We start from the raw sequence: 72,089 nt of genomic DNA on the forward strand, positions 1-72,089 counted from the left end.
CACGGCCGGACAGCCCGTACCCCAGCACCGAGCTCATCTGTCGTGGACTGCCCCAGTGGGCGTCAGGAGTAGGTGTGTCCCAGCAGCAGCCGCCCCCCCACCCTCGGGAACAGCCCCTCCACTTGCAAGCCTTTTGTGTGGGGAGTCCTGGACAGCACATGCGCGAGCCAGCGAGCTGGGGAGCCAGAGGGAGATGCTGCCTGGGGCTCCTGCTTCCCTCAGAGAATGTGCGGCCTGGGGGTGCCCGCAGGTGTGCTCCCGAGGCCTGCCGCTGCCTCTAGCTAGCACCTGGGGCCAGTTGGCAGTGCCGGCTGGCCAGCCTCCTAGAGCCAGGGCTGAGGCAGGCTCCGCGGGTGGGCAGAGGGCAGATGGAAGCCGAAGGGGGCCCGCCCGCCCGCCCGATCCTAAGCGCGCCCTGGAGGCCAGGAACCCAGGGGGCAGAAGTGGGTTTGGCTTTGCATTGCCTGACCAGACCAGCGGGAGGGAGCCAGCCAGGGGCAGCTGGTTGCATCCTCCCAGGAACTGCCAGCAGAGGCTTTTGGGGAGTGCGCTGCTAACTCTTGGCTTGGCCAGGGGAGAGACCTGCCGTCTCTGTGCCTCCAGCCGTCCAGGCAGGCTGCAGGGTCGGGCGCAGCGGCCGCGGGGGCGATGGAGCTTGCTGCCCTGCCCGTGGGCGGGGCCTCCACACGCCAGCCAGGTGGCACAGGGTTCCTGGGGCCGCGCCTCATCCCGGCCCAAGGGAGGTGGGGGGCACCTCGGAGGCGCCCAGGAACGCAGGGGGGCCCAGACTCCGGCCCTGCTGGCACTTGGATAGGGCCCACGCGTGTCCGCTCGGGCTCAGGAGGCCACGGTGGGACAGCCTGTACCCCAGCACCGAGCTCATCTGGCATGGACCGCCCGAGTGGGCCTCAGGAGTAGGTGCGTCCCAGCAGCAGCAGCAGAACCCCTGGGAAAAGCCCCGCCCTACCAGCTCTGAGCTCAGGGAGTCCTGGTCTGACCATGCATGAGCCTGGGAGCCAGAGAGCCAGAGGAGGATGCTGAAAGGGGCTCTAGCTGCCCTCAGAGAACGCTTGTGCGACCCGGGGTCCCAGGAATAGTGGGGGAAACATCGGCAGGTCCCAGAAACACAGGAGGGCCCAGACTCCGGCCCTGCCGGCACTCGGAGAGGGCCCACGTGTGTCCGCTCGGGCTCAGGAGGCCACGGTGGGACAGCCTGTACTCCAGCACTGAGCTCATCTGGCGAAGACCACCCCAGTGGGCGTCATGAGTAGGTGTGCCCCAGCAGCAGTGCCCCCCTCCTGGGAGTGGCTCCTCCCCAGACAAGCCTTTAGTGTGGGAAGTCTTGGACGGCACATGCGCCAACCTGAGATCCGCGAGCTGGTGATCCAGTGGGGGATGATGCCTGGGGCTCCTGCTGCCCTCAGAGAATGTTTATGCAGCCTGGGGGCGCCCGCAGGTGTGCTCCTGAGGCCTCTAGGCAGCACCTGGGTCCAGCTGGCCGCACCGGCTGACCAGCCTCCTAGAGCCAGGTGGCCGGCAGGCCCCGCGAGCGAAGGGCAGACAGAAGCCGAAGGGGGCCTGCCTGCTCCTAAGTGCACCCTGGAGGCCAGGAACCCAGGGGGCAGAAGTGGGTTTGGCCTTGCATTGCCCAACCAGACCAGCGGGAGGGAGCCAGCCAGGGGCAGCAGTTGCATCCTCTGGGAACTGCCAGCAGAGGCTTTGGGGAGCGTGCTGCCAACTCTTGGCTTGGCCGGGGGAGACCTGCCATCTCTGTGCCTCCAGCCTTCCAGGCAGTCTGCAGTTTCCGGCAGTGGGCTTATGGATCTTGCTGCCCTGCCCATGATCGGGGCCTCCTCGCACCAGCCAGGTGGCAGAGGTTTCCTGGGGCTTCACCTACTCCCAGCCTAAGGGATGTGGGGGGGGAATCTCGGAGTCGCCCAGGAACTCAAGATTCCCTAGACTTCGTTTCTGCAGGAACCTGAGAGGGCCCATGTATGTGTGCTTAGGCTCTGGAGGCCACAGTGGGTCCGCCCATACCCTCGCACCGAGCTCATCTCACGTGGATTGCCCCATTGGCATCCAGAGTGGGTGTGTCCCAGCAGCAGCCCCCAGTATTGGCCATGCCCTACCAACTCTTAGTGCAGGGATTCCTGGATGGTGCATGTGGGAGCCTGTTTGCCAGCGAGCCAGTGGATGCGCCTGGCTCCTCTCTTTGTATCAGCACATCTACAGCAATTTTGGCCACTTAGAGGGTTAAAGAGTGGATTGAGTTACAGACTCCCTGTAACTCTTTTAAAAAAGATTTATTTTATGTATTTGAAAGACAGAGTTAAAGAGAGGTAGAGACAGAAAGAGAGGTCTTCCATCCACTGGTTCACCTCCCCGATGGCCGGAACACCCAGAGCTTCACCCATCTGAAGCCAGGATCTAGGGCTTTCTTCTAGATCTCCCACGTGGATGCAGGGACCCAAGGTCTTGAGCCATCTTCTACTGCTATCCCAGGCCATAGCAGAGAGCTGGATTGGAAGAGGAACAGCCAGGACTAGAATTAGTGCCCATGTGGGATATGGATGCTTCAGGCCAGGGCTTTAACCTGCTGTACCACAGCGCCAGCCCCTCAATTCTTCTGTAAGTTTCAACTAGAACCATGTAAAACATCTTGTAGCTATGACCATAAAAAAAAATGAAACCAATGTGCATTCAGCTCAGATGGCTTTAAATCTTGTAGCCATGCTCCCTTTTTCCTGATTCTGAATTATATTTCTTTATGCTTTTCCAATCTTACCAAATCTTATAAACATCTTAAAATACAATGTAGGCCAGCATCACAGCTCACTAGGGTAATCCTCTGCCTGCTGCACTGGTAGCTCAGGTTCTAGTCCCAGTTGGGATGCCAGATTCTGTCCTGCTTGCTCCTCTTCCAGTCCAGCTCTCTGCTGTGGCCTGGGAAGGCAGTGGAGGATAGCTGAGGTCCTTGGGCCCTGCACACGTATGGCAGACCAGGAGGAAGTATCTGGCTTCTGGTTTCGGATCAGCACAGCATGCCAGCCGTAGCAGCCATTTGGGGGGTGAACCAATGGAAGGAAAACCTTTCTCTCTCTCTCTCTAACTCTGCCTGTCAAAAATAAAATAAAATAAATACAATGTGAAAGAAGCTGAGGAATAAACAACTTACTGGCAATATATTCATTTTTGTCGGTCTTGGGTACATGAAGTTGTCTCCAGGATCTTATCTGCAAGAGAAATTATTCAGAGAGAGTGGTGAGACAAATAATCTAGATTCTTCCTAGATTCTACTGTGCTAGCAAGATCATGAAGGAAATGCATATAGACAAATGGGCATATTAGCTGGGCAACAAAAATAAAGTACCCTCCCCTATGGGGGAATATAGGCTTCACACATGGGAAGAGCAGAAAAGACCCTGAAAGAGCACACACAACTCTACCAATCACTCAGGTTAAACAGAAACTATTGTTAGGCTAATTAAAATATTAATTTGTTACCAATTCTGTAAAGAAAATCAATGTCAGAGCCATCACTGTGGAGCAGTGGGTGAAGCTTCCTGCTGCAGTATGGGCATCTCATATGGACAACAAGTTGAGTCCTACCTGCTCCACTTCAGATCTAGCTCTCTGCTATGGACCGGGAAAGCAGTGGGTGAAAACCCAAGTCCTGGGACCAGCACTGTGGCACACTGTGTTAATCCTCCGCCTGCAGGACTGGCATCCCATGTGGGCACTGGTTCTAGTCCCGGTTGCTTCTCTTCAAGTACAGCTCTCTGCTGTGGCCCGGGAGGGCAGTGAAAGATGGCCCAGGTGCTTGGGCCCCTACACCCATGTGGGAGACCAGAAAGGGTCACCTGGCTCCTGTCTTCAGATTGGCACAGCTCCAGCTATGGTGGCCATTTGCAGGGTGAACCAATAGAAGGAAGACCTTTCTCTTAGTCTCTCTCTCTCACGGTCTATAACTCTACATGTCAAGTGAAAAGAGGGGAGAGGAGAGAAGACCCAAGTCCTTGGGTCCCTTGCACCAACATGGGAGACTTGGAAAAATCTCCAGGCTCCTGGCTTCAGATTGGCCCAGCCTCAGCCAATGAGGCCATTTAGGGAGTGATCAGAGATGGAAGACCATCTCTCTTTCTGCCTCTGCCTCTCTGTAACAGCCTTTTAAATAAATAAATAAATCATAAAAAAGTCACTGCCTAAATAATTTATAATATTCATCAGGATTATCCAATTAATTAGCAGTACACCAGAAAGAAACCTGCTTTCATTAGTATCTATATTACACAGAAAATTACTCAGGCAATATTAACTGTTTTCCTTACATCTCTTGCTTTTATGTATCTAAAATTCCATTAAAGTATACAGCTTAAAAATTAGTTTTTGGCCACAATTATATGTATAGGAAAATTTGACATGATATATCTATTACAGCTTTCTTCAACTGTTCCATGACAAGCCTCTCTGTATACAAACCTTGATATAATTCTTCTCCACAGGGACCCCTGACATTTTCCAGTTCACTTTTGTTCTAGCCCATGAAACAACAGTAAATATGATACCAACATAATTTGAAAAGTATTTTGCCTTTGGGAGTTTCCCTTCTTGTACAGTAATCATGTGGAAAATCATGAGACTTTCCTGTTGGACACATGGGGCCTAGGTCACAGGCTGCACAAACCAGACATTGGAAGCATAGGCATCATGATACACTAGGTTAAGCTACTTCTCTGGACATACCACATATATATCAGAGTGCTTGGTGTGTGTCCTGGCTATTTCAGACCTCCAAAACAACTTACTGCAAGTATTTTTTTTCTTAAGTTATTTTTTAAAGCTTTAGTTATTTATTTGAAATGCATAGTTACAGAGACACAGAGACAGAGAGAGAGGTCTTCCATCTGCTGGTTCACTCCCCAGGTGGCTGCAATGGCTAGAGCTACACTGATCCAAAACCAGGAGCCAGGAGCTTCTTCCAGGTCTCCCACACCGGCACAAGGGCCCAAGGACTTGGGCCATCTTCTTCTACTTTCTCAGGCCATAACAGAGAGCTGGATTGGAATCGGGCATCCAGAACTCAAACTGATGCCCATATGGATTGCTGGCAATGCAGGTGGTGACTTTACTCATGACACCACAGCAGCAGCCCCACAAGTGTTCTTTCGAGTCAACAGATCATGGCTCAAAAACTTGGTTTTCTGCCATCTGCATGGCAACCCATATGGAGTCCCTACCTCCTGACTTTCATAGATAGAACCCTGGCTGTTGTGGGCTTTTGCAGAGTGATCAGGTAGCCTTGGTTTGCAATGTTCAGATTTTTAAATATTTCACTTTTCTAGATTTTTGAGTCAGTATTCTGAGCCCTATTGCTTCTTTATTACCAAGAATTCCAAGATCTAACTCAGTATGGGTGCTACGTATAGCATAATATGAGTTAGGATGAGGTGAGAGAACTCCCAACATTGTATCTAGTTAGCATACCTTAGAAATAGTGGCATTCTGTAGAAGTTGCAAATTTACCTGCCAGAGTGGTGGGACATTTAGGGGATTTTAATAATTTCCAAAATTTATTAAAAGGAAAAATGGTAACATGGTAAGGGTTGGCTTCCCATGATTCCTAACCATCTTCATCTTCCTGCACTACACACCCTCACCCATCACCCTTATCCATCCATGATCCATGCCCACCCTGCAATGGCTTGCCTGGGCCACACCTGGGTGCCCAGCCATGGCTGTGGGAGGGAGCTCCAATAGGAGAATAGCAGCTGTCCTAGGCACCTGATCACAGCTGGAGGAGGGACATGGATAGCAGAGCACCACCACTCCAGTGGGTCCTGTGGTTGCTTGCCTGGGCCAAGGGTGGAGACTAAGCCCCCACCTCCCTGTCCCCAGTTTGGGCTCACCAGAGTACACCTGTGAAATGCATGTCAGTAGAGAAGAATTATGGTTACCAGTGAGTGAGGGGCAGAAATTGTGAATTAAGGGCAAAGGAGATACATTGGTCATGGGGCACAAAGTTTCCAGTAGACAGGAGAAATGAGTCTACAGCTGTACTGCAAAGCATGGAAATTACAATGCTGTATTTCATATTTCAGCTTGTTAAGAGAGGCTTTTGAAAATACTCAACATACAGTATAGGAGGTGATGAATGAATTATTCTAATTAGACAATTCCAGAATTAACACTCATCAAATGATCACATTGTATCCCACAGGTATCTATAGCTATTTCTCAGTTGAATAGTTTAAAATGGCAAAGATTACCAGGCTACACTAAAAAAGCTAGGAACAATAAAATGTGTATTAATATAAAGAGAAATGTTTAATGATTTCACAGTAGGATAAAAATGATTCTTAAAGATTTGTTAAATTGAAAGGCAGAGTTAGAGAGAAGAGATATAGATCTTCCAACCACTGGTTCACTCTCCAAATGGCCACAACAGAGCTGTACCAATCCAAAGCCAGGAGGCAGAGGCTTATTCTGGGTCTCATATGTGGGTGCAGGTGTCCAAGTACTTGGGTCATCTTCTGTTGCTTTTCCAGGCACATTAGCCAGGAGCTGGATTGGAAATGGTGCAGCTGGGACTTGAACCTGGGCCTGTATGGGATGCCAGTGCTGTAAACTGCAGTTTATCTTCATTTAACACAGCAGTGCCCCCCCAAAAAAATGTCAGGGATACAAAGAGTTCAAAAGCTGAATGATGAAAAGAATACATATAGAAGGGGCTGGGGCCATGGCTTAGAGGATAAAGCCACCCATCTGCAGTGTTGGAATTCCACAAGGGCACCACTTCAAGTCCCACCTCCAGTGCTGGCATACCATATGGGCACCGGTTTGAATCCCGAATGCTCCACTTCCAATCTAGTTCTGTTATGCCCTGGAAAAACAGTAGAAGATGGCCCAAGTCTTTGGGCCCCTGCACCTCTGTGGGGGACCTGGAAGAAGCTCTAGCTGTTGCAGCCAACTAGGGAGTGAGCCATCAGATAGAAGACCTCCCTCTCTCTCTCTGCCTCTCTTTCTCTCTGTGTGTAACTGACTTTTTAAATAGAAAAATAAATCCTTAAAAAACAAATGTGTAACTGTTCATGTAGATAGGCTCAAAGGGATCACATAAATAAGATCAAGTGTCTACTAGTAACAGTAGATAGAATTAAAAAGGAGAGAATGATCCAACATGGGAAGCAGGCCACACAGCAGACTCATAGAAAGACAAATTCCCTAAGCAGCACAATGACATCAGAATCAGCCTTAAGGCCTTCGGATCTAGCTAAAAATCCCATGAGAGCATTTTAGGCATGGAAAGCCAAGACACTGTAGCAAAAAAAAAAAAAAATGATCTACATAAATGATCTCTATGAGTGAGACCCCAGTGGAAAGAAGAGGACATCAAAGGAGGTACCTTTTTCAGAAGGCTAGAGAGAACTTTCAACTTTTCTTATGGCCCTGTCTACATACTAACAGAGTTTGTGGACTCAAAAGGCTTCCATAGCCTTGGCAGCTCATGACAAGAGCCTCAGGTGATCACTGACATCATAAATAAAAGTGTCAATTGTTAAATCAACAATAGGAGTCACTGTGTACTTACTCCCTATGTAGGACCTCTGTCCTTAATGAGTTGTGCTATGAGAACTAACAGCAAAACTCATCTTCAAAAGTACTTTAGTCATTGTGTGTCTCTGCAAACTGTTGAAATCTTTACTGAGTGCTCAGTTTTGTTTTGTTTTTTTTTTTTTACAGGCAGAGTGGACAGTGAGAGAGACAGAAACGCCTTCCTTTTGCCATTGGTTCACCCTCCAATGGCCGCTGTGGCCGGTGCATTGCAGCCGGCACACCACACTGATCCAAAGGCAGGAGCCAGGTGCTTATCCTGGTCTCCCATGGGGTGCAGGGCCCAAGCACTTGGGCCATCCTCCACTGCACTCCCGGACCATAGCAGAGAGCTGGCCTGGAAGAGGGGCAACCGGGACAGGATGCGGTGCCCCGACCGGGACTAGAACCTGGTGTGCCGGTGCCGCTAGGTGGAGGATTAGCCTAGTGAGCTGCGGCACTGGCCTACTGAGTTCTAAGTGCTAGGCCTTAGGCTAGTGGAGCCCAGGTATTGTGGTAGCTGGAGAAAGCCAGTTGATAGGAGATCCCTGTACTTCTCTCTCCCTTTTGCTCTCTCTTAAGTTTCTCAAATAAAAAAAAAATTAAATTTACACCCCTAGAAACCAAAACCAGAAGGATATTAGAGAATTCTTCAAACTTGTAGTAAATAAGAATCATATTCCCAAATGGACAATGAGTTATTGAAGAAACCGCATGGGAAATTCAGAAATAAGATGATTAGAATCAAAGTACAACACAAATTAATGGAATAAATGCAAAGCAAGGCTTAGGAGGAAATAGCTGTAAAGATCTATATTTCATAATAAAATATAAAAGCAATTATCTACAATTCTACCTTAAGAAACCAAAAAACAAAATCAGAGAAAACTGGAGCCAAAAAAGGCAGAAGAAACAGAGTGGAGTGGAGTAGGTTGGAGAAAGGAATGTGTGTGCTCCCCACTTTGTGTAGGAAAGACACAGTGCTGTGATTCTGGCACATAGCAAGGGATGCTTCTCATACCAAGAGCCAACAGCCTCTGCACTGTGATATCAAGCTACCCTACCCAAATCTTATTTTTCAAATAAAGAAATCTTGAAAAACACAGATGTAAATAATCAAGCCCTCTTAGTATCCTAGGCTTCTAAGGTAAACTTTTTAACATTTATTTATTAACATTTTTAACATTTATTTATTAACATTTTTAACATTTATTTATTTATTTTAAAGGCAGAGTTACAGAGAGAGAAAACAAGAGACCTTCCATCTGTTGGTTCACTTCCCCAATGGCCACCACTACAGGGATGGGCCAGGTGATGCCACAGACAGAAGCTTCATCCTTGTCTCCTATAGGGCTAGAGACCCAAGGACTTGGGCCATCCTCTCCTGCTTTCCCAGGTGCATTAGCTAGGAGATGGATCAGAATTGGGCCACCAGGAATCAGACCAGTGCCCATATGGGTTGCTACTGTCATTGGCAGCAGCTTAACCTGCTATGCCACAATGTCATAAAGATAAGCATTTCTAACTCAGGCCACAATAAAGGAGGAGAAAATAGCTTACAGAAGATGACTAGAAATTTGAAAGGAGTCAATCAAATGGAAATTTTAAAAAGCTGCAGTTCAGAAGATGATTGAAAATGTTATTAGAGGTTGCCCTCATTGTGGCATAAAATGTTAAATAAACCTCCCCCTTCAGTGCTGGCATCACATATGGCCACTGACTCAAATCAAGTCCTGGATGCTCCACTTCTGATCCAATTCTCTGGGGTGGTCTGGAAAAGCAGTAGAAGATGGCTGAAGCCCTTGGACCTCTGCACCCATATGGGAGACCCTGAAGAAACTGCTGGCTACTGGCTTTGGATTGGCCCAGCTCAGGCCATTATGGCCATTTGGAGAGTGAACCAGTGGATGGAAAACCTCTACCCATGCCTCTCTGTAACACTGCTTTTCAAATAAATAAATAAATAATTTTAAAAAACAGAACAATGTTTTAACTAAGACATAAAAAAACCACCAATTTCACCAGTTTATATAGTCCTATAATTACTTTTTTTCTCTTTTGGTCTCCATCAGCAGTTTCACAATTCTGTTTTTTTTTTTTTTTTTGAGTTCTAGAAATTCATGGTTACTCCATTGATCTTCCATGAGAAACCCATATTTATAATTATTTTTAATGGTCTTATAAATATAAATCCTCCTGAAGAAGAACTAGAACTGTGGATGACAAAGACAAAATCATCACAATTGAAATTTTTAAAGTAATTTAGCAAAGGAGATGCCCACAGGATTTGAAAAAGCACAGCAGTATTTTACAAACCAGTTCATCATTTCAGGCAATAACACTGGAGCAATTTCAAAATTCTTCTAAAGTACCCAAGGAACCTCCCTCCCATTTTTTAAGAACAGCAACTTGTAATATTTCACCATTGAACTTCTCAATGTTACATAACCCCTGGAAAACTTACATCAATAACATTTCTATATCAATGTAACAATTTAAAATGTATGATATTGCAACTAGATAATACTTTTCATTTAAAGTGAGCCTAATTAGCTATCATCTCTGCAAGTTGAAAACTACATCCTTTGTTGATTTCCAGGGATCCACAAAGAAATCAATGTCAAAGCAGTTAATTTGGAACTTTGATTTAAAAAAAATGTCAAGGATATCAAAAATTAAAAAAAATACTTGGTTAACATAGGATCTCTGGTTATTATGAGATAATAATCATTCACTTATATAAAGAGTCAAATTATGTTTAAATATATTTATTACATATTAAGTATATTTAATATTTGATTAGTAGAAATATACACTTAAAAGATAGTAAAAATCAACTCTTAACATTCAGTTTTCTAAACCCAAAGATGGAAAATACATGAGATTATCTTGACAAAACACAAAATTTCTTTCCCTCATGTAATTAGTTACCAAAAGATAAAGAAAATCCTTTTGTACTGTACTTCTTCTAATGGGAAGTTCCCCCAGATAACTTAGAAGTTAAACCTAATGGAAAGGTACCCAAACTTAGACATTGAAATAGTATGTGTGGAATCTGTAAGCATTCAACCTTATAAAAGAATGAGAACACTTAGAAACAAGTACACCTGAGGCAGGTGCTGTGGAACTGCAGGTAAACCACTGCCTGCAGTGCTGCCATCCCATATGGGGATCAGTTTAAGTCCTGACTGCTCTACTTCTGATCCAGCTCTCTGCTATGGCCTGGAAAAGCAGTAGATGGCCCAAGTACTTGGCCTCTCTGCACTAGTGTTGGAGACCCAAAAGATGATGTTCCTGGCTCCTGGCTTCAGATTGGCATAACTCCAGCCATTGCAACTTTTTGGGCAGTGAACCAGCAGATGGAAGACCTCTCTCTAACTCTCTCTCTGCCTCTCTGTAACTCAGCCTTTCAAGTAAATACATAAATCTTTAACAAAAAAGACAATAATACATCTTAGAAACAAACTCAAAAAAAAAATTCATACAACAGTTTAAATACATCTAGAAAAGTCAAATATAGGGGCCAGTGTTGTGGCATGTTGTGTAAAGCCAGCCCCTGTGACACAGGCGTCCCACATGGGCACTTGTCCAGTCCTGATTATTCCATTTCAGATCCAGATCCCTGCTAATGTGCCAAGGAAAATAATGAAAAATTGCCAAGTCCTTGGGACCCTGTGTGAGACCCAGAAGAAGCTCCTGGCTCCTGGCCATTGTGGCTCAGGTCTAGCCATTGTGGCCTTCTGGGGAATGAACCAGTAGACCAAAGATCTCTGTCTCTTCCTCTCTCTCTGTGAACTCTGGCTTACAAATGAAGAAATCTTTACAAAAAAATAGGTACTCTTAATATCCTAGTCTTCTAAGATAAACATTTCTCTTTAAAAATAATTAATTTCAAAGGTAGAGAGAGAGAGAGAACAGAGAACAGATCTTCCATCTGCTAGTTCATTAGCCAAATGGCCACTACAACCAGAACTGGGCCAGGAAGAAGCCACTGCCAGGAGATTCATCCAGGTCTTCCACATGGGTGCAGGGTCCCAAGGACTTTGGCCACCCTCTCCTGTTTTGCCAGGTGCATTAGCTAGGAGATGAATCAGAAGTGGGCCACAAAGAATCAAACCAGTGCCCATATGGGTTGCTGCCATCACAGGCAGCATCTTAACCTGCTGTGCCACAATGTCAGCTGTAAGGACAAGTGTCGCTCCCTTTCCCGCAAAGGAACAACACTGCTTCCAGCTGATGGGTGTGGGGAGCAGCTCAGACTAGACTAAGTTACTGGAATTAAGACTTATTCTATGCATCTGCTCTCCCACAACATGGCGCTGGGAGAGAAGAAAACAGCTTCTACACAGCTGCCTCCAGTTCAGCCAATAAACATCAGGACCTGCTCCTGATTGGAGGAGAGCAGTGTACTCGGCGTGTGGGCAGCCGAGTTGGGATTGGCAGAGGAGGACTATAAAGGAGGAGAGAGATGGCATGCACCAGGAACATCTAAGGGGAACATCTAAGGGGAACACCTGTGCAGCCCCCGAGAGAGCCGGCTGGCGGTGTGCCACTCCCCTGCGGAAGTGGGGAAAGTGGCCAGGGGGAACCGCCCTTCCACGGAGGTGGAAGGGACAGTAGCCAACCCGGGAAGAACCAGCAGCAAACCCGGGGAGGGCCGAGCAGACAGAAGAACAGCGCAGGGTCCTGTGTTGCTCCTCCACGAAGAGGGGGAGCGACATAATGGTGCCGTGACTCGGATATGAAGCCTAGGCAGGGTCTAGTGTCGTTCCTCCATGAAGAGGGGGAGCGACAATGGGTCTTCAGTAGACTTTATTTAAACAGGATAGAAAGAGAAACCCTTGAGCAAGGGGAGCTCCGAAAGAAAGGGGAAGCTCCCGTTACTATTTCATGAATGGCTTATATAGTATATCATTGCAGAAGCATGTAATGCAAGCTTACTCCATGCTATAGTCCATGCAGCGGCACTCCAATCGGGTGCCTGATCACGCACAGTCCATGCACTCCTTGTCCAACCATAAAGGTGATCATGTGCCTTCATCCAATCAAGCTCCTGGTCACATAGCAGGCGACCCAGGTGTTAACAACAAGCTTCCACCTGGTGTTTTCTCAGCCTTGGTCAGTGGGAAAAGAAGTACGGGAAGCCCCAAGGCCATAGTTGTTTTGACTCTAGCCTGGGGTTATGAAATGGTCCTGATATCACAGCTCAACAAAAACCATAAACATCCACACAGCAGTAACTAATGCCAATGATCAGCAAGCCAAGCCTTAGCATGTGGGCCCATGGCCGGCTCATGGGTCCCCACAGACAAGCATTTTTTTTTTTCTTTGACAGGCAGAGTGGACAGTGAGAGAGAGAGACAGAGAGAAAGGTCTTCCTTTTGCCATTGGTTCACCCTCCAACAGCTGCCGTGGCCAGCGTGCTGCAGCCGGTGCATCACACTGATCGGAAGCCAGGAGCCAGGTGCTTCTGCTGGTCTCCCATGCAGGTGCAGGGCCCAAGCACTTGGGCCATCCTCCTCTGCACTCCTGGGCCATAGCAGAGAGCTGGCCTGAAAGAGGAGCAACCTGGACAGAATTTGATGCCCCGACCAGGACTAGAACCCGGTGTGCCAGCACCGCAAGATGGAGGATTAGCCTATCGAGCCATGGCACCGGCCTGAGGACAAGCATTTTTAATGACAGGCCATAACTAAACAATAAAGGAGGAGAAAATAGCTTTTAAGAGATGGCTAGTTGTTGGAAATGAGTCAATCAAATGGAAATTTTAAAAAACTGCAGTTGAGGAGAGGGTTGAAATGTTATTAGAGGGACCAGGCACTGTAGTGTAGTAGGCTAATCCTAGAAAAGCAGTTGGTGGCTCACTTGGTTAACCCTCCACCTGCAGTGCTGGCAACCCATATGGGTGCTGGGTTATAGTTCCAGTTGCTCTTCTTCCAGTCCAGCTCTCTGCTGTGGCTCAGGAAGGCAGTGGAGGATGGCCCAAGTGTGTGGACCCCTGCACCCACATGAGAGACCTGGGAGACAGGGAGGAAGCACCTTGCTCCTGGCTTCGGATCCACACTGCAATGGCCATAGCAGCCATTTGGGGGTGAAGCAATGGAAGGAAGACCTTTCTGTCTCTCTCACTGTCTAACTCTATCTGTCAAATAAATAAAAATAAAAAACAAGAAGTTGCAGTTGATTAGATGGTTGAAAATGTTATTTAGAGGGCATTGTAGGCTAATCCTAGGAAAGCAGTGCAAGGTGTGCTTGAGCATGGGGGATATGCAAGAAGCTCCTGGCTCCTGTTTTGGATTGGTTCAGCTCCAGCCATTGTGGGTATTTGAAGAGTGAACTAGTATATGGAAGACATTTCACTTTATCTCTCCCTCTCTTTATCTCTCAAAATTTTTAAAAGTTATTAGACTGGGGCAGGTACTGTGGCATAGAAGGTTAAGCCTCCACCTCAGTGCCAGCATCTTATATGGGTACCAGCTCAGTTGAATCCCAGCTGCTCAACTTCCAATCCAGCTCTTTACTAATGCACCTGGGACAAAGCAGAGAAATGTGGTACTTGAGCCCCTGAACCTGTATGGGAGACCCAGAAGAAGCTCCTGGCTCCTGCCTACTGGCTCCTGCCTGACCCAACCCCCAGTCATTTGGGTAGAGTCATTGGATAGAAAATCTTTCTTTCCCTCTTTCTCTCTTTGTATCTCTGCCTTTCAAATAAATGTGTTGTAGAAAGTTATTAGACTTAAAAATCAAATATGAAAACCTCTTGCAAAAAATTATCATTAATATTTATATTTTTGTAAAAAAAATTACTAACTTAATGTAGGGTATAAATCCTAGTTTTATTTATTTGAAAGAATTCCAAAAAAATAAAAACAATGAGAAAGGGATCATCTGGATCACTTCCCAACTGACTACAACAGCCAGAGCTGGGACAGGCTGAAGAAGCCAGAAGCCAAGGAAGTCCATGTGGTTCTCCCACATGTGTGGCAGGGGTCACAGCACTTAGGCCATCTTCTGCTATCCCAGGCACATTTGCAGGGTGCTGGATTAGAAGTGCAGCAGTCTGGACTCTTATGCACTCTTATGGGATGCAGGTATGATAGACTGCTGTCGCTCCCCCTCTTCACGGAGGAACGACACAGGACCCTGCATTGTTCTTTTCATCTGCTCGGCCCTCCCCGGGTTTGCTGCTGGTTCTTCCCGGGTTGGCTACCATCCCTTCCACCTCCGTGGAAGGGCAGTTCCCCCTGCCACTTTCCCCACTTCCGCGGGGGAGCGGCACACTGCCAGCCGGCTCTCTCGGGGGCTGCACAGGTATTCCCCTTAGATGTTCCTGGTGCATGTTGTCTCTCTCCTCCTTTATAGTCCTCTTCCGCCAATCCCATCTCTGCTACCCACACGCCGAGTATGCTGCTCTCCTCCAATCAGGAGCAGGTCCTGCTGTTTATTGGTTGAACTGGAGGCAGCTGTGTAGAAGCTGTTTCCTCCTCTCCCAGCGCCATATTGTGGGAGAGCAGATGCATAGAATAAGTCTTAATTCCAGTAACAGTCTAGTCCGAGTTGCTCCCCACAGCCTGCACTTAACCTATGATGCTGGTTGTACCTTGAACATTTTTAATGTCAGGGCTGGAATTGTGATGTTGTGGGTAAGGCCACCACCTGTGATGCTGGCATCCATATGGTCACATGTCACAGCTGCTCTACTTCAGATCAAGCTCCCTGCTAATGGCCTGGGAAGAGCAGAGGAAAATGGCACAAGTGTTTAGATCCTTGCCACAGATGTAGGAGACCTGAATGGAGCTCCAGGCTCCTGCCTTCAGTCTGGCCCAGTGCTTGCTTGCTGCAGACATCTGGGATTGAACCAGTAGGTTGAAGATTTCTGTTCCACTCTCTAACTCAGCCTTTCAAATACATAAATAAAACTTTAAAGAATTCTAAATTTTGGTATGTTGATTTAGAATTATTTTTATTGGGGCCAGCACTGTGGCATAGTAGGTTAAACCTCCACCTGCAGTGTTGGCATTTCATAAGAGCACTGGTTCAAAATGCCCTAGAAAAGCAGTGGAGGATGGCACAAATCCTTTGGCCTCTGCACCCATGTGGGAGACTTGGATGAGGGCCCCAGCTCTTGGCTTCAGATCAGCAAGATCCAGCCATTGTAGCCCTCTGGGGAGTGAACCTGTGGATGGAGGACCTCTCTCTCTCTCTCTCTCTCTCTCTCTGTGTTATTCTGCTTTGCAAATACTTAAATAAATCTTAAAAAATATTTCTTATCCTTGATAACTTGATTTTTTTTTACTTTGAACTTTTATTTGGCAAAGCAACACTGCATAAACTGTGAAGTAACAAATGACAGTTTACACAGAATGTTAAATTTATATACATTATTAGCAGCAAATTAGAAATAAACAAAAAACCACTAAGCTACAAATCCCCTATCACTTTTAGAGAGAAAGAATGAACTCTGTCAGTTATGTGCAATCTGAACAGCAGTGTCTACAGGACATCACCTGCCAGCTTAAGTTTCAGTACTTACAGATGCCTACTTGGAAGGTAACAAAGCAGTTGACTGTATCTACAACATGCTACTCTGTGACACCACCTCAAAAGCTTTAAAAAGAAAGCTTATCTATATTTTCTTAGTAGCATCTAACAGATATCCAAATACCAAGAATCTTAACTTGTGAATGGTGGTGTTATCTGATACACAGAAGAAATTTGGTATATTAGCATCAGAACAAAATTAAGTGTCCATGAAAAGGAAAGCCACGCCTCAAAATCAGTCATAAACTAAAATTTTCCATTTTGCAGAAGCCCTATTTTCCTATTTTAAAGTAAACTGTGGGCATGTGAAAGAAGTAACACACACATTCCTATTCTGCAGCCTTCCTCTGCCAGTCAGGCTCTCTGCCTCTTTGAGGAATAAGAAACCCCTACCAAACCACACATTTTCATGCTGAAAGTAACAGTGTGAAGTCCAAGTGAGCTGTGATGCTGTTGGTTTCCAAAAAGCTTTAAGGCCTGAGATGAACAATCCACTGAAATATCATGGGCTGGTCAAGCTGATGTTCTTAGAGTTCATCCCCTGCACATGTGGAAGAAAAGAGCAGAAAATAAAATCACTCCCACCTAGACCATTGTTTTTATCTGTTAAAGGCACATATACCACCCCTACCAAAGGCTTCATTTTGACTCTACCATCTTGTAGGTAACTTATTGTTTAGTGATAACTTAGCAAGTAATTTTGAATAGCTGTGTATTAACAACTTATGAAAACATTTAACAAAAGGCCCAATCCCTTCTGTATATTTTAAGCCAAGGGTACATGTATTTAGAAAAATCTCTTTTACATTTAGCAATTCATTTTTTATTTTTTATGAGCATTTATCATTTATTGGAGCAAAAAAAAAAAAGTCATCCTACTGCAGAGTAGCCCTTGGTCTCTCTAGCTGCTACACTGCTTTATCTCTCTTCAGCCACTGTAAGTCAGAGATGCTCTTATCCCTGGGCAGGAAAACCTGAGGTCTATTACCTCATGTCAAATTGGATAGGGGTCCCAAATCAGTAATCCATCCCATGATCACCTTGAGGAGAGGATCTAGGTTGCGCATGGCACAAGCATCATGAGCCATCAGGGGTGGGATTCCCTTTGTACCCAGTCATCCTCCTCACCTTGCACAGCTTGTAGTTCAGTTTGTATACCACCTCCAGCTCATGTCTGCCACCACATGCCTTCTGCTGTGATGTAGTGAACAGCAAAATGGCCCCTTGGTGTCAAGGATGAGGCAGAAATGCTTACCTGTCTTCTTGATGCCAATGTTTGCTCCATCTCACATGCATCTATGAATGCAGCAAGGTATGCAACATCAGTTTGAACCTGGTTGCTGATTCTGATCAAGCACTGCATACATTTCTTTACCTCCTCTCCAGTCACTGCATACTTGAGTCCATTTCTCAGGCAGATGATGAGAGGGAGACACCCTTAGGTTGCAAGGACATGATGATGCACAAGGTGCCACAGCAAAGTGCAGAGAAAGCAAAGACCACCAATTCATTTTGAGCATTTATACTTAGATTGCCTGAAAAACTAAAATATTAGATAAGTATGGTTATTCTTAGGTTATGATCTTGCCAAAGAACAACTTTAAAATTGAACTTCATAGAAAGCAATGAACATTGCATCACTTTCATATATTGTTTCTGCTTAGCTGAAAAATTATATTTTGATTTTAACACAAATAAGCACAACAAACTTTTAAACATACTACATGTACATGTATATAAGACATAGCATATGTTATGAGACAGAAAAATATAGAAATCTCTGCAACAGTTTTTAAATCTTTTAACTCCATTACCTGACAAATAATCAGGCCCTTAGGGCTCACCACGTGGGTTGCCAATTCAACAAAGATGAATGTGCCACCGAGGTGCGCATCAACCCTGTGGAGTTCAACCCCACCTTCATGGCGCGGATGATCCCCAAAGTGGAGTGGGCGGCGCTCCTGGAGGCTGCCAACACCCTGCACCTGGTGGAGGTGCCCAAGGAGCCAGTCGAGGGCTACGAGTGCGACAAGGTGTTTCTGCGCAAGATGCTCCACGTGCTGCTGGAGGTGGAGGTGTTGGAGGGCACGCTGCAGTGCCCGGAGTCTGGATGGCTGTTCCCCATCAGCCGCGGGATCCCCAACATGCTGCTGAGCGATGAGGAGACCGAGAGCTGACCGCCACCCCCGCCCTGACCGCGCGTGGCTTCGCCGCTGTCCTGCGGGTAGATCCGGCCCCCTCCCCCAGTGACACACTGCACATGCGGAGGTTTGCGCTCCATAGTATATATATATATATTTTTCTCATTAAAGGTTCAAAACAAACAAACAAAAAAGATTTTATTCATTTGGGGCCAAGCGCCAGCATCCCATATGGGCACCGGGTTCTAGTCCCAGTTGCTCCACTTCCAGTTCAACTCTCTTCTGTGGCCTGGGAGTGCAGTGGAGGATGGCCTAAGTGCTTGGGCCCTGCACCCACATGGGAGACCAGGAGGAGGCACCTGGCTCCTGGTTTCAGATCAGCACAGCACCAGCTGCATCAGCCATTTGAGGAGTGAACCAATGGAAGGAAAATCTTTCTCTCTGTCTCTCTGTCTATAACTCTACCTGTCAAATAAATAACTAAGTAATATTTTATTCATTCATTTGAGAAACAGAGCCATGGAGAGAGGGAGAGCCAGAGAAAGGTCTTCTACCTGCTGGCCCACCCCCAAAATAGCCAAAATGGCCAGAGCTGGGCTGATTCAAAGCCAGGAGCCAGGAACCTCCCCAGCTGGGTGTTGGGCCCAAGCACCTGGACCATCCTGCACTGTAGAAAGCCGAATCAGGAGAGAAGCCAATATGCACATGAAACGGTGCCCACAAGGGAAGCCAGCACTACAGGTGAAGGCCCCACTCTCTATGCCACAGCATGGCTCCAAGAGAGAGCTCTTGATGTAAAATGTTCTCTTTCTCCCAAAGAGTTTTTAAAGGACAAGGGTAGCTTCAGAGGGAAGTTAGAAATAAAATGATGAGTCACCTTAACTGATGATATGTAGATGTCCAAGCTTTTTTCTGATGGAGACCTCTTAACCAGGGGAGTCAGCATCAGTTGGTTGGAGGATCCTTTGTCAGTGGGGTCAAAAGTCCACCAATATGAGGCCAGCACCATGGCACTGTAGGTTAATCCTCTGCCTGTGGTGCTGGCATACCATATGGGCGCTGGTTCTAGGCCTGGCTGCTCCTCTGCCAATCCAACCCTCTGCTGTGGCCTGGGAGAGCAGTAGAGGATGGCTCAAGTCCTTAGGCCCCTGTACCTGCATGGGAGACCTGACTCCAGATTGGCACAGCTCTGGTAGTTGAATTACTCTGGTAGCTCCAGAGTAATTCAGGTAATTCAGAATATCAGTAAATGGTTTTTGCTATACAAAATGTGAAACGGAAAAGGGAAGGAAGATGGTTTTATTATGGTTACAACTCCTTTTTAAAACTCCCAAAGAAAAATAAATAAAAGTTCTAATCAATTAAATATAATTACTTCTTGCTTTTAGTAACCTCAGTTAACCCTATTGTTCCACAGCTGAAGCCTGAAAAACTTACTTGAGCATTTAATTTGGAAAGCAACTCTAGTCCCAGTGATGGTACTGGACACTAACATACATAAAGATAATTATATCTTCATTTCAGGTTCAGTTGGCACTCTGCTTGAAAAACACCTTTTATTGCATTAATTCTTGTTCCTCACAGTCAATTTCATCAGAGGCATCTGTGGAAATTTACAACAGGTTTTTAAGAGATCAGAGAGCCAGGAAAGTGAGGGTTTAGTTCAGGTAGGAGAGAGGGGAAAGTCTGGAAACTAGGGTAGTGTCCATACCACTCAGAGAGCAGGCCAAAGCCACATGCAGCAAGCACCTCGAGCTGCTATCCACCACTTATTATTGGCAGCAACGCAGAGGCAGAGAGCATTATTTAAGAGAGAGAGGTAAATATGGGTTCATACCAAGCACCAGGAACCAGCCACATGGAGGAGCATCTAGGCCTGGAAGCCTAGGGTGTGGAGCTACAGCAAGCCCCCTCCTGGCAAGAGGTCAGGGGAGAGAAGGGCTGGACACATCATGTCCTAGGAGTTTAACCAACTTCCAAAGGGGAGTGGTTAATTAACCTGATTGGCTGGTTGGCACCCAGGTGTGGCCAGGTAGGGGCATCACATCACACAGGGGCGTGGTGAAGGTGTGGCCTTCCAGCTCACAAACCTAATCAATTTTAACCTGTATGCCTGCCTACTCTGACTTTCAAATGAAATAAATATTTTAAAAATCCACTTAACAGCCAACTTCTCTTAAATTTAACACACATACAGGACATGCAGTATTACAATAGAACACCACTTTCTTCTTAGTAATAGGATTGTAACTGTAGCTGCTCAATCAGCCACAACGCAACTCAAGGTGCTTTTGGATGGAAATTAAATTGAACCACTCGTATTTCACCAAATGAGTACTCTTCCAGACCATATCCAAATCTTCCTCACAGAGGGGCTGAGGCAAAAATCTTAGAATCTTGTCTACTACATGAAGCAGGCAGGCATACAGGTTAAAATAGATTAGGTTTGTGAGCTGGAAGACCACACCTTTGCCACGCCCCTTTGTGGTCTCATGCCCCTACCTGATGCCTTTGCCATGCCCCTGTGTGGCCTCATTCCCCTACCTGCCCACACCTGGGTGCCCACCAGCCAATCAGGTTAATTAACCACTCCCCTTTGGAAGTGGGTTAAAAGCCTGGCCACGGTGTAGCTGCCCGCTCTTCTTTCCTGGCCTCTTGCCAGGACAGGGCTTGCTGTAACCCTGCACCTCCAGGGTGTATGGCCTTCAGGACATGTGCTCTAGGCTTCCTGGCCTAGATGCTCATCCATGTGGCTGGTTCCTGGTGCTTGATATGAACCCCTATTCACCTCTCTCCCTTAAATAAAGCTCTCACTCTCCTATGCATCTTTCTCACTAAATAAAAGCTTAAAATGTACCATGCTGCCTCATTTATCTGTGCCGGTATTTAGAATTTTTCTCTAAATATTAGGCAAGAACCCTCTTGGGCTTATTAATATTGAGGATTTAGTAATAAGCCCATGGTGAAATCATATGGCACCCCAAATTGTGGTAGTACATGTGGCACCCCAGATAGCATTTCTAGGGAACTTTAAGGGGCCACAATTTAGTGTGGATTTTATGGGGTATTCTCCGATTTCACACAAACCAGTACCACAAAAAATTACCTAAGCCAGGTCCAAATTCCATGAACCTGAAGAGCAGAGACAGAAATTTCAGTCTCAGAGCTGTTGACTCCGTACACAAATGGAAGCCATTGTGCTAATAGGTAGCTAATGTGCAGCAGGAAGAGAAAGGACAGCTGCTGGATGTCCCCAGAGTCCCAGCCACCAGGTTAGCTCACAAGCTGCACTGGGGATGGAGTACAAGTGGCCATTGCCCTCCTTACCAGTGTGAGAGGGTCAGGCCACTTGAAGAATACACCCGACTTCTGGTTCACTCACCAATGTGGTTATTGAGCGAATAATCCAGCTTTTGATGCTCGCTGCTTCAATTCACCAAAGATGAGGCCTGGCCAGAGGAAAAGGTTTATTGCAAGAAGGCAGCAGCAGCCTTGGGGAAAGAAAAAGAAGTTTCTCTCAATCCAAACTGGTGCTTTTCTACCAAACCACGCAGTACAGAGGATTTTTAAAGAGACAGGGTAATTGGAGGGTGAGGATTCAAATAAAACAATGGATCTATTCAATTGACAATTATGCAGATTTTCAGGTTTTGTTCTGAGGCACATCCCACCACCCAGTCAGAGGAGTCCAGGGTGTCACCCCAAGGGCTTTCTGCCTCAGTTGGGGGGGAGGGTTCTTTGTCAGTTGTGGCAAAAGCCTGACATTCCTAATCATCTCCTTTTTTCAGTGGGCTTCTGAAATTCTTATGCAAATATTATTCACAAGATTACAGCAACAGAGGGTGCCTTCATTAAGGTAAACATTTGAAAAGGAAAAATGCATTTATTGTGGTTACAGGAATGCCATTCTGTTGGAGGAGGGTATTTGAGGGCTTATAAAGAGGTTTTAAGGAAGCGTGTGCTGGTGTAAGGACTAGATGACCTAAAGGGGAGTACTTTAAAAATGGGCAAGACACTTGCTTCTCTCCAGAACCTGTCTATTAGCAAGACAGAAGTGGAGAGCCCACTCCTCTGAGTTTCATTTTCTCATGAGAATAGAAGGGAAGTTAACAATCCCACCCTTCTAACCTAGTTTTACCATGAGAATTTGCCTATCGGATCGTTTCCAAGGTTTTTTGTTTTAACAAGAGCAGGCTAGACAAGATTATGATTCTGTCCCTCTGATAGATTGTTAGCTGTTATTATTCTGCTCATCCAAATTGTGGTTAAAAAACTCCACTCCATTTTTCAGGTCTCCCCCTCTTGGCGACCCCCTAGTGGCTGCTGTGGCAAGAGGTTTCTCATGTAAATAAATCTTGCTTTGCTCACTGCCTGTCCACATGGAAATTCCTGTGAGACATGCATCCCTGTCACCCTCCTTCATTACCATTTTCCCCCCATTACTTTGGTGTGGTGAAGTCATGGAAGAGTTGACAGTCTCTGGTTTCAGATGTCATGGCTTGTCGCTAGATCGATGACAAGGCTTAAGTTCTCTGATTCCTCCTGGTGGTCCTCAAACCTTCCAGCACCTGTGTCCTTCAGCTCTGCCTCAGCCTAATGGTAGAACAGAGACCTGGGGCTCCCCTGCTCTCTTAAAAACCTACTGTAAATTTCCACAGATGCCCCTATGAAGTTGACTGTGAGGAGAAGACTTAATAATCACTGGGATTTCTAAGGGTTGGGTGTCTGGGTGTCTACTTCTCACTGTTTCTACACACACACACACACACACACTCCACTCATGGACAAAATATTTCCCAGGTATAAATTAGGTAATGTTATCAGACTCAGTAACCTCCTTTGCACCAAGCAAACAGGTTTCTCCTGGTGTGCCTTTATTGGAGGGGCAGGGTTTTGTAGTGTAAAGTACTGGGCTGCTTTCCTAGGCCTGCTTCTAAGGCTGCTGCATTCCTTCTGCAGAGCACATGTTTTGTTTCCCATGGCTGCTTTCACACACATAGGCTAATTTCTATCTTCCTGTCTAAAAATATTATTAAGAGCATGAAAATCTTTTTTTCAAAATTTATTTGACAGATAGAGTTAGTGAGAAAGACAGAGAAAAAGGTCTTCCTTCTGTTGGTTCACCCCCCCCAAATGGCCGCTATGGCTGGAACTATGCCAATCCAAAGCCAGGAGCCAGGTGCTTCCTCCTGGTCTCCCATGTGGGTGCAGGGGCCCAAGCACCTGGGCCATCCTCCACTGCACTCCCTGGCCACAGCAGAGGGCTGGCCTGGAAGAGGGGCAACCGGGACAGAATCCGGCGCCCCGACCGGGACTAGAACCCGGTGTGCCGGCGCCGCTAGGCGGAGGATTAGCCTAGTGAGCCACGGCGCCGGCCTAAGATAAACAGTTTTAATGTTAGGTCACAAGAGTCAGAACCAAGGAGGAAGAAATAACTTACAGGAGATGCCTAGAAATTTGACAAAGAAAATCACCAATTAAGTAGAAACTACTAAAAGGAGAAACTGCATTAAAAATAGATTTCAAAATGAAACAGCAAGATTATTACAAATATGTATGTTACTGAAGAGAAGGCCATGGAAGCTGTGGGGTTCTTGTCTTCACACAAGAAAGAATTCATGTGTGAGACAGAGGGCAGAGTGCTAAGGCTTTGTTGGGGATAGGGCATCCGTCAGGACGGAAGGGACAGGAAGAGCACCCAGTCGCTCAGACTGGGGAGAGTGAGGTTACATGGTTGAGTGGAAAGAATACACCTGGGCAGGCCAGGTGGGTGGCTCAGCAGAGAGGCAGAGGGCAGAGCAAGCAGACTGCTTAGACTCCCTAGGTTTTTAGACTCCCCCTCTCCTCCAGGATGGAGAATCCAGGTGGAAGGGTTTGCTGGGTAAAAATTAGCAAATTCCTCCCAAGATTTGCTGGCAGAGTAGGGGGGCTTCCCTTAGGGCATCTGAGGAGGTTTTATTGCCCCATGTAATCAAGTAACCCATTCGGTCCTGAGCAGAGAGAATTCCCCTGGGAGCTTTCCTTGGAAGGGGAGGAAGGGCTGGGACCCCCTGGGAGGGGGGTCTGAGCAGGACTTTGAAGTGCAAGTTGCTGGACTTCTGGAGCTTTCACAGTAGGTGCTGGTCTTCAGGCCTGCCTCACAAACACATAGGCTAAATTTCTGACTTCCTACCTAACATACATATGCTTTGAATAACCTTATTGCTTTCGCATAGTGAAAAATCCATAGTTCTATTTCTTTGAACTTTCATAAATGCTACCAAAGGCAATCTAGATGAGCCCTTGCAAGAGACTTCCTCCCTAGTGACCCCGTTTCAAATCCTAAACAAGGCTCTTCTACAAGCACCCGCCTTGAGCCTTCCTAACCCACTTAACCTGTTCTTCACTCTACCCTTCTCCAGCCCACTGTTACTTTTCATCCCTGCTCTTCTCTCAACCCAGCTACTCTCCTCCCCACTCCTCTCATCCCCTCAAACCCCATTCCTGTCCTGACTTCCTTGATTTTTCCTGACTACATTTCATCACCTCAGACACTCCTATTCCCAAAGCCCTGGATTGGATCATTAGTAGAGCTTCTAAAGCTCCCCCTTTTCCCACTGGGTATGCAATAATTGAGGGGCATCGTGATGTCACCTCCTCCTCTTCCCTGTATAGGGCCATAGAGGCCAGGCCCCTACCTCAAGGCACTACTTCCCAACAGGCCGAGTTATTAGCCTTGGTTCAAGCCTTCACCTTAGCCAAAGGAAAGACAGTCAATATATATACAGATTCCCGATATGCCTATCATATCATGCACTCCAATGCCCATAAATGGCAAGCCTGAGGGACCCCTATAATAAATGACAAGCTGATTAAAGCTCTTCTTGAATCTGCCCAGCTGCCAACAAAACACACACATAACTCCTGCCAAAAGAGAAACTCTGCGTAACATATCTGAGACATGTTGCATCTGTCAAACTGCTAACCCCAATTCTAATATCAGGCCACCCACATTCCCCACTCACCAGGCCCATGGATCACTCCTGGGAGAGGACTGGCAGATTGACTTCACTCATACGCCACCAGTTAGGCAAACACGGTACCTTCTGGTGATGGTGGACACCTTCCTGGGGTGGGTGGAAGCTTCCCCCACTACTAACAAAAGAGCTTCCACCATTTCCACTATATTATTATATGATATTAACCCAAGATTTGGATTGCCTGCTTCCATCAGTCAGACAATGGACCAGAGTTTACCTCTAAAATAACTCAAATAGTATCTGCCTCTCTTCATAGCTCATGGCATTTTCACATTCCCTATCATCCCCCCTCCTCAGGAAAAAGTAGAATGGATGAATGGAATTTTAGAACAGGCTCTAACTAAACTCTCCACCCAGGTTTAGTTGGACTGGGTAAAACTCCTCCCTTTAGATCTCTTCCCCAGAAGCCCTTAATGCTTAGCCCATTTGATATTCCCTATGGAAGGCCTCTCCTTCCACCTAGCTTCCCTCCTCTACAGAAATCTGAAGCTATTCTTCCTCCTCTTTCTCTCTTCTTATTGAAATGTGCTCTGACTTATGGATGTATGCAGACACACAACTACCCACACTCTCTGCCTCCTGACTATATCCCTACCTTTCCACCTGGTGATTGGGTTTATTTAAAACAAAATGAGGCTGCTCTAAAACCAAAGTGGAGTGGACCCTTGGGGGCCAGCGCTGTGGCTCACTTGGCTAATCCTCCACCTGCGGCACCGGGATCCCATATGGGTGCTGGGTTCTAGTCCCAGCTGCTCCTCTTCCAGTCCAGCTCTCTGCTGTGGCCTGGGAAGGCAGTGGAGGATGGCCCAAGTGCTTGGGCTCCTGCACCCATGTGGGAGACCAGGAGGAAGCACCTGGCTCCTGACTTCAGATCAGCATAGCTCTGGCCTGGCCGTAGCAGCCATTTGGGGGGGTGAACCAATGGAAGGAAGACCTTTCTCTCTGTCTCTCCCTCTCACTGTCTGTAACTCTACTGTCAAATAAATAAATCTTAAAAAAAAAAAAAGTGGAGCTGGCCCTACAAGGTGATATTGACTACCCCCACCACAGCCAAACTCAAAGGGCACCCTCCCTGGGTGCATTTTACTTCACTAAAACTAATTACATCTCCCTCATAAAAGTCCACCCCCACAGGACCCACCTCTCAGGTCGACACGCTAACAACGATGCATTTACAAGGTAACTCTGTCTCATTTTGGCCATTGTTTCCACCATGGGCCATGGCTCTAGTGTCTCCTTTTGCCCTCATAATCATAGTGCTCCTATTTCTGCCATGCATAATTAATCCATTCCAAAGGTTCTTGCAGGAACAAATAACTGCTATATCTCAAGCCAACTCACAGGAGCAATGCAAGGTTGCTCTTCCTCTTCAATCAATCTGATCCCAAATATAGGTCACTGCTCAAGTCCTGGCTCCATGTCTAAGCCCCCTATCAGCAGGAAGTAGCCAGAGAGAAATCGGCACCCCTCTCCTTATCTATCCTCAGAGTCAGGATTGATGGAACAATGACATAAGCCTCAGCCATTCTCCCTCATTGCCCAAAATAGGTAAACACTGGAATGTATTCCTTGCCCTTGAAACTCAACTGGATTTCACACCCTATTGCCTTCATACCCCACCCCTTACAGCCACCTGAAAGACCAGTTGCTCTGAACACCTGAAAGACCAGTTCCAGGAATTCCCCTCTGCCTACTGGCCCCTACCCAAAATATAAAAAGGCCCAGCCCCTGGGGTTGGGGCCTTCTGCCCTGTGCTCCACTAGTGTGCATGTGGGCAGTTGATCACCCACCTCTACAGACTTATTTTCTCTGAATAAGTTCAGTCTGGCTGTAAATTTGTACACTGCTCCCTCTCTATTCTGCACCTCTTTCCCTAACATTTTGGTGCCCTGTGTGGGGAAGCAAAAATCTGCAACTCTTTTCCTAACAATTAACAATGCTCAATTTTGAGAAACTCATAGAAATAATTTACTTCTAATCTCAGCCAAAGTAATCTCACACAAAATTATCTGCTACAAATCTTCTGTAACATTCTTATATTACCTAAGTTATTTATTCTGTTTTGTTCCTCTCTCTCCTTGCCAAACACCAGTTTTATTTCAGGTTAGACAAAGATCACTTGCTTTCTTTGTTATTCAAAACACATCTTGAGTACCAAGACACATTCTCATTCTCGTGTTTATAGCTTCCTTAACATTTTTCTCTCCCCTATCTATTGGTTCCTTAATTTGCAATTTAAAATGATCTTAAAAAGTCTCTAAAATAAGAACAAAGCATTTTAACAAATATTAGACTAGTATGGTTATAATATTGAGTCATGTTTTGCCAAAGAACAACTCAAGGAGTTAAATTTACTTCAAACAAGAATTAATGAACATTGCATTATACCACTAGCCTGCATCATTTTTTCTTGTCAAAATTGAATTTTTATGACTTTGAGTATCAAAAAAGTAAGTATAACTTTTGCTTGACCAGTAAACCCAGGTACAAAACATGTCAATAACCCTGAAAATATTTTAATTTGTATCTATCAACAAAGTTAAAACAACTTATCAGATACTTAGGTCACATGAATCAAAAGATATTTGAGACCAGTGCCACGGCTCACTAGGCTAATCCTCCACCTGCGTCACTGGCACACCAGGTTCTAGTCCCAGTTGCTCCTCTTCCAGTCCAGCTCTCTGCTGTGGCCCAGGAGGGCAATGGAGGATGGCCCAAGTGCTTGGGCCCTGCACCCGCATGGGAGACCAGGAGGAAGCACCTGGCTCCTGGCTTTGGATCTGCACAGTGCCAGCTGCAGTGGCCATTGGGGGGTGAACCAACGGAAAAAGGAAGACCTTTCTCTGTCTCTCTCTCTAACTCTTCCTCTCAAAAAAAAAAAGATATTTGGGTTAATTAGTTTTTTTTTTGATTCAACTGAAGTTCCATGCTTTATTAGTTTGTTCTTAGTAAGTCATACATCCCCTTAAATGCCATTCAAATTCTTGGAGATTGATGTGAAGATTTCTATATGGAGTGGGTAGTCTTTTTTTTATTTTTTATTTTTTTGACAGGCAGAGTGGACAGTGAGAGAGAAAGAGACAGAGAGAAAGGTCTTCCATTTTGCTGTTGGTTCACCCTCCAATGGCCACCACGGCCGGCGCGCTGTGGCCGGCGCACCACACTGATCCAATGGCAGGAGCCAGGTGCTTATCCTGGTCTCCCATGGGGTGCAGGGCCCAAGCACTTGGGCTGTCCTCCACTGCACTCCCTGGCCACAGCAGAGAGCTGGCCTGGAAGAGGGGCAACCGGGACAGGATCCGGTGCCCCGACCGGGGCTAGAACCTGGTATGCTGGGACCACAAGGCGGAGGATTAGCCTAGTGAGCCGCGGTGCCGGCCTGGTTAATTAGTTTTAATTTATGTGAACACTCATTTAGCTATGTCAGTTAAAACAGAGTTCTTAAGGAATTTTTTTTTTACCATTCAGACATAATATACAACAATATACAACATACACAAATACACACATATATATAGCCTATATCATGAGAAGGAATGTCATTTTGAAATCAGACATGACCCCCTAAATTCCACACTGAAATGTGGCCCTTAAGTTCCCCAGAAGTGCTATCTGCGGTGCCACATGTGTTACCAGAATTTGGGGTGCCTCATGGTTTCACCATTACCTTATGAATCCCCGATATTAATAAGCCCAAGAGGGTTCTTGCCTAATATTTAGAGAAGAATTCTAAATACCAGCACAGATTAATGAAGCAGCATGGTACATTTTAGGCTTTTATTTAGTGCGAGAGGTATCTAGGAAAGTGAGGGTTTAGTTCACGTAGGAGAGGGAGGAAAGTCTAGAAACTAGGGTAGTGCCCATACCAAGCAGGGAGAAGGCAAAAGCCACATACAGCAAGCACCTTGAGCTGCTATTCACCGCTTACCACTGGCAGCAAAGCAGAGGCCGAGAGTTAGGTAAATATGGATTCATACTGAACACCAGGAACCAGCCACGTGGAGGAGCATCTAGCCCAGGAAGCCTAGAGCATATGGCCTGAAGGCCACATGTCCTGGAGGCACAGGGCTACTGGAAGCCCCTCCTGGCAGGAGGCCAGGCAAGAAAAGAAGGCCCAGACACACTGTGTCCCAGGCTTTTAACCCACTTCCAAAGAGGAGTGGTTAATTAACCTGATTGGCTGTTTGGCACCCAGGTGTGGCCAGTTAGGGGGATGAGGTCACACAAGGGCATGGTGAAGGTTTCAGGTAGGGGTGACATCACACAGGGGCATGGCAAAGGCGTGGTCTTCCAGTTCACAAATTTAATCAGTTTTAGCCTGTATGCCTGCATACTTTATTCCCCCCCTTTTAAAATATTTAACTCCTTTTGAAAATTATCGACATAACAGAATTCTTGCTTTCAATAATTTAATTAACCATAATTTTTTTCTCAATTGGGACTGGCAGGAATAAAATCTTAACATAAGCATTTAGTTTGGAAAATAACTCTAGTCCCAGTAAAAGAGTTGAACACCTACACATGAAAAGAAAATCGTATCTTCAGTTCAGATTCAGTTAGCACCTTAATAAAGAAATATTCTCTAGTGCATTATTTTTCTGATTCTTGTTGCCTGCTGTCAACTGCACCAGGGGCTTCTGTGGGAGTTACAACTGGCTTTAAAGGACCAAAGGGACCTCAAGGGCCTCCTCATTCTTTAGAATGCAATGCAGGCCGGCGCCGCGGCTCACTAGGCTAATCCTCCGCCTAGCGGCGCCGGCACACCGGGTTCTAGTCCCGGTCGGGGCGCCGGATTCTGTCCCGGTTGCCCCTCTTCCAGGCCAGCCCTCTGCTGTGGCCAGGGAGTGCAGTGGAGGATGGCCCAGGTGCTTGGGCCCTGCACCCCATGGGAGACCAGGAAAAGCACCTGGCTCCTGGCTCCTGCCATCGGATCAGCGTGGTGCGCCGGCCGCAGCGCGCCGGCCGCGGCGGCCATTGGAGGGTGAACCAACGGCAAAGGAAGACCTTTCTCTCTGTCTCTCTCTCTCACTGTCCACTCTGCCTGTCAAAAAAAAAAAAAAAAAGAATGCAATGCAAACAAATCCATGCAATATCACAATGCTTCTTAGTTATGAGGCCAGAAATATTGCCTGTCCTTATCAGCTCAGAGGGATTTGGATGGAATTAACATCTGATTACATGTATTTTAACCAAGATAAACAAATTTTCACACAGTGACTCTTCCAAACAAAATTTCCCTTGTGGAGGGACTGATCAAAGAGTCTTAGAATATCATCTCCCCAGGGCCGGTGCTGTGGTGTACTAGGCTAAAGCTTCTACCTGAGGTGCCGACCTCCCATCTTAGAGCTGGTCTCCCATACAGGTGCCAGTTCTGTTCCCAGCTGCTCCTCTTCTGATGCAGCGCTCTGCTATGGCCTCAGAAAGCAGTAGAAGATGGTCCAAGTACTTGGCCTCTGCACCCATGTGGGAGACCTAGAAGAAGCTCCTGCCTTCAGATCAGCCCATCTCCGGCTGTTGCAACCATTTGAGAAGTGAACCAGTGGATGTAAGACCTTTCTCTTTGTCTCTCCCTCTCTCTGTCTATAACTCTACCTCTCAAATAAATAAAAAATCTTTAAAAAAAAATCTACCACCAGTTGGTACTGGAACAAATGACCTAAGCCAGGTCCAAATGGCATGAAACCTAAATGTCAGAGAAAGGATTCCCAGTGGGTATCATGTTTGATCTAAGCAGTCTTGGAGCCTCAACTCCCCAGCAAACACCATTTCTTTGTGTCAACAGATATTCACAGGGAGCTGATGCCAAGGCAGGGAGAAAAGGGAGAGTCCCCCAGAAAGGATGCTTGGCCTCTGCTTGGGCTGCCTCTGAAATCCCTGCCCAGGGTCCACTCATAACCAGCAGCCACAAGCTGAGAGCTGATGCAGGGAGACAGCCTCACACCCCTAGGAAGAGCTGTGCTAAGAGGACTGGGTTGTGGACTTGGTGACCTGCTTTCTAGCTGAGGGGAATTCTGTGATCCAGGAGGAGAAAGAAGGGACAGGGTTCCCAAAACTCACAGCTTCTCCCCCCAATTCCGTGTATGAAGTCTGGATTCTCCCTGAGGATCCATGAATCCTAACCACACAATTTGGAAAAATACAGAGCTCTAGGGCTGAGCTGAAGTCATCACATTCAGGAATGAAACAAGATATCCAGGGTCCCATGCCAGCTTCCATCCTGCAAGACGGAGGCACCTGGCCCTCACACACTCACCTCATTCTAGATTCTGAGCTGCCCAGGCATCCTTCTGAGGGCTCTTGTACTGAGAGAAGTGCACAGAGTGGCAAGGACTGAGCATCTGGCACCTGCATGAGCAGCAGACTGGAGAAGCTGTTTAGCAGCATACAGAAAAAGACCTCACGTCGCTCTTCATTATTGCTCCTGTGCGTCTGATTGGACAGCTTGCTGAGTCAGTGAGCAGGCAGCACATCAGATGATGCAGCCAATCAGAGTCACACCTACCAGCTTTCCCCAAGGGGTTGGGGGGAGGGGTGCAGTTCATCCACACTGTGGCTGGTGGGGGAAGTGAGGGTTGAGTCTTGGGCTCAGGTCTGGTGGTGCTCATGGGGGCCTAGCTATCCCAAGAGCCAGGGCTGCTGTCACCTTCCTGCTGATGCAACCACACAAGATTGGAGACCCTCCCCCCACTGCCTGTGATCCCGCTGGGATCTTAGGACCTGGAGCTTCCAATAACCTCCTTCACAAGGGATGCAATTCACTCACAATTTACTGAATGCTGAGCTTTTCATCCTCTTCATGTTGTTGGCTTAATTGTCTTTCAGGTTTTTCATTTTTTTTTAATGATTAGAAAATATTTGCTGGCTTGGTGGCTCACTAGGCCTGCAGCACTGGTATTCTGGGTTCTAGTCCTGGTTGGGGCACTGGTTCTGTCCCGGTTGCTCCTCTTCCAGTCCAGCTCTCTGCTGTGGCTGGGGAAGGCAGTGGAGGATGGCCCAAGTGCTTGGGCCCTGCACCCACATGGGAGACCAGGAGGAGGCACCTGGCTCCTGGCTTCGGATCAGTGCAGCACACCGGCCGTGGTGGCCATTTGGGGGGGTGAACCAACAGAAGAAAGACATTCTCTCTGTCTCTCTCTCTCACTAAATCTGTCTGTAAAAAAAGGAAGGAGAAAGAAAGAAAGAAAGAAAGAAAGAAAGAAAGAAAGAAAGAAAGAAAGAAAGACAGGAAGGAAGGAAGGAAGGAAGGAAGGAAGGAAGGAAGGAAGGAAGGAAGGAAGGAAGGAAGGAAGGAAGGAAGGAAGGAAGGAAGGAAATATCTAAAGGTATTCTTTTTTTATTTTTTTTTTAATTTTTTTTGACAGGCAGAGTGGACAGTGAGATAGAGAGAGAGAGAAAAAAAGGTCTTCCTTGCCGTTCTTTCTTCACCTTCCACTGCAGTTTATTTCACAGTGCAAATATGGAATAGGAAATAATCAGCAAGAACGTGAACATAAAACTCAGTTGCTGGGACTGGCATTGTGGTACAGCATATTAAACTATCACTTATGATGCCTGCATCTCCTATCAGAGTGCCAACTTGAATCCTAGCTGTGTTCTTTCTGATCCAATCTCCTAACCTGTGCCTAGGAATTAGTAGATAATGGCCTGATTACTTGACTCCTTGCCACCCACATGAAATACTCAGATGAGGTTCCTGACTCCTGGCTTCAGTCTGGCCCAGGCCCAACTTTTGAAGCCATTTAGGGGAGGGAACCAGTGAATGGAAATCTCTCTCTCTCTCTTTATTCCTCCCCTATGTATGTGTATCTCCCTTCTCACTCTGCCTTTCAGCAAAATAAATAAAATATCTCCCTTCAGGATCAAGCATCTGGGGGATATTACACTTTAGAAAGAAATGGATTGATTTGTTCAGAGTACTCAAAGCAGTTTCTTTATATCCCAGTTCTTTCTCTGTACATACTTATGTTTTTATAGTACTTATTACGGCACCAGTGTGAGTTTTCATTCATTTTCTCATATCTGGTGTGTGACCTATTAAAAAGCAGCCTTCCTGATTGTGTGTCTTTTTGCTGCTCCATCCCAAATACTTAGAATAGTGTCTAGTGCCTGACATGTGAAGATCATTTGTTGAATGAACAAACTGAACTATTTACTAAATGTTAATGGAGGAGCTTATGTTCAATCAGTCCATTTATAAAATAAAGCTCAGCCAACTATGAAATGTTTATATTGTACATAAAATATATATGAATTTGCAATCTGCCTTTGAACTCGGTCATAAGCATCAGCATCCTGGTCTCCTTAATTTGTTGTGGGCAGTAAGAAGACTTCTGTCTGCTCTGTTTAAAGGTCCCCATGGTTCTCAGTGTTCAGAGAGCTTTTCAGCTGGGGACCTTCCATGTCCACCTGGTTTCTCTTTGTACCAAGCCTGGAGTTGAGGATTGTGATTGTGGCTATGGATCCCAGCTCAAAACTCAAAATGTACCCACTGAAATACTTTCTGATTTCCTTTTTGATTTCCTCTTCAAGCCAATGGTTGTTTGACACTGTGTGGATTGACATCCACATATGTGTGACTTTTCCCATTTTTCTGGAATTGATTTCTATTTTAATTCCATTGGAGTTATGAAAGACAATGATATGACTCCAATTTTCTAAATGTTGTTGATGCATATTTTCTGAATTAACAGATGATCCCACCTGGAGAATTTTTGACAGCTGTTGAGAAGAACACATGTTCTGCTGCTTTCAGGTAGAATGCTCTCTGTGTAACTGTTAGGAAAAGTTGATTTATAATATTGTTCAAATCTACCACTCTTTATTGATTTCCCACTTAGATATTCTATTCTGTGTTGAAAGTGGAATATTGATATGTTCTGTTTGTTCCCTTGCTGTTTATCTCTTCAGAGCTGTCAACATTTGCTTATATATTCTGGTGTTCTGAGGTTGGGTACGCATGTTGTTCAACCTAGAAAAGTACACATAGGAACAACTCAAGAATATCAAGAATAATATGGAAACAAAATGAGGAATTCAAAAAACACATAGAACAATGAAGAAAAATCAATCAAATTTCAAGATGTAGAAAATGGTGAATAAAAAGAAAAAAATCAAATAGAAAAGTTCTACTCCAAGGAAACACAACAGAAGAAATCTTTTGTTATGCAGAAATGGGGTTGGACTTGTATGATCTTCAAGCTCTGATGCATTTCACTGGCACAAATCTATGTATTCTACTGAGAACATTGTCCCAGGATTTCTTCAGAGAGTGATCCATCCCACCTGTCAGTGCAAGTGGTAAGTGAGGATGAAACCAGCTCCTGCTGCAGGGGCAAGGGTCATGCTTGTTCTTCCTGCTGTGGCAGTGTTGGTGCATGAGGAGTTGGGGCTCAGGTGTGCACATTTTATAAGGGAATGCACAGGCCCCAGGATTTAGCCCTGGCTGTGGACACAACATCTCTCTGTTCAGCACAAGGTACACCTGCTTCCACCTAAGTGTAAGATGCCCAGGGATGACCAAATTATGTCTCCCTCAAGCACAGCCAGAAGGGAGGGAACCCAGGCTACACCCACACTGAACACGGCTTCTGCACTCTGTCATCAGTGTCTTTAGTGAGAGAGGATGGCATCTGATTCCTATTTAAAAAAAAATGACATAGCAACTCAGCAAAATGGAATCAGGGATGTTACTGTTGTGAAAATGGGCAAATATGAGATTATACAAAATTAGTAAGTATTAACTGCACTTCTGAGAAAATATGTTAATTTTTATGAGATGTGTATTTGGCCACTTTTTTCTTTCTTTTTTTTTTTTTTTTTTTTTTGACAGGCAGAGTGGACAGTGAGAGAGAGAGACAGAGAGAAAGGTCTTCCTTTTTGCCATTGGTTCACCCTCCAATGGCTGCCATGGCCAGCGCGCTGTGGCCGGTTCACCATGCTGATCCAATGGCAGGAGCCAGGTGCTTCTCCTGGTCTCCCATGGGTGCAGGGCCCAAGCACTTGGGCTTTCCTCCACTGCACTCCCTGGCCACAGCAGAGAGCTGGCCTGGAAGAGGGGCAACCGGGACAGGATCCGGTGCCCCGACCAGGACTAGAACCTGGTGTGTCGGTGCTGCAAGGCAGAGGATTAGCCTAGAGAGCCACGGCGCCAGCCCACTTTTTTCACATTAATTTTTTTTTTTAAAGATCTGTGTTGTTTATTTGAAAGGCAGAGTTAGAGAAAGAGAAGTAGACAGAAAGAGATCTTCATCAGCTGGTTCACTCCCCAGATGTCCACAATGGGCCAAACTGGGCTAATCTGAATTCAGGAGCCAGGAGTTTCTTCCAGGTCCCCCATGTGGGTGAAGGGGCCCAAGTATTTGGGGCATCTTCCTCTGCTTTCCCAGGCACATTAACAGAGAGTTGGATGGGAAGTGGAGCACCCAGGACTTGAACCGGCACCCTTGTGGGATGCTGACATTGCAGGCCAGGGCTTTAACCTATTGTGCCACAGCTCTATCCCCCATTTGACCACTTTTAAAATGTACTGTTAGTGTGGTCCTGACAAAACAAAATATAGCTGATGAATTTTATCATCTTAAGCATTTCTAAGTGTATGGTTGAGTAGTGTTGAGGATATGCACATTGCTGTGGGACCAATATTCAGAACTGTTTTTCCTTATGAGACTGAAACTCTACCCATTGAAGGAAAGTTTTTCTTTTTTATAATTTCACCACCTCCAGATCCCAGCAATTGCCATTCTACTTACCATTGCCCAGATTGTGGAGTCTTTAGGAGGTATGGTGATATTTTAGGGTCACATAACTGAGAGGGTAGAGGGAACCCTCCTGGATCTCAGTTTGTCTCTGCAAAGCTGGGTCCTGATTGTACCCAGGCATTCCCAGGGTTTTGGATTGGGCTATGTGGCATACATATCTGAGATTATGGACACGGCATGAGGCAGAAGGAGGATGAGACTTTGGAGAGGTCTTTTCTGCTGAGGAATCCCATGAAAGAGGATCCCAAGAAATGAAATCAATTTCTTGATGAAAGTCTACAATAGAACCTGGAACTCAGGGTGTCTAAGCTTTCTTTGCTGAAGCCCCACTGGAGAAAGCCATCTGTTCTGCTCTTCTGTCCTGACTTTCCAGGGGCCCAGCCTCAAGAAATCCTGGAGGTGAATACTTTATAACTGAGATATTGGCTCAGCTCTTGCTATTGATACCTCAGGCATTTGGGCAGGAAGGACCCCATGGTGACATGGGTTGTCCCAAAGAAGGAAACTGTAGGCAAGGTCACCACGCTGATCCCACTTGGGCATTGCAACACTACTTCCCCTTTTGTGTGTGTTTTTTGGGAGCCTCATGTAGGGTGTTCTGTCCCATATAGGAACAATTAGGAAGAGTTAAAATATGGGTCAGCCTGTCATGGCAGACAGAATGGGAGGAAGAATGATGTGATGGTGCTAATCTTTTATGTGAATCCTAAGCTAGAGAAATGTTCAGACAGAAATCTGTGCTTGACCTTGCTAACAGAAAGTTACCTGGAAGAGAAACAGTATTGATAGCCAGATGGGGTTATGATACCTCCAGACCTGGCTTTAGAACCACTGCAGGAAGTTAAAAATGTACTTAACAGAGTCATACACTTCTCCCTGGGTGATGGGCAATTTCACCACACTGACAATGAAGCCCAATGCTGATTCACCTTGAGTGCAAGTGCAGAGGGATCTTCATAACCATGGCCAGTAATGGCCAATATGACCTCCTGCTCCTGTTCTTTAAAAACAAACAAAAAACCCAGGTGCATAATTTGATGAAGATATAAAGATTTTCAGCTACATGTACAGTATCGGTGGTAATGTAAAATGATGCAACCATCACAGAAAACAGTATGAATATTCTTCATTACATCAAAAATAAAATTTTTTTATGATCTGATAATCTCAGTTCTGATTATATATCTAAAGGAATTGAAAGTTCATCGGCCTGCGCCATGGCTCAATAGGCTAATCCTTCCCCTAGTGGCACTGGCACACCGGGTTCTACTCCTGGTCGGGGCACCGGATTCTGTCCCGGTTGCCCCTCTTCCAGGCCAGCTCTCTGCTGTGGCCAGGGAGTGCAGTGGAAGATGACCCAAGAGCTTGGGCCCTGCACCCCATGGGAGACCAGGAGAAGCACCTGGCTCCTGCCTTTGGATCAGCGCAGTGCGCTGGCCATGGCAGCCATTAGGGGGTGAACCATTGGCAAAAGAAGACCTTTCTCTCTCTCTCTCTCTCTCTCTCACTGTCCACTCTGCCTGTAAAAAAAAAAAAAAAAAAGAAAGTTCATATAAATAAAGTATTAGCACTGTTTGCCACAGCATAATTCACTGTAACCGAGACTTCTAGTGTGGCCTGCACTTACAGTGGAAAGTTATGCAGGCACAGAGAAAAGAAAATCCTGTGCCATCGATGAACAGTGAGGACAAATACTGTAAGATTCCAACATATGAAGTATTTAAAGTAGTCAGATGGGTCAGTGCTGTAATGCAGTGGTTTAAAGCCCCACCTGCAGTGTTGGCAATGCCATATGGGTGCCTCTTCAATTCCTGGCTACGCCACTTCTGACCCAGCTCTCTGTTATGGCTGGGAAAGCAGTAGAAGATGGCCCAAGTCCTTGGGCCCTTGCACCTGTGTGGGAGATCTGGAAGAAGCTCATGGCTCCTGGCTTCAGATCAGCTCAGCTCTGGCTGTTTTGGTCATTTGGGGAGTGAACCAGTGGACGGAAGATCACTCTCTGGCTCCACCTCTCTCTGTAACTCTTTCAATTAAATAAAATAAATCTTTAAAAAAAAATAGAATATGAGAAGCATAAAGTAGAAGGGTAGTTATGGATGGTAGGAGGGTATGCTATTCAGTAGAAATGGAATTTTTAGATGAAAAAGTCCTAGAGATCTGGTGTGTGTGTGTAGACACATATACATGTCACTTACCTTAGAGTGACATCTGTGCTTGTGAGATACAGTACTCAAGCCCTCTTCTGCCTGACCTTGTATAAGAAAAGGGCTCCCCCTCTTGGTCTTTGGTTACTCTTCAGGTGCTTGTGAGTAGGATTGGTGGCAGGCTATTCCCAAATGTGTGGAGATTCATGATTAGAGTCATCTAGGAATATTGGGAAAGACTGCAATGCAATATCTCCTCTCTCCCCAGCTTGGTCTCCTTAGTTACCACACTGTATTTCGGTGAGAATACAAGAAGATACACGATTCTCTGCTGAGTTTATGAAAATGCAATTGCAATTGAATCCTATGAATGGATCCTCCTTTATAAGAAAATGGGCAGCCTCTCATCTTGGCCTGAGACTTCTAAGTGCATCCAACAAACATTAGTTCCAGTTTTATTTATTTTATTTTATTTGTTTAAAGATTTATTGATTTATTTGAAAGTCAGAGTTACACAGAAAGAAGAGAGACAGAGAGAGAGAGACAGAGAGAGAGAGAGAGGTCTTCCATCTGATGGTTCACTCCCCAATTGGCTGTGACAGCCAGAACTGCACCAATCTGAAGCCAGGAGCCAGGAGTTTCTTTTGGGTCTCCCATGCAAGTGCAGGGGCCCAAGGACTTGGGCCATCTTATACTGCTTTCTCAGGGCATGGCAGAGAGCTGGACTGGAAGAGGAGCAACCAGGACAGAATCCAGCACCCCAACTGGGACTAGAACCTGGGGTGCTGATGCTGCAGGAGGAAGATTAACCAAGTGAGCTGTGGTGCTGGCCTCCCAGGCAGGTTTGTAAAGATAGTCAAATGTGACTGTGGAGAATAAGATTTCTGCCAAAGCAAAGACATTTTCTTCCTAGTACACAGTGTGTGGCTACAGGGACTAAGTATAGTTTATGGTCCACTAACAAGAAGAGCACTGAGCCTTGTGGGAAGGTTGGCTTCCAAAGACATGCTTATCTAATATGCCTATCTAAGTCATGCTTCAAACTGGGGAACCTCGCCTGGGAGCAGAGGTCTCAGAAAGCCTGAACATATGGGACCTCTGACCACTTTCTCTCCCTGCGACAGAAATTCTGAAGGTTATTAGGCCATGCCTGGGTGGAGTAGAAGATTAGGCATTTACTCCATAGGTCCTAGGCCAGTCTCAGTTTCTTCAAGTTCTTTAGCAGGCAGGCCAGGGGGCATTTTGAGTCCCACCCTCAGGATTGGCCAGATCCCATGGTCTCCCCGGTAGCCCAGATCTACTGAAATTCAGTCAAGGCATCCCCTGTCCCAGACTTCAGCAGACGGATTAGAGGTCAGTCCTCTACGGGGCCAAGCTAGTGGTGGGACGTCTCCACAGCCATGGGGAAGCTAAACAGCAGAGAACAGAGCCCATGTGCACACGATTTGGAGGTCTCTGTCCGGACAGAGAGCTAGCCGGAGATCGCAGAGACTGGGCCAACCCAGAGGAGGGAGGGAGAGCAAGAGAGGAGTTACTTACAGTTGGTGAGGCATGGTCCGTAGTCCCGGGGCACCAGACAGGTTCAAGGAGCGACAGGGCCTCGAACACAGAAAGGAGAGGCACAAACCTTCAGCTCCTGGGTTTCGGCACCATCTGCAAGGTGTCTGGTGCATAACAAATCTTCCCAGGCAGATGAATCAATTAATTCACAGGCTTTTATTGGGGTTCTGCTCATAGGCCATACAAAATTATAATTTTAAATATTAGCCTGTGATCTACTTACTGTATTTTGAGTTCCACCTGCAGTTACCTTGGCAGGGCCAGACCAGTGATTTTGCAGGTTTTCTATGGCCTGCATTCCATACATTCCCCACTCCTATAGACCTAAGAGCACCTGAGAGAAGGGATTCAAAGTAGCTTTACTTCCAAGTTTCCTGGGTAAAGCAGTGGCTGGAAATCAACACTAAGCAGGATTAGCTAAAGATCCAAGTTACAGTACAAATGGAAGCTAGAGGAGCACCCAAATTCCTTGAGCCAACAGTCCTCCCGTATCAGCCTCCTGGTTAGGAAATTTTACAAAAGCATTTCCATAAATGGTAACAACATTTATTCTTTTTTAATTGACAAAATTACCAGGTGTATTCTGCTTGTTGGCTTCTCAGTCTGTTAGGCTAATTGTTTTATACTTTTATCATTTATGATTATTCAGAATTTCTCTACAGACAAACCCCTCCACCTGCAAAAGTTGAGTGGCCTTTCTCCTGCTCTCGGCTGGGATCAGATTTAAACCACGTCCACCAAACAATCCTCACAAGGGTCCAGAGACCCTCCTCCTTTCCTCTCCTCTATGAAATCCTTTCATTACCTGCTTAATGCCACTCTTAGGATTATTGGTTGCTATTCTCACCCTGACTTGAATACTACAGTGTCTGTTTAAGTGTTTACAGCAGGTGATAATGGAATGAACTGAGGCCTTCAGCAACCAGGCAGTCAACCAGATGCTTCTCCATCCATACATGCCTGTCCCTGCGGAGCCCCAAGATACCCCCAGTGAGCCCCTGTAGATGACGTCCCCAGTCAGAAGGAAGTAGCCAGAGAGACTCATCACTGCCCCCTTTCCTATCATCAAAAGGTCGGGATGGTAGCTTTGGGATCCGCATGGAAGGAAGGCCTATACTTCTGGGAATGGAGAAGTCCCTACCTGTGCTTCTTGGGAAGAAAAGTCCTTGTCAAGGTCCCCACAGGTGCCTAAAGGTCAACCAATGAGGATCAGACCTGCCTCAACCTTTAACCCCATGCCCTGAATCTATAAAAGGAGCCCTCCCAATCTCTGATGAGAGACTTCCGCGGCCCCCGCTCTGTTGCTCTGTTGGGACCGGGGAACCTCACCCGGGAGCGGAACCCCAATAAAAGCCTGTGAATTAATTGATTCATCTGCCTGGGAAGATTTGTTACATGCTGGACACCTTGCATTCATCAGTAGAAAAAAGTTGAAACAAAGCACTCTCTTAATCTCACAAAGTCATGTGGCTAGGAGAAGGCATATCTGATTTATTCTAATCAGCCTTCCTAAAATTTACAAATTTTTTTCTGGTAACAGTGAATTTGGCTCATCATAGAAAGTTCTTTGAAGGCTCTTGTTAAACTTGTTCCTCTTTGAAAAAGTAAATTTTACTGCATGATACTGCAAGAAGTAAATTTTTAATATATAGGAAATTTGAAAACCAATTATGCTTAGTCTCTAATTTCTGATTTACTTATAGAACAGAAATTACACAGATAAATTTCACTTTGTCTAATTTTTTAAAATACTTTTTTATTTGACAAGCAGGCACAGACAGACAAGGGGAAAGACCAAGAGAGAGGTCTTCCATTTGCTAGTTCACTTCCCAAATGAACACAATGGCCAGAGCTGGACCAACTCAAATCCAGGAGCTTCTTCACACATGGGTATAGGAGTCCAAGCACTTGCACTGTCTTCCACTGCTTTCCCAGGTCATTAGCACAGAGCTGGATGGGAAGTGGAGCAGCCAAGGTATGAACCGGCACCTGTATGGGATACCAGTGTCACAGGCAGAGGCACTATGGCACAGCACCGGCCCCCACTTTACCTAAATTTACAGTAAACCCATGAGTTGCACCAGAATGCAATTTTCTTTTCTTTCTCCTTCCTTCCCTCCTTCCTTCCTTCCTTCCCTCCTTCCCTCCTTCCTTCCTTCCTTTCCTCCTTCCCTCCTTCCTTTCTTCCCTCCTTTCCTCCTTCCCTCCTTCCCTCCTTCCTTCCTTCCTTCCTTCCTTCCTTCCTTCCTTCCTTCCTTCCTTCCTTCCTTCCTTCCTTCCTTATTTTTCTGTGTCACGAAGCTTGCACATTGCATCCAAGGACATGGAACAGCAGAGAGGCTTATGATTACCGTGTGCAAGAACTCTCCTCTTGAGGGTCAAAGCATCTGACAAGGAAGCTCTCCTAGATTAAGTCCTCAAGCATCTCTCTCAATAACAAGTGAGAGAAGGTGTGCTAACTGGAGAGCATCTTTGGTTTAATTAACTCTGGGAGCCCTGAGTGTTGCTGGGGTCCTCATTGGGCTATAATAATGGGTCAAAATCATTTGAATGTGACTGTCCACCATTAGAGGGCTCTGTAGCATCAATTACATTTTCACAATCATTGACATCTGATTCCCTTCTGTTGTCCCCAGCTGCTCTGCTGGGGAAGAAAATCTGTTCCACTTGCAGGATACTTAAGTCCAGCACTGGCGGAAGCATAATTGAAAGAGCCCACAGCTGAGGCCAAGGTATAAAGACACTTGCTTCCATGTGAGAATGACTGAGAATACTGTCTTGATTGCGTAAAAGTCATCATGAAGAGGATCAAGGACCGCTGCATCTCCAAGTGTATTTCTACCTCCCAGCTGTGAACCCAGAATAGGGCATCCATTGAATAAACAATGATTCCATACTTCTATATGGTGCTTCTCTGCTTACCATTGCCTGCTGAGATCTTTTTGTTCCTATGTATTTTTACCCAGCATGATTTGTCTTAATTTTCTCACTTCTGCCTGACAATATTCAACAATTTGTGCACCGTGCTCTTTACCTGCACACCCTGCCAGCACTTTTTCTTGATGTGCACTATAAACCTGATAAATTGCCCTAATGATTTTTATTACTCCATCATTGTAAAAATGCCAGTATCATGTTCTTTAATAAGTTTGGCATAATACTGAAAGGAGGGAGCCTTTGCCATTTTGAAGACACTGTATTTTTGCTCATTAGTATTACCTAGATTAGGAGTAGTGATATCCTCTGATTATACCTTCAATTTGAAGTAAATTCTAAAACATGAATAAAATTACTGATAATGAAGATGAAGCTGAGGAGAAGGAAGCCAAGAATGGGCACTCTGATGGTGTGAGTGAGCTGTTTATGGGTGTTCTGTTCCTTATATAAATCCTACTGCTGCGGGTTTGCCAAGTTACATACCATTCAATAACCTTCTCTCGTGTATCTTTAAGAATTCTGTCCCAAATCTCTTCTCTTAATTTCACTTTCACGGTTACAGAAAATGAAGTTTTGAATAAACCTGTTAGTTATGGATTTCAACTATTTGCAGAAGTTCTGTCTTGTTAATTGTCGCTCCCCCATTCATGGAGGAATGACACAGGACCCTGCACTGTTCTTTTGTCTGCTCGGCCCTTCCCGGGTTTGCTGCTGGTTCTTCCCGGGTTGGCTGCCGTCCTTCTACCTCCATGGAAGGGCAGTTCCCCCTGCCACTTTCCCCACTTCCGTGGGGGAGTGGCACACCACCGGCCAGCTCTCTCGGGCGCTGCTCAGATGTTCCTCAGGTGTTCCTGGTGCATGTTGTCTCTCTCCTCCTTTATAGTCCTCTTCCACCAATCCCAACTCTGCTACCCACACACCAAGTACGCTGCTCTCCTCCAATCAGGAGCAGGATCAACTCCTGCAGGTCATCACTCAAGTTGGTGAGAGGCAGCTGTGTAGAAGCTGTTTATTCCCTTCTCAGCACCATATTGTGGGAGAGCAGATGCATAGAATAAGTCTTAATTCCAGTAACTTAGTCTAGTCCGAGTTGCTCCCCACAGTTAATGTGCCAGTCACTTATGCTAAAAGTTGCTTCTTGTCTTCTCTCTCTCAGCAACAATATTTCATGGCCCACATTGCTGCTAGTGATATAGAAACTTATAGTGTTGAAGGTGTAGTCCAAAATGGAGGCTGTCATGATGAAATTCTCTGAGTGCATTTTTTAATATCAGGCATCTTAAATAATCACTTATTGCATTTTTGTGTTCCTATTGACTAACTCACAGTATCATGTTATCCTTTGTTCAGCTGAACTATACAACAATCTTCATTATGGACATGATCATCACTTCTTACCCAGAGATCAGTATTCATTACACATCTCATCTGAGTTAGGCCACTCTCAAGGAATGAGGTTGTGTTGGTTTATGATCTAGTTATACTGTTTGTTCTCTGTGGAATTTAAAGTTTAAAAGAGGTAATTTATCATAACCACCTCAAAGGTCCTTTGGTACATCTTTCTGAATCACTTAGAGATAAGAACTCCTTTGAAAGAAGAAATGAAGCAACTACCTGTAATGCAGCATCTCATGTGAGCACTGGTTTGAGTCCCAGCTGCTCCATTATGACCCATCTCCCTGTTACTGCATCTATCTGGGTAACAAACTAGCAGATGGAAGATCTCTATCTCTCCCTGCAATCTTCTCTCTCTATCTCTGCCTTTCAAATACTGTACATCTTATTTTAAAAGAACTTAGGGTCCAGCACTGTGGCATAGTGGGCTAAGCCTCTGCCTGTAGTGCCAGTTCAAGGTCCAGCTGTTCTTCTTCCAATCCAGCTCTCTGAGTTGGCCTGGGAAAGCAGTCAAAGATGGCCCAAATGCCTGGGCTCCTGCTCCCATGTCGGGGAGAAGAGTGAAGCTCCAGACTTCTGGCTCCTGGCTTCAGATTGACCCAGCTCAATTTGTTGTGGCTATTTGGAAGTAAACCAGTGGATAGATCTTTCTCTGTTTCTCCCTGTGTCTGTAACTCTACCTCTCAAATGAAATAATAAAATCTTTTTTATTAAAAAAAAAAACACAGAGTTTAGCCTCACATTTGGAACTTCTAGTAATTTTGGTGGGTTGAGAGGAAATTTGTAAAGTTTGTGGTGCAACTGAGAGCCTTCTGAGTCCTAGCATGTAAGAAGAGAATAGCGAGCAGACAGCTGGTAGACAAGACCTAATAGGGTACAACCCATAGCATTGTCTTTCTGAAGACCACAGTAAGTCCTATGGTCCCTGTTCAAAGGTCATGGGAAACCATCCACACAGTTGAAAGAGGAGTGTGACTTGATGAGATTTTGGTTTGTAAAATGGCCTTTTAATTAAGTACTAAAGAACATTTCCAGAGAAAACATTGAAGAATACAGCTGAATTGTAAATCTTCATTAATAGTAACAAGACTTGATGAAAGAAATGGCACCTTTAAGGGAAATGTAATTCAGGGAAGAGAGGTAAGAGTTAGTGAATCTTTTCTCCTAGGATGGTACTTACACCAACTGTAGATATTGGGGCCCTAATTTGGTGTGTTGAAGAGGATTCCACTAGGATCTGGAATAACGTGAGCATCAGAACACATAATTTCAGACTATAATGCCTTTAACAAGATAAGAATCTGTGAACTCATAATGATATAAAACATAATGACACACTAACTAGGACAGAAGACTGAGCCCTTAGCTTTGATGCTAGATCAAAATATAAATGGAGAAACAATATTGGGAATTAAAACACCAGCAGTTCATATAGTGTTGATGATTAAAAATACTATCAAAGGTACTGGATGAAAATTTGATAGGAAATAGGATACTGGTATAATATTAGAATAATTTTAATAAAAGTCCACACATTACAAAAAGAAATAAAAATGTGTATATAGCACAGCATATACGAATGCTGTGGTGCAGCAAGTTTTGCCACTGCCTGCCACACCAGCATTCCACATCAGAGTGCTTTGGTGCCGCTTCAAGTCCCAGCTTCTCTGCTTTTGATCAAGCATAATGTGAATGCACCTGGGAAGGCTTCAGAACATGGCCCAAGTCCTTGGGCCCTGCCACCCATGTGGAGGACCAGGAAACAGTCGTCCAACCTAGCTTCAGCTTGTCAAAGAACTTACTCTTGCAACTCTTTTGGAAATGAACCACAGAGATAGATAGAGATAGAGATGAAATATATATATATGTATATATATATATATATATATATAGAGAGAGAGAGAGAGAGAGAGAGAGATCCAGCTCTCTGCTATGGCCTGGGAAAGCAGTAGAAGATGGCCCAAGTGCTTGGACCTCTGCACCAGCATGGGAGACCTGGAAGAAGCTCCTTGCTTCTGGCTTTGGATTGATACAGCTCTGGCTGTTGTAGCCAATTCAGGAGTGAATCAGCAGATGGATGACCTGTCTCTCTCTCTCTCTCTGCCTCTCTTTCTCTCTTTGTGTAACTCTGACTTTCAAATAAATAAATAAATCATTTTAAAAGATATAGATGTAGATGTAGATATACTTCCCTCTCTCATTGTCATTCTGCCTTCAAAATAAATAAATAAATCCTTAAAAGGTTGCATGTGAATCAATCTGGCAGAAATTCACTAAATACCAAGTTGATAGCATCCATCATGGAATGGATGGAAGACTGGGGAGAGCCCAGCATCGGACCAGGGAGTTTCTGATGAGAATACAGGGCCCACATTTTCTCAGAAAGGAACACTGGAGGGACCCAGCTTGAGTCATCTCTGCTCTTGATACCTATTGAGGGTTTTCATATTAGAAAAGTGTCAAGGAGAATTCCAGTAAAATAACATTGACTCAATGGGAGAAAAGATATTTTAACATGGTTGGAAAAAAATGTAATAGTTCTGTGGATTGGGTTATGGTGAGGAATTTATTTTGGTTCCCTAAATTGGGGTTCATATGCTTTTTATCAGGGGACCACCCTATACTTAGCAGAAACATCTTGGATTGGGGCAACAGTGCTAAAAGGATAATAACTAGGCATTCTCAATGAATGGGACTCACTCATGGTATTTCTGTAAGTTTGAAATAATTTCAAAATTAACTACTCTTAAAGTGATCAGCAGGGAGCTGATTTCTATGCCACAGCTCCAGACCCTGGACACTTTTTTGAAGGTTGAGTAACTGATTTTGGCAGTGACAGAAAGTTTCTTTTACAATGACTTTGATGGGGCTGGTGTTTAGCATAACAGTTAAAGCTGCTGCCTGGAGTGCCAGCATCCCATAGGGGTGCTGGTTCAAGTGTCAGCTGCCCCACTTCCAATCCAGCTCTATGCTATGGCCTGGGAAAGCAGTAGAGGATGGCCCAAGTCCTTGGGCCCCTGCACCCACTTGGGAGACTCAGAAGAAGCTCCTGGCGCCTGGATTTGGATCAGCATAGCTGCAGCCATTGCAGCCATCTAGGGAGTGAACTAGCCAATGGAAGCCCTCTCCCCCTCTCTCTACCACTGCCTCTCTAACTCTGCCTTTCAAGTAAATAACTAAATCTTTTTTAAAAAAAGAAAAAGAAATAATAAAATATCTTGCTTCCCACAGCCAAAGTATTTTGTTTTATCAGGATGTTTAAGGGCAGCAGCCATTAAATTAGTTTTGTAAGTCTCAGTCTGTACTGTTCGAAGGAATTTAATCATTTCTGCCATCATAGTTTCAGGTTTTGGAGACAACAGCTTTTTAAAACATTTTTTAAATCCTGATTTGCATTTTCATAAGCCATTTGTTTTAGTAATATTTTACCATTTCCTGATTATCTACCTGATGTCCAATAGCTTTTTCTAGCCTATCACAAAGGACATATAGCCCTCAGTCAGCCCCTGATGGACTGTAGAAAAGGAAGTGGATAGGTCTTTAACATCAAGAATCTTTTTCCATGCTTTTAATTAATGTTAGAATTTTTTACATAAGCCTTCCTTCAAGGATAAGCAACTTGTTGACCAAGATCCAAATACACTCCCTCTCTTAGTAACTGCTCAAAATTGGTAGGGACATGGTTATTTAGTTAATCTATGGCTTGTACAGAAGCCCAGTCTCTATTCCTGAGCCCAAACAGTGTACTGGGCTGGAGTAACCAAGATTTTAATTAAAGTTTTCCAGTTCCATGGCACCATCTCACATCCTTCTCCAATACCCTCCAGTATGCCCACTGTACAAGAACTCTGTATCTTGTACTCCGCTAAGCGGGGGCTGGGGAAGTCGTGCTTAGATTTGTTATGCGCCAGACACCTTGCAATGAATATTGTCACTTGAAATTTTCTTTAAAATTAAATATTAATTAACAGTAATCAATCATCCAAATAAGTACATGATAATATACATTAATTATTTTTTATTCAGCACATCATAGTGACAAATGTAGAGTAGTAGCACATTTATATGCTGTTTATAGTCTGTTCTGGACTCTTTATTAAAAATAATTGTTTCATTTTTTCTTGAATCTATTTTACTTCCTTGGTTTCTTTTTTTAAAAAAGATTTATTTATTTACTTATCTGAAAGTCAGACGTACAGAGGAGGAAAAGGGGGAGATAGGGAAAGAGAGAGAGAGAGAGAGATCTTCCACCTGCTGGTTCACTCCCCAAATGACTACCATTGCTGGGATTGGGCCAGGCAAAAATCAGGAGCATGGAACGCCAACTGGTTCTTGATATAGGTGCGAGGTGCTCAAGTACTTCAGCAATGTTCTGCTGCTTTCCTAGGAACATTAGTAGTGAACTGGATCAGAACTGGGACTTGAACCTGAGTTCATCTGGGATGCCAGCATTGTGAGCAGCTGCTTAATCCACACCAAAATGCTGGCCACTGTTCTTGATTCTTAAAGGAAGGACACAGTAATGTCTAGCTGAAGAGAGATATGTACCAGACTTGAGTTTTACTATGGACAGATTACAGACACTGTAGATTTAGCTGAGTTTATGCTCAAGGGGTATGACTCATTAAATTTCTTTTTTTTTAAAGATGTATTTTATTTACTTGAAAGACAGAGTTACAGAGAGAGGTAGAGCCAGAGTGAGAGTGAAAGCAAGAGTGAGAGTGAGAGAGAGCGAGAGTGAGAGAGAGAGTGAGAAAGAGAGTGAAGATGTCTTCCTTTCCACTGGTTCTCTCCCCAGTGACTGCAATGGCCAGAGCTGAGCTGATCCGAGCCAGGAGCCAGGAGCTTCTTCCAGGTGTCCCATATGAGTGCAGGGGCCCAAGGACTTGGGCCATTTTCCACTGCTTTCCCAGGCCATAGCAGAGAGCTGGATCAGAAAAGGAGCAGCCAAGACTCAAACTGGTGCCTATAAGGGATGCCAGTGCTGCAGGCTAGGGCTTTAACCTGTTGCATCATAGCACTGCCACCATTTAGGTCTTCTAACAAATCCTGGTGTTAGCTTGACTTGTAAATAGAGACAATTAATAAATTGCACAATAACCTTGGTAAATAACAGAGATATCTTTTGTTTATTTAGAAGGAGACTTTTTTAAGTAATTACATAAATAATATAAGGAGGGGATAGCATTTTTTTTTTTTGCACAGGCAGAGTGGGCAGTGAGAAAGACAGAGAGAAAGGTCTTCCTTTGCCATTGGTTTGCCCCCCAATGGCTGCCGCGGCCGATGCACTGTGCTGATCTGAAGCCAGGAGCCAGGTGCTTCTCCTGGTCTCCCATGTGGATGCAGGGTCCAAGGACTTGGGCCATCCTCCACTGCACTCCCGGGCCACAACAGAGAGCTGGACTGGAAGAGGGGCAACTGGGACAGAGCCCGGCTCCCCAGCTGGGACTAGAACCCACAGGCGGAGGACTAATGCTGCAGGGAGAGGACTAGCTTATTGAGCCATGGCTCCGGCCAAGGAGGGGCTAACATTTAAGCCACCATTTGTGAGAATGAAATCCTATATGGGTGCCAGTTCAAGTTCTGGCTGCTACACTTCTGATCCAGCTCCTTGATGATGGCCTGGGGAAACATCAGAGAATTGGCCAAGTGCTTGGGCTCCTTCATCCACATAGGAGGCCTGGAAGAAGCTCCCGTCTTTGACCTAACCCAACCCCTGCCTTTGTAGCCATTTAGGGAGTGAACCAGATGATGGAAGATCTCTCTATCTTTCCCTCTTCTCTGTAACTTTGACTTTCAAATAAACAAATAAGTCTTTTATAAAAAGAATATAAATGAAAATCAACTCTTTAGAAATAGGTGATTTTAGGAGCTCATCAATATGGCTAAGGAGGTTATGTCCTATCTGCAATGCTGGCATCTCATATGGGTACCTGTTCAGGTCCTGATGCTCCACTTCCTATCCAGCTCCCAGCCAATGGCCTGGGAAAGTGGCTGAAATGACCCACATGATTGGGTCCCCACCATCCACATGGAAGGCCAGGATGAAGCTTCTTTCTCCTGGCTTTGGTTTTACCCAGCTCTGGCCATTGCAGCCATCTGGGGAGTGAAGCAGCAGATGGAAAGTCTCTTCAACTGTTTCTCCATCCATGCAAATCTGCCTTTCAAATGAGTACAATGTATCTTTAAAAAGAGAAAAAATAAGTGATTTTATCCAATGTTAAAATGAATTCTTTAATGTGTCTTCAAAGGTAGTTTATTCTTCTGTATTGTAGGAAATAGTTGAAAATATTTATACCCATTTTTATAGAGATTTTTAAAATTTATTTGAAAGAATTATAGAGACAGCTATAGAGAGAGATATAGAGAAATATAGAGAGGGAGAGAGAGATAGATAGAGAGAGATGAAAGTGCTTCCGTTTGTTGGTTCACATCCCAAATGGCCACAATGACCAGGGCTGGGCTGATCCAAATTCAGAAGCCAGGAGCTCCTTCTGGGTTGCCCACATAGGTGCAGGACCCCAAATACTTGGACCATATGGGACTTGAACTGGTGGCCATATGCAATGCCAGCACCATAGTTGCTGGCTTTACCCACTATTTCCACAGTGCTGACCCTCAATTATTTTAAAAATAATACAAAATAAGTTGCATATTCTACTTACAATCAAATAGATTAATAATAGGTACATTTGTTTTGGGAATCTCTAACATTTTCAATCATTATACCAATTTAAAATCTTAGTACATCAGCTTGAACAGATATGGAGATCCAGGTTGGGTAGATTTTTCTCTTCTGAGGAATTAACATACATATATTCTATAATCCTAATGATTTTTAGCTCTTTAAGCTTTATATAAAAGCACTCAAAATTTCATGGTTATAAAATTAAATGATAATGTGTATTGCCCATGGGCCTTTTGAAATAACTTCTTATAAAATATAGGGGCTGGACTGTGGCATAGTGAGTAAAGCCACTGCCTGCAGTGCCAGCACCCCATATGGGCACTGATTTGAGACCCAGCTGCTCCACTTCTGATCCAGCTCTCTGCTGTGGCCTGGGAAAGCAGTGGAAGATGGTCCAAGTCCTTGGGCCACTGCACCCACATGGGAGACCTGGAAGAAGCTCCTGGCTCCTGGGTTCAGATTGGTGCAGCTCTGGTTCATTGTGGCCAATTGGGGAGTGAACCAGTGGATGGAAGACCTCTCTCTCTCTTTCTCTTTCTCTCCTCTTTCAGTATAAATTTGACTTTCAAATAAATGTTTTTTTAAAAAGAAATATTATATACAATTATTATGCATCTGTTATTATGTAGTGCCACACTGAAGCACACAGCTTGAGTGAGTGTTGCTTGCTTAAATCCACTTAGAGATAAAGATTAATGTTCTCATGGTACAGGGCTGACTCCTATTCCCTTGCACAGAAAAATAGCAGGAACATACAGGCCATAATCTAATACCCCTGAATAGCAGCAAGTGACAGCAAAATACAGAGTGAAGGAGTCTGGAGAAACTAACTTAGCTTCATTTGATATTCAGGTGAAACTCGGTCCTGTATTAATAATCATTATGAGCTACAACTTCTTGCATGTCATGTTAGTGTGTGAGACTTTTGTAAACTAGTTATGCGCAATGAAAACTGTTAGTAATTAAATATACAGTCTAGATAAATGGTGAGCATGCATCACAATAAGGAGTAAGATTAACTCAATCTTAAAACCATGAAGTTCCCAAAAGAAAAACAATAAAATAAATCAAGAGGCTGGCACTGTGGTGTAGTAGGTAAAGCTGCTGCCTGCAGTGCTGACATCCCATATGGGCACTGGTTCAAGTCCCAGCTGCTCCACTTCCAATCCAGCTCTCTGCCATGGCCTGAGAAAGCAGTAGAAGATGGCCCAAGTCCTTGGGACCCTGCACTCATGAGGAAGACCTGAAGAAGCTCCTGGCCCCTGGGTTTGGATTGGCACAGCTCCGGCCATTGTGGCCAATTGGGGAGTGAACCAGCAGATGGAAGACCTCTCTCTCTCTCTGCCTCTCTTCTCTCTGTGTAACTCTTTCAAATGGATGGATAAATCTGAAAAAAAATTACATACTGCCTGTAATAAACATATCTCTGCTACAAAGATACATACAGACTTTGAAAGTTAAAGGATGGAAAATGATATTCCATGATAACAGAAAGTAAAAAAAGAGAAATATTAGCCATGATAATATCATGCAAAACAGAATTTAAAGCAAAAACTACTAAACAAGACAAATAAAGGCATATTGTATTAATGAAGGGATCAATCAAACAGAAAGATGAAACTATGGTAAATGTATATGTACCCAATGTCAGGTGCATGATTGCTTTTCATTTTTTTTATGATTCATTTATTTTTTTGAAAAGCAGAGCTACAGAGAGAGAGAGAGAAAGAGGTCTTTCATTTGTTGGTTCACTCTGCAAATGGCCAGTGGCCAGAGCTGAGCCAATCAGAAGCCAGGAGGCAGAAGCTTCTTCTGGGTCTCCCACATGGATGCAGGGGCTCAAGGACTTTGGCCACCTTCTACTGCTTTCCCAGGCCACAGCAGAGAGCTGGATCGGAAGTGGGACAGTGAGGTCTCAAAGCAGTGCCCATATGGAATGCTAAACCTGCTTTGCCACAGTTCCAGCCCCGGTGCCTGATTATTTAAAATAAAGGTTAATGGATCTTAACAGAGACATTGACTTCAATCCAATAGTAATGGGTGACAGCAATATCACAGTTTCATCAATACACAGGACAACTAGACAAAGAAAAATCGAAGAAGACAACTAATCTACACTATGGACCAAAATGACAGAATTGACATATACAGAACATTTCATCCCATAGTTGCAGAATACACATTCTTATCACCAGTGCATGGAACTCCTTCTAGGACAGATCATATGTTAGGCCATAAAGCAAATCTCAGCAAATTAAAAGAAAATGAAATCATACCATGTATCTTTTCTGACCACAACGGAATGATTCTGAAAATTAAGAACATAAGTGTCGCTCCCCCTCTTCGTGGAGGAACGACACAGGACCCTGCACTGTTCTTTCGTCTGCTCGGCCCTCACCGGGTTTGCTGCTGGTTCTTCCCGGGTTGGCTACTATCCCTTCCACCTCCGTGGAAGGGCAGTTCCCCCTGGCCACATTCCCCACTTCCGCAGGGGAGTGGCACACCGCCGGCCGGCTCTCTCGGGGGCTGCACAGGTGTTCCCCTTAGATGTTCCCCTTAGATGTTCCCCTTAGATGTTCCTGGTGCATGCCGTCTCTCTCCTCCTTTATAGTCCTCCTCTGCCAATCCCAACTCGGCTGCCCACACGCCGAGTACGCTGCTCTCCCCCAATCAGGAGCAAGTCCTACAGTTTATTGGCTGAACTGGAGGCAGCTGTGCAGAAGCTGTTTTCTTCTCTCCCAGCGCCATATTGTGGGAGAGCAGATGCACAGAATAAGTCTTAATTCCAGTAACTTAGTCCAGCCCGGATTGCTCCCCACAGATCCCCCTTTCTTTTTATTTTTGGCATTAATACGCGCCTGTCTTCGGTGCCCCGTGGCACACACTCTGCTCTGCTTGCTAGAGTTGCCACAGGTTCTTACAAGTCCTATCAGTCAGACAAACCGAATCCGGGTCCTCTCTTTGCCATGTTGTGAGGAGGTTGTTAGGCGCTGATGCGTGCCTGTCTTCGGTGACCTGCGGCTCATACTCTGGTTGAGCCGCCTGCTGGTGCTTATCACCCTAATCAGGCAGACCAAATCCAAGCTTTCTCATTGCCATATTGTGGGGAGGCCTATTGGTGTTGATTCGTGCCTATCTTCGGTGACCTGCGGCTCATACTCTGGTCGAGCCGCCTGCTGGTGCTTACCGCCTTACTAATCAGGCAGACCGAATCTAAGCCTTCTCATTGCTGTGTTGTGGGGAGGCCTTATTGATGTTAATTCGTGCCTGTCTTTGGTGACCTGTGGCGCATAAGCTGCCAGCCGCCCGCAGGTGCTCATCGCCTCACTAATCGGGCAGACCGAATCCAAGCCTTCTAATTGCGGTATTGTGGGGAGGCCTTACTGATGTTAATTCGTGCCTGTCTTCGGTGACCTGCGGCGCACAAGCTGCCAGCCGCCCGCAGGTGCTCACCGCCTCCCTAATCAGGCAGACCGAATCCAAGCTTTCTCATTGCCATGTTGAGGGGAGGCCTTTTATTTCTCTATTTCTCTATCTCCGGGCATTCCTATTTCTCCCATTTTACTTCTGTCTGCCAACATTCCTATTTCTCTCATTTTACTTCTAAACTTCTGTTTCTCTTATCCCCGCGGCTTCCCGGTGCCCGCCCCGAGGCTGCCTCTCGGCAGCTTTCCGGCTCTGAGCCGCTTCAGCCCGCGCCTCTCTCATCTGCGCGGCTCGGCTTTGCGTGCACACTCCGCGGTCTTGCACTTAGCCCAGCGTTCCCTATCTACTTGTGCCCCACACGCTCTCTCTGCGCGCGGCAGCCTCCACGAGTCACACAGCGTAGCTCACGTCTCCGCCACTAGCATTCAATCCAAGTTCCCCGGGCTAGCCTGGCGAATTCAACCCAGCTCACGTCTCTGCCCCACGATTTGGCTTCCCGTCCTTTGCTCCCCGGGCTAATCAGACGGATCCCAATCTGGCTTACGTTTCTGCTTCTGGTTTCAACTTTTCGCCCCCTATTCCCGGACTAACTTGAGAATCCCAAAGTGGCTTTCGTCTCCGCCTCGGCCTGCCCCCCGCGGCTTCAATTTCCCTAACATTTTTCTCTACCCGGTATGTTTCCCCAAGCTTTCTTCCAACAATACTCCTCCCTCATTTCTCCTGGCCTCTCCCCACAGTCCGCATCCGAGTCTGTTTGTTCTAGCTTTCACTTTCGCTTTCGACCTTAGAGATTTCTCCCAGCTTCCCCCCGTAGTCCATATCTGAGTCTATGCCTAGGCTTTTGATAGCTTCTTCCGGCACCTTTTTCGTCCGGCTTTTCCCTAGGCTGTTTGCTAGTCTCTCTCTCCGATATTTTCCTGCTTCTTCCCGTTTCTTCCCTCCTAAGTTTCCTATCCGTCCTAGGTTTCCTATCCGAGTCACGGCACCATTATGTCGCTCCCCCTCTTCGTGGAGGAATGACACAGGACCCTGCGCTATTCTTTCGTCTGCTCGGCCCTCACCGGGTTTGCTGCTGGTTCTTCCCGGGTTGGCTACTATCCCTTCCACCTCTGTGGAAGGGCAGTTCCCCCTGGCCACATTCCCCACTTCCGCAGGGGAGTGGCACACCGCCGGCCGGCTCTCTCGGGGGCTGCACAGGTGTTCCCCTTAGATGTTCCCCTTAGATGTTCCCCTTAGATGTTCCTGGTGCATGCCGTCTCTCTCCTCCTTTATAGTCCTCCTCTGCCAATCCCAACTCGGCTGCCCACACGCCGAGTACGCTGCTCTCCCCCAATCAGGAGCAAGTCCTACAGTTTATTGGCTGAACTGGAGGCAGCTGTGCAGAAGCTGTTTTCTTCTCTCCCAGCGCCATATTGTGGGAGAGCAGATGCACAGAATAAGTCTTAATTCCAGTAACTTAGTCCAGCCCGGATTGCTCCCCACAATAAGAAACTCTAGAATGCATTCAAGCACATGGAGTCTGAACAGCCTGCTCCTGAATGAATTGTGGGTCATAGAAGAAATCAAAAAGTAAATAAAAAATTACAGGAAAGAAATGAAAATGACAAAATACATATCAAAACTTACGATACACAGCAAAAGCAATTCTGAGAGTTAAGTTTATAGCAATTAGTGCTTACCTCAAAATTGGAAAAGGATCAAACAAATGATCTAACAATCCATTCAAAACCTAGAAAAACAATAAACCAAATCACAAGTTAGTATGAGAAAAGAAATTCTTTTTTTTGACAGGCAGAGTGGACAATGAGAGAGACAGAGAGAAAGGTCTTCCTTTTGCCATTGGTTCACCCTCCAATGGCCGCCGTGGCCAGCGTGCTGCAACTGGTGCACCGTGCTGATCCGATGGCAGGAGCCAGACACTTCTCCTGGTCTCCCATGGGGTGCAGGGCCCAAGGACTTGGGCCATCCTCCACTGCACTCCCTGGCCACAGCAGAGAGCTGGCCTGGAAGAAGGGCAACCGGGACAGAATCCGGTGCCCTGACCGGTACTAGAACCTGGTGTACCAGCGCCGCAAGGTGGAGGATTAGCCTAGTGAGCCACGGCGCTGGTGAGAAATTCTTAAAATTAAAGAAGAAATAAAATTGAAACAGAAAAGAAACAAAAGATCAGTGAAATGAAGAGCAATTATTTTTGAAAAAATTAAAATTGATACACCACAGGCCTAACTAATTAAAAAAAAAGAGTGGAGAAGACACATATTAATAAATTCAGAAATAAAAAGGAAATGTTAGATACTACAGAAATAAAATTCACCAGAAATTATGAAAAAAGCTACATGCGAAAAAATAGGGAAATTTAGAAGAAATGGATTGATTCCTAGATAAGCACAAACTACCAAACATTGATGCATGAAGACACTGAAAACCTAAACAAAACAATAACCGAGATGGAGACTGAATAAGAAATAAAGACCCTCCACACATAGAAAAAGCCCAGGGCTGGATGGTTACATGCTGAGTTCTACCAAACTTTTACAGAAAAATGAATTCCAATTCCTCTCAATCTATTTCAAACAACTGAGATGGAGGAAATTCTCCCACACTGCTTCTATGAAACCAGCATAAACTTAATTCAAAAACCAGAAAAACATACAACAAAGAGAATTATAAACCAGTATCACAGATGAACAAAATATGATTGTTCACTTGGACCAAGCGGTATCCCTGGTATGCAGGAATGGTTCAACATATGCAAATTAACAAATGTGACACATCACAATAACAAATAGAAGAATGAAAACTGTTTATTTATTCATCGTGACAGAGTGTTGTATTTTATCAAATGGTTCCTGTATCTATTGAGATAACCATATCTTTTTTTTAGTTATTCTTTTTTTAAGCTTTATTTTATTTATTTGAAAGACAAAGTTTGAGAGAGGTAGAAGAGAGATCTTCCATCTGATGGATCATTCCCCAGATGGCTGCAATGGCCAAAGCTGTACCGATCTGTGGCGCATCAGGTTAAAGCTCTGACTTGAAGTGTTGGCATCCCATATGAGTGCCAGTTCAAGTCCTGGCTGCTCCACTTCTGATCTGGCTCTCTGCTATGGCCTGGGATAACAGTAGAAATGGCACAAGTCCTTGGGCCCCTGTACCCATGTGGGAGACCCAGAAGAAGCTCCTGGCTGTTGGCCAAGAAATGCAAATAAAAACCACAATGAGGTTACACCTTATCAGAGTTAGAATGGCTCTCATACAAAAAAAATATGAAGCAATAACTGTTGGTGAGGATGTAGGGGAAAAGTTCCCTAGTACACTTTTGGTGGGAATGTAAACTAGTGCAACCGTTACTAGAGGCAGTATAGCGATTCCTCTGAAATCTGACAGTATATCTACAATATGACCTAGCCATCCCACACTGTGAATGTACCCAAAAGAAGTTAAATTGGCATATTAAAGCTATCTGTATGCCCATGTTTATTACAGCTCAATTCATAATACCTAAGATATGGAATCAACCCAGATGCCATCAAGTAATGACTGGAAAAAAATATGGTATCTATGCACTATGGAATACCACTCAGCCACAAAAAAGAATGAAATTCTGTCTTTTGCAATAAAATGGATGCGACTGGAATCCATCATGCTTGGTGAAATAAGTGAGTCTCAAAAATACAAATATTGTATGTTTTCCTTGATATATGTTACTAGTATACAGAGTATAAAAGATGTAATGTGTAGGAGCAAAATTTGCATTTTGAGATTATTGTTTATAACATTTTCTTTACTCTCAGGGAACAGTGGTTTTCTTCTACTTTCTATTTCTTGAATCTTTCACTTTGTGGAAGGTCAAACATGATTATAACAGAAACTGAAAGTATGTCTTGTAAAAATTAAAAGTAAAATCATAATGGAGGGAAGATGGTTGGGAGCCTGACCAGGAGAGAGGGTAGGGTAGGAAGTATCACTTTGTTCCTAAATCTGAATATAAGAAACACATGAAATTTGTTCACCTTATATAAATAAAAAGTTAATAAATAAATTAAATCAATCAAGAGAACAATTCAATTTCAAAAGCACCAAAGGTAATAAAATACTTAGGAATAAACTTAACCAAGGAAATAAAATACCTAAACATTGAAAACTATAAAAGATTACTGAAATGAATTAAAGATCACACAAAAAATGTATATATATATACTCTGTTCATGGATCATAAAATATATATAATAAATCAATGTTCCTAGTGATCTATAGATTCAAATCATTCTTCATAATATCCCAATAGTTATTTTTAATCAAAAATTTAAAAAACTATACAGAAAATTAATATGGAATATCAAAGTATTTAAATACCCAAATATTCTTGAACATAAGATCAAAGTTAAAGGCCTCACATTCTCTTAATTCAAAAGCAAATGTAATCTAAACAGTGCGATATTTGAACAAAACCAGACATACAGGCACAGATTTGGTCTCAGTTGAGAGTCTGGGTAAGATATCTGCATTGCATACTACAGTGTTTATGTTCAACTCTCACCTCTGTCTTCTGAAACCAGCTTCCTGCCAATGGAAAATATGGGAGGCTGTGGGGATGGAACATGTAACTGGGACCCTGTCACCCACATTGGAGGCCAGGATTTTGTTTCCAGTCCAGAACTGTCATTGCAGACCTATGCAGAGTGAACCAGAAGATAGGGGTTCTAGCTCTCTCTACCTCTCAAATTAAAAAATAAAAATATTAAGTGTAAATATTTAATGTAATAATCAGAAAATCAATATTTGATAACCTCATCAATAAAGAAAAATTGACTAAATTCAATTTATTATTTTTTTAAAACTTTTATTTAATGCATATGAATTTCCAAATTACGACTTATGGATTACAATGGCTTCCCCCCCATACCGTCCCTCCCACCCACAACCCTCCCCTTTCCCACTCCCTCTCCCCTTCCATTCACATCAAGATTCATTTTCGATTATCTTAATATACAGAAGATCAGCTTAGTATACATTAAGTATGGATTTCAACAGTTTGCTCCCACACAGAAACATAAAGTGAAAAATAATAGATGATTTTTTTTAAATGATGATGAAATCAGAGCAGACCTATTGTCATGTTTAATCCCAGTGAGAGTCAAGTTGGGAATTGATAATTTCTTTTCTTTTCTTTTTTTTTTTTTACAGAGGATCAGTTTAGTATGCATTAAGTAAGGATTTCAACAGTTTGCACCCCCATAGAAACACAAAGTGAAATATATTGTTTGAGTACTCGTTATAGCATTAAATCTCAATGTACAGCACATTAAGGATAGAGATCCTACATGAGGAGTAAGTGCACAGTGACTCCTGTTGTTGACTTTACCAATTGACACTCCTGTTTATGGCATCAGTAATCTCCCTATGCTCCAGTCATGAGTTTCCAAGGCTATGGAAGCCCTCTGAGTTCTCCGACTCTTATCTTGTTTAGACAAGGTCATAGTCAAAGTGGAGGTTCTCTCCTCCCTTCAGAGAAAGGTACCTCCTTCTTTGATGACCTGTTCTTTCCACTGGGATCTCACTCGCAGAGATCTTTTGCCAGAGTGTCTTGGCTTTCCATGCCTGAAATACTCTCATGAGCTTTTCAGCCAGCTCCGAATGCCTTTAGGGCTGATTCTGAGGCCAGAGTGCTATTTAGGACATCTGCCATTCTATGAGTCTGCTGAGTATCTCACTTCCCATGTTGGATCACTCTCCCCTTTATTTACTCCATCAGTTAGCGTTAGCAGGTACTAGACTTGTCTATGTGCTCCCTTTGACTCCCAGTCCCTTCACCATGACCAACTGTGAACTGAAACTGATCACCTGGAACAGTGAGATGGCATTGGTACATGCCACCTCGATGGGATTGAATTGGAATCCCCTGGTATGCTTCCAACTCCACCACTTGGGGCAAGTCAGCCTGAGCATGTCCCAAATTATACATCCCTTCCCTCTCCCATTCCCACCACCATGTTCAACAGGGATCACATTTCAGTTAATTTTAAACACTTAAGAATAACTGTGCATCAATTACAGTTCTAAACCAGTCATATTAAGTAGAACAGATAAAACAACTACTAAGAGGGATAATGTATTAAGTTGTTCATTAACAGTCAGGGCTATGCTGATCAAGCCACCATTTCCCATAGTGTCCAGCTCACTACAACAGGTTTCCCTCTTGGTGTTCAGTCAGTCGTCACCGATCAGGGAGAACATATGGTATTTGTCCCTTTGGGACTGGCTTACTTCACTCAGCATGATGTGTTCCAGATTCCTCCATTTTGTTGCAAATGACTGGATTTCGTTGTTTCTTACTGTGGTATAGAATTCTAAAGAGTACATATCCCATAATTTCTTTATCCAGTCTATCGTTGATGGGCATTTAGGTTGGTTCCAAACTGGCTTGACCAGTTTGCATTCCCACCAACAGTGTGTTAGTGTCCCTTTTTCCCCACATCCTCGCCAGCATCTGTTGTTGGTAGATTTCTGCATGTGAGCCATTCTAACCAGGGTGAGGTGAAACCTCATTGTGGTTTTGATTTGCATTTCCCTGATTGCTAATGACCTTGAACATTTTTTCATGTGCCTGTTGGCCATTTGGATTTCCTCTTTTGAAAAATGTCTATTGAGGTCCTTGGCCCATCTCTTAAGTGGGTTGTTGGTTTTGTTTTTGTGGAGTTTCTTGATCTCTTTGTAGATTCTGGTTATTAACCCTTTATCTGTTGCATAGTTTGCAAATATTTTTTCCCATTCTGTTGGTTGTCTTTTCACTCTCCTGACTGTTTCTTTTGCAGTACAGAAACTTCTCAATTTGATGCAATCCCAATAGTTGATTTTGGCTTTCACTGCCTGTGCCTCCCGGGTCTTTTCCAGAAATTCTTTGCCTGTGCCTATATCTTGAAGGGTTTCTCCAATGTTCTCTAGTAACTTGATGGTGTCAGGTCGTAGATTTAGGTCTTTAATCCATGTTGAGTGGATTTTTGTGTAAGGTGTAAGGTAGGGGTCTTGCTTCATGATTCTGCACGTGGAAATCCAATTTTCCCAGCACCATTTATTGAATAGACTGTCCTTGCTCCAGGAATTGGTTTTAGATCCTTGATCAAATATAAGTTGGCTGTAGATGTTTGGGTTGATTTCTGGTGTTTCAATTCTGTTCCATTGGTCTATCCATCTGTTTCTGTACCAGTACCATGCTGTTTTGATTACAACTGCCCTGTAGTATGTCCTGAAATCTGGTATTGTGATGCCTCCGGCTTTGTTTTTGTTGTACAAGATTGCTTTAGCTATTCGAGGTCTCTTGTGCCTCCATATAAATTTCAGCACCATTTTTTCCAGATCTGAGAAGAAGGTCTTCGGTATCTTGATTGGTATTGCATTGAATTTATAAATTGCTTTTGGGAGAATGGACATTTTGATGATATTGATTCTTCCAATCCATGAGCATGGAAGATTTTTCCATTTTTTGGTATCCTCTTCTATTTCTTTCTTTAAGGTTTTGTAATTTTCATCGTAGAGATCTTGAACGTCCTTGGTTAAGTTTATTCCAAGGTATTTGATTGTTTTTGTAGCTATTGTGAATGGGATTGATCTTAGCAGTTCTTCCTCAGCCATGGCATTGTCTGTGTATACAAAATCTGTTGATTTTTGTGCATTGATTTTATACCCTGCTACTTTGCCAAACTCTTCTATGAGTTCCAATAGTCTCTTAGTAGAGTTCTTTGGGTCCCCTAAATACAGAATCATGTCATCTGCAAAGAGGGATAGTTTGAGTTCTTCCTTCCCAATTTGTATCCCTTTAATTTCTTTTTCTTGCCTAATAGCTCTGGCTAGAACCTCCAGAACTATATTGAATAGCAGTGGTGAGAGTGGGCATCCCTGTCTGGTTCCAGATCTCAGTGGAAATGCTTCCAACTTTTCCCCATTCAATAGGATGTTGGCTGTGGGTTTTTCATAGATTGCTTTGATTGTATTGAGGAATGTTCCTTCCAAACCCAGTTTGCTTAGAGTTTTCATCATGAACGGGTGTTGTATTTTATCAAATGCTTTCTCGGCATCTATTGAGATAATCATATGGTTTTTCTTCTGCAGTCTGTTAATGTGGTGTATCACATTGATTGTCTTGCGCACATTAAACCATCCCTGCATACCAGGGATAAATCCCACTTGGTCTGGGTGGATGATCTTTCTGATGTGTTGTTGCATTCTATTGGCGAGAATTTTATTGAGGATTTTTGCATCTATGTTCATCAGGGATATTGGTCTGTAATTCTCTTTCAGTGCTGCATCTTTTTCCGGCTTAGGAATTAAGGTGATGCTGGCTTCATAGAAAGAATTTGGGAGGACTCCCTCTTCTTTGATTGTTCTGAATAGTTTGAGAAGAATTGGAGTTAGTTCTTCTTTAAACGTCTGGTAGAATTCAGCAGTGAATCCATCTGGTCCTGGGCTTTTCTTTGTTGGGAGGGCCTTTATTACTGTTTCAATTTCTGTCTCAGTTATGGGTCTGTTTAGGTTTTCGATGTCTTCCTGGTTCAATTTAGGCAGGTTGCATGTGTCCAGGAATCTATCCTTTTCTGATAGGTTTCCCTGTTTGCTGGCATACAAGTCCTTGTAGTAATTTCTGATGATTCTTTTTATTTCTGTGGTGTCTGTTGTTACATTTCCTTTTTCATCTCTGATTTTATTGATTTGGGTCTTTTCTCTTCTTTTTTTAGTTAGTTGGGCCAATGGGGTGTCAATTTTGTTTATTTTTTCAAAAAACCAGCTCTTCGTTTGGCTGATTTTTTGTAATTTTTTCTTGATTCAATCCTGTTGATTTCTTCTCTGATTTTAATTATTTCTCTTCTCCTACTAGATTTGGGTCTGGTTTGCTGTAGGTTTTCTAGATCCTTGAGGTGAACTGAAAGCTCATCTATTTGGTGTCTTTCCAATTTCTTGATGTAGGCACCTATTGATATAAACTTTCCTCTTAACACTGCTTTTGCTGCGTCCCATAAGTTTTGGTATGTTGTGCTGTTATCCTCATTTACTTCCAGAAAGTTTTTGATTTCTCTTTTGATTTCTTCTATGACACATTGTTCATTCAGGAGCATGTTGTTCAATCTCCATGTGTTTGCGTATGCTCTAGGGATTCCTGAGTTGCTAATTTCCAACTTCATTCCTTTATGGTCTGAGAAGCTGCATGGTATGATTCTAATTCTTTTGAATTTGCTGAGACTTGCTTTATGGCCTAGTATGTGGTCAATCCTAGAGAAGCTTCCATGTACTGCTGAGAAGAATGTAAAATCTTTAGCTGTAGGATTGAAAATTCTGTATATATCTGTTAGATCCATTTGGGCTATAGTGTCGTTTAAATCTACTGTATCCTTGTTGATCTTCTGACCGGATGATCTGTCTATTTCTGAGAGTGGAATATTGAAGTCCCCCAGTACTACTGTATTGGGGTCTAAGTCTCCCTTTAAGTCCGTTAATAAATCTTTTAGATAAACTGGTGCCCTGTAGTTAGGTGCATATACATTGATAATAGTTATATCTTCCTGTTGAATTGATCCCTTAATCATGATATAGTGTCCCTCTTTGTCTCTGTTAACAGTTTTTGTGGTAAAGTTTATGTTGTCCGTTATTAAGATGGCTACGCCCGCTCTTTTTTCATTTCTGTTGGCATGGTATATCTTTTTCCAGCCTTTCACTTTCAGTCTGTATGGATCTTTGTTGGAAAGATGTGTTTCTTGTAAGCAGCAAATAGATGGGTTTTGTTCCTTAACCCAATCAGCCAATCGGTGTCTTTTAACTGGACAGTTCAGGCCATTCACGTTCAAAGTGACTAATGATAAGTGGTAACTTTGCCCTGCCATTTGCCAAAGATAAGTTCTAATATATGCTTTGAATTCCCTGTGATCTTTTGCTGTGAGCTTTCCTTCCTTGGTTTCCTTCCTTTACCTTCTTTCATATTGATGACCGTGTTTCTGTGTGTAACACATCTTTAAGCATCTTTTGCAGGGCTGGACGAGTGGCAACAAATTCTTTCAATTTCTGTTTGCAATGAAAAGTCTTTATTTCACCTTCATTCACAAATGATAGCTTTGCAGGATATAATATTCTGGGCTGGCAGTTGTTCTCTCTTAGTACCTGGGCTATATCTCGCCATTCCCTCCTAGCTTTTAGAGTTTCTGATGAGAAGTCAGCTGTGAGTCTGATTGGAGATCCTCTGAGAGTAATGTGACGTTTCTCTCTTGCACATTTTAGGATCTTTTCTTTATGTTTCACTGTGGAAAGTTTAATTACAACTGTCGTGGTGAGGATCTCTTTTGGTCGTGTTTATTAGGGGTTCTGTGGGCTTCCTGTACTAGGATTTCTCTGTCCTTCTCCAAACCTGGGAAATTTTCTGCTAATATCTCACTAAAAAGGCCTTCTAATCCTTTCTCCCTCTCCATGCCTTCAGGAACTCCTAGAACCCGAATGTTGGGTTTTTTAATAGTATCCTGAAGATTCCCGACAATATGTTTTAGAATCCTAATTTCCTCTTCTTTTCTTTGGTCTGACTGTATCCTTTCCTGTTCTCTGTCTTCTAAGTCCGATATTCTCTCTTCTGCTTCACCCATTCTGTTTGTAAGGCTCTCTATTGTGTTTTTCATTTGATCTATTGAATTCTTCACTTCAGTCACTATCACAGTTTCCTGTTGTACTAGTTGTTTCGTTTCATTTTGATTCCTCCTTAATATTTCATTTTCACGAGAGAGATTTTCTATCTTGTCCATTAAGGATTTGTGTAGTTCCAGAATTTGTTTTTGAGAACTTCTTAATGTTCTTATCAATTTTTTGAGATCTGCTTCTTGCATTTCTTCTATGTCATCATCTTCATAATCTTGAATTGGGGTGTCTTTTTCATTTGAGGGCGTCATGGTGACTTCCTTTTTTTTATTACCTCGGTTTTTGCGTTTGTTATTTGGCATATTGGAGATATTTGGTTTCTTCACTGTGGTGCTTTTTCTTGTTATACTATGACTCTAGATTAAGTGGACTATCTGTTTTTGATGGAGCCTTAGGGCTTGAGATGGGTGTGGCCTGAGAGCTCTGTTTGGTGTGCCAAAGGTGACACTTCCAGGTTAGGCGTGGTAAATCTCTCTCTCTCTCTCTCTTTTTTTTTTTTTTTGATTCAAAAGGGAAGTAATTCCGCACAGCTGAACGAAGTTGGAGGTAGTTAGCAGGCAAATGATATACCCACAGGAGCCAGAGATCGGAAGCTCTTTCCCAAGATCCCCACAGGGAATCTGTTCTGCCCTCAGAGTGGGCTCAAATTCTCCTTCAGCCTCCCACTGGGTTGCCAAAGTTACGGAATTGTAGAGTCTCTGGAGAGTGCTCACGTGAATTCCGTGAGTTCTCTCCCCCACCGTCTCTTTTTTCACAGTCTCAGTTCAGTAGCACCACAAATTTACTAGGTCCTAATCTCCTGTTAATTCGCCCCGCCCAGAGTCCGGTTTTTCTGCTAGGCTCAGGGCCGGTGCAGACCTGAGGTTGCTCTGCTTATGACGTATGTCCAAGATGGCGCCTGCTCTTTGTCTTGCTCGCCCTTGAGAGGTGAGCGGAGAGAGAGAAACCCGTGTCCATACTAGTCACCCTTTTTTTTTTTTCTCTCTCTCTCTCTCTTCCAGTTAGCCTTGTGAACTTCCCCCCCCGGGGGTCATTCCCTCTAGTCTCCTCTCTCCGCTTGCCTGCTGGTGTCTCGGGCTATTGAGGTTCGGCTCACCTCGCGTTCCAGCGCTGGTGTGTTGAGTCTGCCGCTGATGTCCCGAACTGTGGGCTCCCACGCTCTCCAAGCAGGTCCGCTGTGAGTCACGCGTTCCGGAAGAGTTTCTTCTGCTGTTTCCTCCCCTACTCTTCCTTGAACCTGCAGTATCTCCACTTTTATTAAACTATCTCTCCCCAGACTATCAGTGTGCTCCCTTCCTATTCCGCCATCTTGCCGGAAAATCCAAATTCAATTTATTATTAAAACCCTAAATAAACTGTTAACTGAGGCAAACTTCCACCACAGGAAGGGCACCTATGGGAAATTTACAATAAACGCTTATAAAATGGGAATAAGACTGCTACTTTTAACACTTCTATTCAACAGTGTAGTGGATGATTCTACTAAAAAAAAATGAACAAAGCAAAAGAATAAAACTCCAGATTGCAAACAAAAGAGCAAAGTTGACTTGTAATATTGAACACATAGTCTTGTATGTAACATGTATTCTGAGGAAGTGACTAATCCCACTCCAAAAATACAGTAAAATTCAGTATTTTTGCAGAATATAAAGATATAAGTATCAATTATATTTCTGTTTAACAGTGATGAACATTCTAAAAGTATAATTAACAATAACATTCAAGGTAGCATCAAAGAGTGAAAATACCACAAGAAATTTAAGAAAAAAAAACTTGATTTTTAAAAAAAATTATTTGACAGATAGAGTTAGACAGTGAGAGAGAAAGAGACAGAGAAAAAGGTTTTCTTTATGTTGGCTCTGCCCCCAAATGGCTACTACGGCCAGAGCTATGCCAATCCGAATCCAGGAGCCAGGTGCTTCCTCCTGGCCTCCCATGCAGGTGCAGGGCCCAAGCTCTTGGGCCATCCTCCACTGCCTTCCCAGGCCACAGCTGAGAACTGGACTGGAAGAGGAGCAACCGGGATTAAAACCTGGCACTCATATGGGATGCCAGTGCCGCAAGGTGGAGGATTAACCAAGTGAGCCATGGCACCGGCCCCACAAAACTTCAATTTTATACTAAAAAATTACAAAAAAACCATACAATTTTTAAATGAAGCATTGATTTCATTAAGAGATTTTAATACTGCAAAAGTATATTCTTCTGGGGTCAGTTCTGTGGTGCAGCGGGTTAAAACCCTGGCCTGAAGTGCTAGCATCTCATATGGGTGCCGGTTCTAGTCCTGGCTGCTCTACTTCATATCCAGCTCTCTGTTATGCCTGGGATAGCAGTGCAAGATGGCTCAAGTCCTTGGGCCCCTGCATCCATGTGGGAGACCCAGAAGCAGCTCCTGGCTCCTGGCTCCTGGCTCCTGGCTTTGGATCAGCACAGCTCTGGCTGTTGCAGCCATCTGGGGAGTGAACCAGTGGATGGAGAACCTCTCTCTCTATCTCTACCTCTCTCTGTAACTCTGTCTTTCAAATAAATAAAATAAATGTTTAAAAAATTATACTTAATATAAATCATTGTGGAAATGTAAATCAAAATGTCAAGGAAATAGCACTTCATATTAAGTCAAATGACTCTGATTCACTATAGATAAATGTTGACATGGATGTGAACAGGGAACCCTCATACATTTCCAGTAAAATATTGCAGCCACTATGAAAATAATTTGGCAGTTTCCAAGCAATTTCTACATGGGATTATTTATTGCTTCAGCAGTTTCTCTGCCAGGTATGCCACTAAGAGAGACACAATCCACAGGCACATGAATACTGAAGCAATATTTATAAAACCAAATGTGAAAGCAACCCAAATACTGATATGTAAAGAAAGTAATGTTTAGTATATCTTTTATACTGCAATACAATTTGACAATCAAATTTAACTAAGAAATGATAGATCACAAAATAATGCAATTCAAAAGACAAAGAAAGAGAAGAAACTCAAAGCCATCCCCATCCACTCTAACATCCTGTTTCCCATTATGACATGTCCAGGAAAGGTCAATCTCTGGAGATAGGTTTAGATTAATGCCTGTGCTGGGGCTGATGGTTAATGAGGAGAGCTATAGATAATATGAAGCATTTGGATTAATGAAAATGTGTTTATATTAGAATGTGCTTATGATTACATAACTTGCAACACAGCACAAAGCATAGGATATTCACTGAAAATATGAGACAGGACTGGGCAGACTGAATTTGGGCCTCATGGAAGAAAATAAAATGAACAAACATGAGGGGGTTTCACATATTTTCTGGAACATGAAATTGAAATATGTTCATTTTGGTTGAAATATATTTAAATCCATAAATGCAAAGGCCTTACAATTCATGGACATTGTTTAGTATGAAAGAAGTATGCATGTTTTTCAATAAAATTTTGCACCAAAATTAACCTGCCATTTAATTCCATATTTCTTGTGATACTGTCCTAATTAAAATTAATTCCATATACTCTTAAAGAAATACTTCATTTTTCTTATATGAAACAATTTAAAAGTTGTACTAATTATCATTGTAAGGTAAAATACTGCCTCCTAATCACTCCACTTAGAATGACAATATGCCAATTCATGGGGCCAGTGCTGTGGCACAGTGGGTCAAAGCCCTGGCCTGAATGCCGGCATCCCGAATGGGCACCGGTTCTAGCCCCGCTGCTCCTCTCCTGATCCAGCTCTCTGCTATGGCCTGGGAAAGCAGTGGAAGATGGCCCAAGTCCTTGGGCCCCTGCACTCATGTGGGAGACCCAGAAGAAGATCCTGGCTTCGGATCGGCTCAGCTCAGTCCATTGCGACCATTTGAGGAGTGAACCAGCGGATGGAAGACCTCTCTCTCTGTCTCTACCTCTCTCTGTAACTCTTTCAAATAAATAAAATAAATCTTTAAAAAAATGCCAATTCACATATTTCTAGATTATGTTTGTATGAATAAACTGCTTCCAAAGATCAGAATTTTAGTTGTGATACTAATTTAAGTATTTTAACACCCCTGAATGTTATACACCAAGAACGATGTTTTGAGTTTATTTTGTTGACAATAATTATACATACCTATGGACTGCAGTGGGAGATTTTAATTCATGCATACAATGTGTACTGAATAAATTGGAGTAAGCAACATTTTCCCTTCTCTGACATTATACTTCAAAATCAGGGCCTTGGAGCACCTTTCCTCTATTTGTTCCTAAAATATGGGATAGGTTACTGTGGACTATAGTCACCCACAATGCTATGTAACACAAGGAACTCACTATCATCTAGCTCTGATATGGTACCAATTACTCTATGAAGTTCTTAAAGAATTTCTCAATTAATTAGTTTCAAAGAAAAAGAGACACATAGAGAAACAGAGAGAGAGAGAGGGAGGGAGAAGGAGAGAGAGCGAGAGAGGACATTCTCATCCACTGATTCAAATCACCAACATCTAAAACTGTGGCTTTGCCAGACTTTTATAATGATTTAGGTATGACTGCAAATGTACAGGTGACAAAAGCAAAAACAAGGAAGTAGGACTGCAAAACAATAAAAAAAATTCTGTATACTAAAGGAAAAGCTGAAAAGTGAAAGCAAGGAATGAGAGAAAATACTGGCAAATCATAGCTGATAAAAGGATTATTATAAAGAATAGACACAATTCAAAAGGAAATATTGTAATAAAAAATGGGCAAAGGATCAGATCAGTTTTTCCATAAACAGCTAACAGGCATTTAAAAGGGACTCAGCACTGCTAATCAAGACCACAATGGTTATGATCTCACATATATAAAAATAGCTATTATAAAAAAGTAAAAAACATAAATATTGAACCAGCATTGGTGAAAAGGGAACATATAAATTGCTTATAGAAATGTAAATTAGTACACCCACTATGGAAAACACTATGGAGATGTCTCAAATAAAATTAAAAATGGAGCTAACAAATGATAAAGCATTCCCACTATTGGATGTGCATCTAAAGAAATAAAATTACTATCTCAAAGATACAATTGCACAACCATGTTCATGTGAGCATTATTCACAAGAACAAGATATATAAATAAACATTGTCTATCAACAGATGAGTAGAGAAAATGCCAGACACACACAATGGAGTCACATTCAACCTTAACAAGGAAATTCTGACATTTTGTCACAATCTGGATTGAAAAGTATGAGTATACCATTAGGCTGATTGAAATGTTACAGAAAGATAAATACCACACAATCTCCCTTATTTATGGAATCTCAGAAAGTCAAACTTAAGAAGAGAACAGTGAAGGAAATGGAAAGATGTTAGTTGAATGACTAATAACATTTACAGTTAGGAGATAATGTACAGCCCAGAAATGTTATGAATATACTATTAGATACTCACAACTTGTTAAGGCACTAGGTTTGTTTTTTTTTTGTTTTTGTTTTTTTTTTTAGGCAGAGTGGACAGTGAGAGAGAGAGAGAAAGGTCTTCCTTTGCCGTTGGTTCACCCTCCAATGGCCGCTGCGGCTGGCACACCGCGCCTATCCGAAGGCAGGAGCCAGGTGCTTGTCCTGGTCTCCCATGGGGTGCAGGGCCCAAGGACTTGGGCCATCCTCCACTGTACTCCCTGGCCACAGCAGAGAGCTGGCCTGGAAGAGGGGCAACTGGGACAGAATCCGGTGCCCCGACCGGGACTAGAACCTGGTGTGCCGGCGCTGCAAGGCAGAGGATTAGCCTGTTGAGCCGCGGTGCCAGCCTTAGGTTTTCTTTTAAAACTATGTAAGGTGATGGCTATATTAGTTTGATTGTCGTAATCATTTCAGAATGTATATGTACAAGGGAACTCCAAAAGGTTTGTGAAAAACAGGATTAAACAGTGAAATTTCCATAAATTTTTTAAAAGTCTCTTCACATATCAAAATATCAAGTTGCAGGCCTTGAATATATACAAATTTTGTTTGTCAATTATACTCCAATAACTTTGAAAACAATCACCCTACATCAAAATAAAAATTAAAACTCAAAAAACTAGGTTTATATCTTTGGGGTTGGGAAGGCTGTCATGGAACAGAAACAGTTTTAAAAACATTGATAAATGTGACTAGCTAAAATTTCTTATTTGAAAGTTCAGAGACAGATGACAGCTTGTAAAAGGAACATGTAAAGGCTTAGATGACATCCAAGACCAAAATACAGTGTCGTCTTGTCCCCCCTAAAACCTCGACCAAAGCCCTGATCAAAATAAAACTGTTTCATTAACTTACCTTGTCTGTGACACTGCTGTTACCAACAGAAAATGTGGTCAGACTCCCAGAAAGAGCTACGCTGAGAAGTCAGGGGCCATGAGCTGAGACTCAGCTTCTGAACTATTCAGAAAACTTGGGGAATCCGGTCACCCCGGGGAGAAGAGAGGAACTGAGGATCCCGTAAATGACAGCTCTTCGCTGCAGGAACCCAGCACACAACCCATATGCTCCATAATGGCCATCCTGTCCCACTGCACAATCGGGGAAGACAAGGGGATGCCACCAACAGCTGCCCAGGGATGGCCCCTGGGCTGTGAGCAGGAAAGGAACAGGACGCCGGGGTCCCGGTTGCCAGTCCAGCCTCCACACTGCAGACCAGAAGGGGCTGAGTGGAGGGGTGTATCAGCAATGACAGGGGGCCTACAGGCTCCAGCCACAACCTCTGGGAAGCCCACATCCTGCCAGCCTTTTCTGACAACTTCCCCACTCTGCCTTCCCCTCTCCTCAAGCTCGGCCCCACACACCATGTCCCGAGGTCCTAGGTGAGCAGCTTCCTGCGATGAAAGAAGGTACGAGAACAATGGACGTGGGCTACATTCAGAGTTCTGAGAACAGGAGGCCTCCTAGGGCCTCTCCACCACGGAACTGGTTGACTACTATGACATCAAGATTCCGCGGGATTCCGTAGCGTTTATGCTACCACACCTGATTGGACAGCTTGCCTAGCTGTGAGGATGCACATGTCATAAAAGATGCAGCCAATCAGCGTCCTCCATAACGCTGCTGCATAACTCCAGGTCTTGCCGGAGGCAGAAGCAAGAAGGAGTCTTGGGTTCATTTCTGAAACTTTGTCCTCTTATGCGTCTCCCTCCCTGCAGCGAGCGGTGGGATCTCCTCTCTGGTCCTGCTCACTGCTGGGCTCCCACCTGCATCTTCCTGAGAGGCTCCTACTTGGAGCTTGCAGTAAACTAACTCA

General features: G+C 44.2%; 1 long non-coding RNA gene and 2 pseudogenes across 7 annotated transcripts; 1 reads left to right on the forward strand and 2 right to left on the reverse strand.

Moving 5' to 3' along the window:
* Window positions 1-15,875: 15,875 nt before the first annotated feature.
* LOC138845511 (uncharacterized) lies at window positions 15,876-29,431 on the reverse strand. Of its 6 annotated transcripts, none has more exons than XR_016221893.1 (5): window positions 29,220-29,431; window positions 21,655-21,763; window positions 19,710-19,875; window positions 17,387-17,674; window positions 15,876-16,672 (listed from the first exon to the last, which is right to left on the reverse strand). It is a non-coding gene; the product is annotated as an uncharacterized LOC138845511 (long non-coding RNA). The 6 variants fall into 6 exon arrangements; XR_016221896.1 differs by lacking the exon at window positions 29,220-29,431 and having other exon boundaries at window positions 17,387-17,427; window positions 17,507-17,674; window positions 21,655-21,823; XR_011382799.2 differs by lacking the exon at window positions 29,220-29,431 and having other exon boundaries at window positions 21,655-21,823.
* LOC138845488 (multifunctional methyltransferase subunit TRM112-like protein pseudogene) lies at window positions 17,693-18,466 on the forward strand (annotated as a pseudogene). The gene has a single exon (XR_016221892.1). The product of XR_016221892.1 is annotated as a multifunctional methyltransferase subunit TRM112-like protein pseudogene (transcript).
* A 12,569-nt stretch (window positions 29,432-42,000) lies between the features above and the next one.
* Window positions 42,001-43,338, reverse strand: LOC138845510 (BRISC complex subunit Abraxas 2 pseudogene; annotated as a pseudogene).
* Between the last annotated feature and the right edge of the window lie 28,751 nt (window positions 43,339-72,089).

The sequence above is a fragment of the Oryctolagus cuniculus genome, chromosome 15 (genome assembly GCF_051225735.1).
Source record: "Oryctolagus cuniculus isolate XC-2025 breed Fujian yellow rabbit chromosome 15, ASM5122573v1, whole genome shotgun sequence".
NCBI classification, from domain to species: Eukaryota; Metazoa; Chordata; class Mammalia; order Lagomorpha; family Leporidae; genus Oryctolagus; species Oryctolagus cuniculus.